Raw genomic sequence first — 54,302 nt, 5'->3', positions numbered from 1 at the left:
GCTGCCTTCTATGGGGTCGCACAGAATCGGACACGACTGAAGCGACTTAGCAGTAGCAGGTTGCTCTCAGTTCAGTTCAGTCACTTAGTCGTGTCCAACTCTTTGCGACCCCATGGACTGCCGCACCCAGGCTTCCCTATCCATCAACAACCTCAGCGGTAATCCCCGTGCTAATGCAGGAGACTTCAGAGGCACAAGTTTGATCCTTAGGTTGGGAAGGTCCTCTGGAGTAGGAAATGGCAACCCACTCCAGTATTCTTGTCTGGGAAATCCCAGGGACAGAGGAACCTGGTTGGGCCTTAGTCCATGGGGTTGCAAAGAGTTGGACATGGCCAGCTCACTTTAGTGTTACCACAGCCGGTATTCCACTTTGCTCACTCACCTAATTAAGACACAGACACATATTTTACCATTCTCCCCAATTAAAAAAATTATCAAATACAGTGGCAAAAATAAATGTAAATGTGTTTTTAAGTTGAACATGTATGTATGTACATATGTAAATATACAATGAATGTATATTTGCAAGGTTTAAGGTAACAAAAAATTAAGGAATGTTACCAAACGCAAGGTTGTGTGCCAGATGCAGTAGGCCAAAGAAACCAAAATGTGGGCGTTGTGGAGCAGCGAGGTTTATTGCAGGACCAAGCAAGGAAAACTTTTGGTGTGTCCTCAGAAATACCCCCAACTCCTCAAAGGGTTTCACCAAAGCATTTTTTAAAAGTCAGGTGAGGTGGAGAAGGAAATGGCAACCCACTCCAGTATTCTTGCTTGGAGAATCCCAGGGCCAGAGGAGCCTGACAGGCTACAGTCCATGGGGTCACAAAGAGTCTGACATGACTCAGTGACTAAACCACCAACCCTCTTCAAAGAATCAGTCTAAAGCATGTAGAAAATAACCTCTCTCCCAGCTGTAAGAACCATGAAGGGAACACCCAGAAAGACACTGATGTTGCCTATACTGAGGACATATGAAAAACACAATTTGACTTTCTGAGATGTGGTCTTAGAATTAAATTCAAGGGATGTGCAAAAAAAATAAAATAAAAGTCAGGTGAGGGAGGCAGGGTTGTCAGGAACCTGATCAGCTCTTGCACAGTTCTCTGATTGGTTGGTATTGAGGTAACAGAGCGGTTAACATTACTACTACTTAGGTTAAGTATTAGTTGTTCAGTTGTGTCTGAGTCTTTGCAACCCTATGGACTATAGCCTGCCAGGCTCCTCTGTCCATGAAATTCTCCAGGCAAGAATAACTGGGGTGGGTAGCCATACCCTTCTCCAGGGAATCTACCCGATCCAGGGATCCAAACCCAGTCTCCTGCGTTGCAGGCAGATTCTTTAACCAGGCAAATAAGGCAGTCTGAGTCACCTTATTGGTACTTTGGGCCTGTAGGTCTAGAGGCATGATCATCAAGTATTTCATTTCTTTCATTTGGTGGTAATGTTAGCATCTGTAAAACAACCCAGGAGAGTGCATCAGATACTATTATCTATGTACATCAGAGAGGAGCTACAGCAGAGGATAGGAGGGAGGTGTTTGTACCAGGAAGATCCCATAGGGTCCTCCTCAATTACAGTCTATTACTATGGGAGAGAATAATCAACCATTATTCTCTGCAAAGTATGTGAAGGGTGGGGGGTAGGGTGGTGTCACTACCAAAATAAATTCTGCCAAAGAAAACAGAAGTATTCCCTCTTTTGCCCACATCATCATAAACTGTATTTTTATTATCTGTGAACAAAATAAACCCTTTAAAAAATCTGAACAAACTGGTTTAATCAGTTGGTTAATTTTGAAACAAATATCTTACTAACCATTGTTTTATCACACAATTCATATTGTTTCAAGCCTGAAATTATCATAACAGAAAAAAAAAAACTCCATTACCAAGAGAGTTCTTTTTCCCCTTGTGTCTCAAAAACCTAAAAATATCTTTTAAAAGTTTAACTTAAAAAAAAGTTAAAGTACAATGTATATACTTAAAAACTTTTCCTTAGGCTAACAAATCCAATCAATGCGAATATTTTACTAATTAAAAGTTAATAATTCTGTCCTGAGGGGGAAATACGTATCTCATTTTTTTCAAGAGCTTTCCCTCAAAAAAATTATACAAGAGGTAAATATAAATTTCAATTTTAAAAGGAAGCAAATATATCCTAATTCATTTATTCCCACTTCCAAACTCCCTACCATGGTTGGCTTAAATGTCACTCATATTATCAAGGCTGAGATTATTGTCATTGCATTGGATATCATGAAAATAAAAACACAATGAAGCTAGACAAAGGAGAGCTTTTTTAAAAGAATTTAAGGTGTGCATTTTTAAGTAGGCTGAATTTTTTGGAAGCGGTACAGGTAGATAAAGTGAGAATAAATCAAAATACCATTTTTACCAAGACAGAGCTACATTTCACTAATAATACAAATCAATTTTTGAACTTGAGATTTCCATTTTCTAAGATTATCCTCATTTCTGTAAACAAAATGGTCATTTATATGTTTCCATCAGGTCCAGGTCCATGATGTTTAAAATAAAAGCTTCCTTTTCTGTATGATAAGTAGAGGCACTACTGCATTATAGCCATGAGATACAAGTATCTTTTTGTAATGATTCTTTCCACTATTCTCTCTGCTTCCACCCATACTCATTCATTACTGTGAATTATGGCATAGAAAAATTTGTAGTCAATCATTGTTTTAAATAATCAAAAACTTCCAAATGAATCTAATAAACTTAACACATAGTTTAATTCTAGGAAATCCATAACTTTAAAACCAGCATATTAATAGACTAATAACTACAAATGCTAAAACGTCATTTAATAAAATTCAACAAACATTTCTGAATAAATGGGGAAACTCCTAATAAAATAGGAATAGATGGATACTTCCTTTATATGGAAAAACACACACATACACATATCTCAAACCAAAAAACCTCCCTCATGCTTGATAGTAAAACTTCATAAGTATCTTCATAAAAATGCAGCTGAATTTATTAGGTTAAGAGCAAAGAGATGAGGAATTCCCAAGGGATCCATGGGTCAGGACACCAGGCTTCCAGTGCAGAGGGAAATAAGATCCTGTATGCAGCTTGGTGCAGCCAAAAGAGAGAGGGACAGAAGTCCACCAGTCTTACCTTGGTTTACTTAGGAGCCACAGTTTCTGAGCTACATCTTTTCCTCACATGAGAAAGACAATTCACTGAATGGCTACTAGAGTCTTTAGGGCTTAAAGGGCAACATGATCAAGTGTCTCCCAAAAAAGCAATTCAAAAGTCAAATAAGGGGAAAGTATCTTCAAGTTCTGTAATAAAGAACTGATTTATTTATTATTTGAAGAGTTCTTATGATCAATAAGAAAAATATCAGAAACTCAATAGGAAAATAGACAAATATATAATGTGGATAATTCACACACAAAAGAATTACGATTATTATACATACTCAACCATACTCTCTTTGGGAAAATCTCAAGCTAGTGTGATCCAGTGTCAAGCTAGTGTGATCCAGGGTAAAAGTTCCTCTACATCAACTCTGCCCTGCCAGATTCTAGAGCCACATCCTTTCACTTTCAGCTCTGTGGGCTTTCCAGGGTCTTGTGGCTTGAAAAGGGGCTTATCCAAATTATATAGTTTTCATTTGTACTGAAAGTCTAAGTTTGGTCAGATATCACTAGATGACAATAAAGGTCTTATCATAGACCACAAGTGGAGCTTGCTCTAAATGTCTTTCCAGCACTGGTGCTAACCAGTGTCTCAAGGTTAACTCTCTTGTCTACGTGGTCCTTCCTGATCTGATCTTTTCATGAGCTCTACCAACCATCTCTTTATACCTCCTCCTTTTGCTCTTTCTCTTCCTCGTCTAGCTGGCACCTAATCTACTCGTTGGAATACCCAAGCACTCTGGATTGTTATCTTTTTAATGTCTATTTTTATGGGTAAACCCCAGGACTCTTTCAATCAGGTCCTTGGCTTCTGATAGTCAAAGCCAAGTTTTTCAAAAAAAAAATGTTGGCTTTCAGCACAAGTACTATATATATTTTTAAAAGTCATTCAGAACTGTAGTGGGCACCTGTTGGTTGCCTACCCCTGCCTTCCTAACATTACTCTAATATGGATACTCAGGTATCCATTCCTTACCCACATAGTCCATAAAGTGAGCAACTCGGCAGATCAGGAGTAAGTCATTCTATTTCCGGGGCAATGATATATCCGGAAGCGGGGGGTGGGGTGGGGGGGGGGTGGCGGCGGCGGGGCATGTGACCTAAGCTAGTCTAATTAGGCTGAGTCTCAGTAGTCTTATTTGGAATGCCAAGACAAAAATTTTCCTTCTCTTTTCATAAGTGGACCAGGAAATACATAACCAAACTCAGGAGCTTTGGCAGCCTATTATTTAAGGGAAACAAGCTAAAAGAGGAAAATGAACCAATAAAACTAACTTTTAACTCTGTTAAATGCAAACCAGAAGTATACACTCAATTGAATCCTTTGTTCTTCGTGGTGTTCTCCTGGTTTTCCCTGGGTAAATGAATGTCTCCATGAGGAAATGAAGCCCTGGAAGAGAGAAAAGTCAGAACAATAGGTAAACAACAACCCTTTAGGTTAATAGCTCCAACTTTTATCCTGCAATACACATGCTTGTACCTAAACAGGACTCATGGATAGATAAAGAAAATACCAAAAAGAGATTTCTTAGGAGGGAAGGATTAGGGATGGGGCTAGAGGACCCACATTTTACTGACTCTCCTCCTATAGTGTTTGAATATTTTTAAAAACACGCACACATATTACTTTTTCAGTTAAATTTAACAACATTGTTAAAGAAATTTCAAAAAGCAGCTTTTTCTTAAGGAACTTACAGTTGGTACAGTAGCACCATAAAGCCTTTTAATTTTGGTCATATAAAATCGTTGAAAGTCCTGCTATGGAACAAAAGTCCTTATTTATCATCTTTCCCTTTTGTTTTTCGGTACACCATCTCTCGGAAACTAGCTAGAATCTTATTCTCTCTCTTCCGTCTCTCTTCTTGGTTAAACGATGCAAGGGCTCTCTTCTCATCAGCACTATAGATCTGATTCTCTTTACGCAGGCGCACAGCCTCCATTCTGCGATGTCTGCTACCACTCATAACATAACCTGAGCATTCAAAAGAAGCAATCTCTTCACTTGTCAACCCAATTTCACCTCTTCGTGGGATACGCTTTCCGGCTTTTACATACTCAGCCATAGCTGCACCTTCACCTGGAAGCAGAGCATGGCCATAGTTCAAAGGTTTCTCATCTTGAGAGGTGTGTGTAATAGGTGCCTCTGGACCTATTAGATCCATGTTATCTGCAATCTTTGACTGCTCAATCCAGACGTCTTCTGGCAACTCCCCTTCTGAATCCTTATAGCTTGAGTCACTGGATTCTTTTTTAGTCTTCTTAGTCTTCTTTTTCTTGGGCTTTTTAGCTCTGCGTTTCTTTTTCTTCTTGACTTTTTTTGCTCTCCTTTTATCATCAGAGCTGGAATTAGTGTCGGAGTCCGAATCACTGTCACTATTATCAGAATATGTCCTATGTTTTCTTTTGGACTTTTTCTTTCTTTTCTTTTTATTTTTTGAACGACCGGCCTTTTTCCTTTTTTCTTCGAAGCTGGAATCTGAACTGCTGCTCTTCTTGGTCTTTACCTCTTCATCCTCAACCGGGGTGTGTTCATCAGAATCTGGCTCAGGAAACTTTGGAGACAGCCCCCATACTTCAGGAGCTCCCAACTCCCCAATCCTTTCTCTCTCTTTCAGCCGCCTCTGGCGATAGCTCTCCTCCTTCTCTTTCTCACAGTCCTCCGCCCACTGCCTGTCGCCCACATAGTGGTGTTGATGGTAACGGTACCCTCCACTGGAGAAATTAGAGGATGAGAAGCCGTAGTTGCGGAGCCCGGGTGGCCGCTCTCGAGACCCAGGGCGGTTAAAGGGGTAAGAGGCTCCAACACCCGACCGACTACTCCACGAAGGCCTGAGGCCTTCGCGGTCGCGGGAGTGAGTACGGCTGACCCAAGGGGAGTGTCTGGCCTGTGCGGATGGCGGGCTCTCGGACGAGCTGCGTCGCTGTCTCCCAGCGCCCGGGGTGTCCTCTGGGTAGCTGGACTGGAACACTGGCGCCATGGGCCGGTCTTTCACACTGGCGGCTACAACAGAGTTCCTGACTGGCCCGCAATTCTCGCCCACGCAGGCGCACTAGCAACGGTCCAGCGCACGACTTCCGCTTCCGGCGGTTGCCAGGCGAGAATCTTAATCCGCGTGTGGGCTGTAAGGTCCCTTTTTAGGTGAGGCTGCAAGGAGGCCTCTTCTGGAGAGCAGATAAAGAGGGCGTGGCAACGCCTGTTCTGGGCATTTACATTCCCCACGTTGAGCCCCGTGGGAATATTTAGAAGAGGAATTCGCATCAGTGAATCCCTCTCCTGTTCAAACACTCCGTTCTCTACCTGGTTATTTGCCTTTAAGCATCTTGACACCATTCTCTTCTACCATTCTCACTCCGGCTCTCTTTATCTTTACCCCTTGGTGAAGGTTCCCCACTTCTCCCACTCCTCTTGTTTACCCCTTAAAAAGGACCTTGTCCACTATTTTCATAGCAGAGATACGTTTTTTAATGACTACCAAGTCCCACTTGGAAGCAAAACCCAGAACTTCTTTTAAAATAAAAATTTGAGCTCGGCCTGAGTTAAGTGAAGACTGGAATTATGATTTGTATTCTTAAATTCACAGAAACACGGGGAGGCATCCAACTCAGTCCAGATTGTCTCTTTACCTAGGTGATCTCTTCAGAAACTGTGGTTTGGGAATCACACTCTGCATACATTTTGTTCGCTCTCTAAAATGGCAAATATTTCATGCAAAAGATTGTTTCCCCTGATCTTAAAATGTGTAGACACTACTGTCATTTTCGTTCTCTATAGTTAAGTTGACCTGCTCAGTTAGCAGACTTGGAATGTGACAGGAAAGCTAAGACAGAACTTCATTTTAGTTCAGTTGCTCAGTCGTCTCCAACTCGTTGCGACCCCATGAAGCACAGCACGCCAGGCCTCCCTATCCATCACCAACTCCCGGAGTTCACTCAGACTCATGTCCATTGAGTTCGTGATGCCATCCAGCCATCTCATCCTCTGTCATCCCCTTCTCCTCCTGTCCCCAATCCCTCCCAGCATCAGGGTCTTTTCCAATGAGTCAACTCTTTGCATGAGGTGGCCAAAGTATTGGAGTTTCAACTTCAGCATCAGTCCTTCCAATGAACACCCAGGACTGATCTCCTTTAGGATGGACTGGTTGGATCTCCTTGCAGTCCAAGGGACTCTCAAGAGTCTTCTCCAACACCACAGTTCAAAAGCATCAATTCTCTGGCGCTCAGCTATCTTCACAGTCCCTCTCACATCCATACATGACCACTGGAAAAACCATAGCCTTGACTAGACGGACCTTTGTTGGCAAAGTAATGTCTCTGCTTTTGAATATACTATCTAGGTTGGTCATAACTTTCCTTCCAAGGAGTAAGCGTCTTTTAATTTCATGGCTGCAATCACCATCTGAGTGATTTTGGAGCCTCAAAAATATACAGTTTGATACTATTTCCACTGTTTCCCCATCTATTTCCCATGAAGTGATGGGACCAGATGCCATGATCTTAGTTTTCTGAATGTTGAGCTTTAAGCCAACTTTTTCACTCTCCTCTTTCACTTTCATCAAGAGGCTTTTGAGTTCCTCTTCACTTTCTACCATAAGGGTGGTGTCATCTGCATATCTGAGCTTATTGATATTCCTCCCGGCAATCTTGATTCCAGCTTGTGCTTCTTCCAGCCCAGTGTTTCTCATGATGTACTCTGCATAGAAGTTAAATAAGCAGGGTAGCCTTGATGTACTCCTTTTCCTATTTGGGACCAGTCTGTTGTTCCATGTCCAGTTCTAACTGTTGCTTCCTGACCTGCATATAGGTTTCTCAATAGGCAGGCCAGGTGGTCTGGTATTCCCATCTCTTTCAGAATTTTCCACAGTTTATTGTGATCCACACAGTCAAAGGCTTTGGCATAGTCAATAAAGCAGAAATAGATGTTTTTCTGGAACTCTCTTGCTTTTTTCCATGATCCAGTGGATGTTGGCAATTTGATCTCTGGTTCCTCTGCCTTTTCTAAAACCAGCTTGAACATCTGGAAGATCACAGTTCACGTATTGCTGAAGCCTGGCTTGGAGAATTTTGATTATTACTTTACTAGTGTGTGAGATGAGTGCAATTGTGCGGTAGTTTGAGCATTCTTTGGCATTGCCTTTCTTTGGGATTGGAATGAAACGGACCTTTTCCAGTCCTGTGGCCACTGCTGACACAACTTAGCAATGGTGTTTTCCTGATGCTAGGGTCAACGAATAAAATGGAGAAATTAAACAGAACCAAGTTAGGTCATTTGATCCAAGTAGAATTTTAGTAATGTGATTTTAGGGGATAAGGACTGGCATGGTGCTCTGCCATAAAATATGATTTCTTCAGTTCAGTCGCTCAGTTGTGTCCAACTCTTTATGACCCCATGGACAGCAGCACGCCAGGCTTCCCTGTCCTTCACCAACTCCCAGAGCTTGCTTAAACTCATGTCCATCAACTCCATGATGCTATCCAGCCATCTCATTCTCTGCCATCCCCTTTTCCTCCCACCTTCAATCATTCCCAGCATCAGGGTCTTTTCCAAGGATTCAGTTCGTTGCATCAGGTGGTCAAAGTATTGGAGTTTCAGCTTCAGCATCCGTCCCTTCCAATGAATATTTAGGACTGATTTCCTTTAGGATTAACTGGTTTGATTTCCTTGCAGTCCAAGGGACTCTATGCTTCCTTAGAAACTGGCAAATAGGAGGGAGTATTATAAATGAATCGTCACATGTATTTCACCATACATATCACAATGGATAAGGTAAGTATTATAGATTATCTGTAAGCAAATATGTCTCAGCCCCACACCAGTCTGGGCTTCCCTTGTGGTTCAGCTGGTAAAGAATCCATCCACAATGCGGGAGACCTGGGTTCGATCCCTGGGTTGGGAAGATCCCCTGGAGAAGGGAAAGGCTACCCACTTCAGTATTCTGGCCTGGAGAATTCCATGGACCATATAGTCCATGAGGTCTCGAAGAGTCGGACACAACTAAGCAACTTTCACTTTCACCACACCAGTCCTATACCCTGAACTGTAGTGCATCAGAAAGGCTACAAATTCCATTTCCCAGACTCCCAATGCTGATGGGCAGAATTGGAGAACAGAGGGGAGGAAATGGTTCAAAGTGTTAACACTTTAGTTAATACCTGTAAGTATAGTTATTTTCTAACAGCCTGGAAATTATGCAGTGTTTTAGCTGTTTAAGAATTCACTGAGACAAAAGGAATAATCACATGATTTATTATTTTATACAAATAAGTTACATTAGGATTGCTCAGATTTTTTTTTAGACCCTCAAAAATTTGAAGTAGCTTAGAAATTAGGAAAAAAACAGGAATTTGGAAAGTTGTGCATAGGCTTTTGGATGACAACTCAATTCCTAATAAACAAAATACATGGAACAGGTAAGAATATATCATAATGTTCAGTTATTAATTGGGAAAAGAGACCAGGAATGCTTGCTGTGCTGAAATTCCAAGGTCTCAGTTGATGCAGTAAACAAAAAGGAATTGCTAATGACATAGATAAAGTGAGAAATGTGAGTAGATGCAGAAATAAAAGGATATTTCTACAAATAATATGCTAATAAAAAAATTCACAGGAAAATAATCATCCCCAAGTATTTCTGTAGTAGCAACTCCACTACTCCAACATTCAAAATAGGTACCACATCTACAGAGCTGACCGAAAAAAAGTTTCCTCATTTGAATCCATCAGACCCAATTTTAACTATCACGAGGAATAACAAAAGACAGACTAAAAAGTGTGTTTAGTGAAATGAAGGTAAATAAAGTTTACTGAGCGGTTAAAGTTCTCATATGAATAACTGAGATGCAACCACACAGATGACTTGGGACATCATTACAAGATAAGATCAACACTGTTATATACTAGTGTTAGGACACTTTTTTTAAAGATAGCCTTTACTATTAAACAATTGTCATTCCAATATATAGAGGTTTCAGCTAACAGAGCATTTAATCTCCATTTCTCTATCAATGTCAATGTTTTCAGATTATTTACCCAGCACTTCATTTTCGTAAGATAGATCCTCACAATTCTGTGAGGTAAGCTGGCACTCTATTCATTTTTTCCTTTAAAGAAGGCAGAGAAACAGAATCTTTTGTAGGATTACACACATATTTACCAAAATTAAGACCACGTCTAGGGGACTTCACTGGTGGTCCAGTGGCTAAGATGCCAAGCTCCTGATGCAGGGGGCCCAGTTTTAACCCCTGGTCAGGGAACAAGATCCCACATGCCACAACTAAGACTTGGTACAGCCAAGTAAATCCATTTAAAAAATAAGAACACATCTACGAGGGCTATTCATCAAAAATCTTTTTTCATTGTAACTACTCATTTTACCCAAGTTAAAAAAAATTAGTTATAATTAGTTACTTACTCATGAAATGGAAGGAAAAATAAAATGGTGGATTTCAGCATTGCTTCAGTTGGAGAAGTGAATGGCCAGCTGATACTAAAATTCCTAGAAACAATTTTTTAAAACATGAAAAGTGATATTTTATTTCACTTTATATACTGATTATATCTTAACTAAGTAGATTCTTTTAGTGGGTCTAATTTTGATCTGAAAATAATTTTTTGACCATCCTTTTAAATTGGCTAGAGTTAAAACCCATTTTATAATTCACTTATTTATAAACACACATCTGTTATATATGAAAGTGGGGTGTCCAAAAGCCTATCAGAAAAATAATTTTTTAATCTGAAATCATACAATAGTGCCAGACAGCTTCCTAAATATTTTTATCATAAAAATGTCAGTGCTACTGAATAAAATTTCAGCCCCTTGCTCTGGCACTGAAGGCCCTTACAATGCACTACTTCTTCAAACTTGCCTTAGTTACTAAATCTGGTAACTCCTTTAGTCTCTGCAGCTATTGTATCAGCCTGTCAGTGTAATAAAAATAGCACACAGCAGAAGTAACATTTCTCTCCTCTGAACTTTCACAGTATTCAGTTCATCATTCACAAGTCACTGATCAGGATATTGCCTTATTTAAAAAACAATTTTTTTTTTTTGGCTGTACTGCATGGCATGCAGGATCTTAAGTCCTCAACCAGGGATTGAAGCCATGCACCTAGCAGTGGAAGCATGGAGTCCCAACTCTGGCACTGTCTTATTTTTATGTGTAAGTCTTATCAATGTTATTATACTGAAAGTCTAAGCCCAAGTATGCATCCATGTGTGTGTCTATGCTTTATCCCCTTCATTGTCAGGCACAGCAGGCACTGAAAAGTATTCTTCTACAATCCTCCCATCCTCCATGGAGAAGATTTTTAGCTTCAGAAGGAGCAGAAAGAGTGAAAGGAGGCACAGTGGTCCTTTGTTAATCTCAATAGATAATACTCATTGAGTAAGTGTATAATGCTTTCTGGTTTGTAAAAGGTTCTCATGTATATCTCTTCACATGACATAAGACACAAATACCAAAAAAAAAAAAAAAAAGAACAGTGTTTAATATAAGGGCTATTAACAAACATTTAGGAAAAATAAAGGTAAGGAGAGAAGAGGAAATGGTAAGCTTTATGGAGGTACCCAAAATACAGTTAATATAAAAGGAAAATTTTACAGGCTAGAAAAGGTTAACTGGAGAAAGTCTGCAGGTTCTTAGAAAACTAGTTTTAAATTATACTCCAATGAGGGAATAATGAAGGCAATGAAAGACCCAAGGGAAGTGAGATTGGGAGAGGCCTACAGTTTGCAAAGTCCCTATTCAGCCTGGGGTTCTTCAGAGCAGGAATCCAGCAAGGGACTGGAGAACAGAAAACGTTCTGCTGGTGACTGAACAAAATTGGTCCAGGATTTCATCAAAGCAGAATCCATTCTTGGCATAATCTGGTAAAGCTGGAAGCTGGGGAGAGGGCACTCGCACCTATGAAGATGGTATTGGTCTTTGAAAAGCTTCAAAGAAGGTGATTTGAGTGAAATCAGGAGATACCAAGAAATTCTTATTGACAGCCTTGACTTCACAGGTTGATACTTTGGACATTGTGGAATCATTTCTGTCAGATCCCAGGACTCCCAATGTGTTTCCAAAAAGATACATTTTCTCCTACCAACCATATTCAGGTCTCTATCATCGTTGGCTGCCTCTGACCCAGTCTTCCTCTCCCCAACCACAGGGCAGTTTTGAAAACATGAATGATACTTGTTATAAATATCTGGTGTGAATCCTCTAGCCTGGAAGAAGTTTAAGCCTAGCTGGCATAAGCCTTGATGCACCATGGGGTCTAAGTTGGGAAAGAGGGATATCAATTGTCTTATCTTGGTTAGGTCCAAGATAACCAAAAAGTGAGAAACAAGCTGTTGAGCATCGTAGGATTTATATCAAGATACATAACCATTTTGATCTGACTTGATCAATTGTTTTTTATGTACCTGAATGTGAAAGGTTTTCCCTAAAGAATAGCACAATTAATATGAACTAATGTCGTTAATGCTGACTACAGACTGGAGTTGTATGGATGCAACAGTCTCACAATGTCTTAATGATAAAGAAGCTGTTTAAGGCATTCTTACTATAACTCCTATGCTGGTGAAGAAATATAGATTCCTCTACCCCAACTCTCAGACGGTAAAGAATCTGCCTGCAATACAGGAGACCCAGGTTTAATCCCTTGGTTGGGAAGATCCCCTGGAGAAGGGAATGACAACCCACTCCAGTATTCTTGCCTGGAGAATCCCATGGGCACAGGAGCCTGGCAGGCTACAGTCCATGGTGTCGCAAAGAGCCGGACATGACTGAGTGACTAACACACACACACACACTACTCCAACTCTGACAATCTTACGTACTTGGCAATAAATATACTAGACTGACCCAGAATCTAGACCCTCAGAGAATTAGACAAGCACAAATGGCCTTAAAAAGTCATCAGCAATGCAGACATTAGATTTTCAGAGCTATGAAGGTCGTTTCACTGGTATATTTAATAAATGTTTATAGCACCTGTATACAAGGCACAGTGGGGTGGGGATAAGACATCACTGATCCAACCAACAGGTGAGGGATTAATTATATGCAAAATGAGCAGTCAGAACACCAGCCCCCCAAATCAGAGAGCCATCCACCCAGAAGACATCATAAAATGCTGGCTGAGAGTGATTAATTAGACAGCCTGGAAGCCCATTTAAGTCTAAAAGGTGAGAACTATTTCAGGTCCAACCTCTTCCAGACAATGCTCCCATAGCTTCCTATCAAACAAGTTTTTTTTCAATCACCTTCTAGGTTGTAGAAGAGAATTCATCTCAGACTCTCTTTTCTAACAAACACCTGATGATATGTGGTGGGAAATAAAGCTCAGCTCAGTTTTCTAGTCAGCAAGGGTTCCAGGGTGGCTTCAGTTCAATGAGGAAGGAACATCAACTCTGGCATGTAAGACATGGGTCACGGAGATAGAATTTTTTTCCCAACGTGGCTTCTCTGATGTTGAATAAGGTATGAAGTTCGGGTGAAGCCTTTTCCACATGTATCACACTGAAAGGGTTTCTCACCCGTGTGGATTTTCTGATGCTCAATAAGGCTTCTATTCCTAGTGAAACTTCTCTCACACTCATTACATTTATAAGACATAGGAGCCTCAACATTTTCCCACTGGCTTTCCTTCCTCTCCTGACTCTCCCAGGTCTGTCCAGGGTCAGGATTCTGAAGGTTTTTATTGCCATGGATCCTCTGATGTCTCAGAAGATGTGAATTCCGCCTAAAGGCTTTACCACACATGTTGCACTGGTAAGGCTTCTCCCCGGTATGGATTTTGTGATGTTCAAGGAGGCTGCAGCTCTGGCTAAATGTTTTCCCACAGTCATCACACTCGTAGGGCTTCTCCCCAGTGTGAGTTCTCTGGTGTTTGATAAGGTTTGAACTGTGACTGAAGACCTTGCCACATTCTTCACATTCATATGGCTTCTCACCAGTGTGAACTCTCTGATGAATGACGAGAGCAGAGCTTCCGATGAAGGTCTTGCCACAGTCCTCACATTCATAGGGTTTCTCCCCAGTGTGGATTCTCCTGTGCTTAGTCAGGCCTGAACTCTGAGCAAAAGTCTTTCCACATTCATGGCAATAGTGCCGCCTGTTTCCTGAGGCAGTTTTCTTTCTTTGTAACCTGCCCTCCTGTTCACCACCTTCTGCACAAGCAGGAATCTGGCCAGTGGCTTCACCCAGGTGGCATGGTATCTGCACAGGCTCCTGTGTTGGAGGATCCTCATCTGGAGGCAGCTCTCTGATCTTCGGTTGCACCACACCACCTGAACAACAAACGGCCAGCAACTGTCAGTTATGTCCTGCCACAGAGGAAAGCTTTGTGATGAGTCCCAGGGAGGCAAGAGTTACAGAGGTCTGCATATGGCAAGGATGAGGATGTAAGAGAATACAGATGGGAAGAAAGGGGGAGAACAGGGATGCTTGGGAGGAGGGAGACCTGAGAATGAGAATGCGGCTGTTGGAAGAAGGGTGCAACCTGGGAAAGGAGAGACTGGAGGGAAGGTGGTGAGAAATACTGAAGACTGTGCTGGGGATACACACAGAGGCTCTAAATTCTGTAAAGTAAGAAGGGCCATGAAAGTAAGGCAGGGCCATGTGCTTGGGATTAGACACTAAAAGGGCTGAGCAGGGGGTGAGTAAACAAGGCAAGTAAAAGAATTTCTGAAATGTTCCGTGAGAAACAGGGAAAGCAGGAACTCAGAATTCAGTGACCACTGGAAGGTGCAGTCATTTCTGGCTGGAACCCAGGCAGTGGTAGGGTCCACCAAGTAAAACTGGCATCAGTGCTGGAAGATCTGAGTTGGAGCCCCTACTGTGCTGCCAATGAGCTGTGTGAACTCAGACAAGCCAGGCAATCTTGTGTGTCTCTGCACCGCATCCTCATCTTTAAGGCCAGGCTCTGCAGTCAGTCTCTAGATCACTTCTAGCTCTCGCCCTATGGTTCCATGGTCCATTTCCTAAAGAGACCCCTCAGCTCTCCTCTCCTGTCAGGGCTAGAAACAGGAAGGGAAGGGGAGGAAATCAGCATTTACTGAGCATCTACTATGAGCCAGATCTAAACTAGAGGTTGTACCTACTTCATCCCACCTAAACTGACCAGAACACTGGCAGTACAGATAAAAATGCAAGGGTCATGGACTTCCCTAGTGGTTCAGTGGCTAAGGCTCCATGCTCCCAATGCTGGGGGCCTAGGTTGAGTCTCTGGTCAGGGAACTAGGTCCCACATGCCCTAAGAGTTCCCATGCTGCAACTAAAGACTTCATATGCCGCAACTAAGGATCCCACATGCCACAACAAAGACTAGGCACAGCCAAATATTAATAGATAAATACATTTTTTTTTTTTAGAAAAAGCAAGGCTCAGAAGGATTAATAAACTAGTCACATAGCCAGTTAGTAGTTGGGATTCAGATATGGTGGTTCTAATGCTAAACATAATTCATACAGCTTCTAATAGCCTAGTAGATGCTAATATACAAAGGAAGCCAGGAAATCTTAGAAGAAATCAATGTCCATAAGACTTACCCAAGGAGGTCAGGCTGCCATGGTTCTCTTGCCTTTTATCTCCATACAAGTTCACCTGAGATGAATCCAGCTGTGTCCATCCAGGGGAAACAGTCAGTGCCACATCTTCCATTTTAAATGGCCCCTAAAACAACAGGTAATCCCACTTAGTTCCATTTGCCCAAAATCACTTCCCAAGCAGTCATACTGAGTACAAGTCAGTCAGACAGAGAAAGACAAACATTATATAATATTGCTTATATGTGGAATATAAAAAAAGGGTACAAATGATCTTATCAGAAATAGAATTACAGATGTAGAAAACAAACTTAAAATTACTAGGGGATAAGAGGTAGGAAAGGATAAATTGGAAGATTGGGATTGACATATACATACTGCTGCTGCTGCTGCTAAGACGCTTCAGTAGTGTCCGACTCTGTGAGACCCCATAGACGGCAGCCCACCAGGCTCCCCCGTCCCTGGGATTCTCCAGACAGGAACACTGGAGTGGGTTGCCATTTCCTTCTCCAATGCATGAAAGTGAAAAGTGAAAGTGAGGTTGCTCAGTCGTGTCTGACTCCTAGTGACCCCATGGACTGCAGCCTACCAGGCTCCTCCGTCCATGGGATTTGCCAGGCAAGAACACTGGAGTGGGTTGCCATTGCCTTCTCCAACATATACATACTACTACATATAAAATAGATACCTAGTAAGGACCTACTTTATAGCATAGGGAACTCTACTCAATACTCTGTAATGGCTTATATGGGAAAAGAATCTAAAAAGAGTGGAGAGGGATTTCCTTGATGGTCCAGTGGTTGAGACTCTACAGTTCCACTGCAGGGGGGGTGCAGGTTTGATCCCTGATCAGGGAACTAAGGTCCCATATGCTGTGTGGTGCAGCCAAAATATAAATTAATTTTTTAAAAAGAGTGGATATATGTATATGTATAACTGATTCACTTTGCTATATACCTGAAACTAACATATTATAAATCAACTATGCTCCAGTAAAAAAACAAAACAAAACTGGGTACATGTAATGAAGGAACATTCCCTTTACATGGGCTATTTATAAAAAAACAAGTATGGTACACTTATGCCTACTTAACCCTGTCTCTAATAATATCTTCATCAAAAAAATAACCATTAAAGGAAAGAAATACACACATTACAATAAGTACTTTCACATAAATATAAAAAAGTCCAGAAAGTGAAAGGTTTGGAAAATAAGGACAAATGCAGTGAAAGGAGTGGAACCATATCCAAACTTTTCAAAATATATGTGATGTGCTTTGCCAAACCAGGGGTGGGGGCTTATTTATAGCAATGATTTTAAAATACAATGAAATCTAGGTCTGAGGTGAGGGAAAATAGATTCTACAGAGCCTCAAATACTGAGGTCTTCAAGCAGGACATGAAAGACCAGGTAAGAAATTAAAATCCAGGTTAAGCAAATGCTGTTCAGTATCTTGGACTAAAAGCACACACATTCTGTGTTCCTTTAAGTCCCTAGGGGACAGAGCATGACTTTATATTACTCACTAGCAGCACAGTTTTTGATACTTAAAAAAAAAAAAATTACCATCACAACAAAATCTTCAGTTTGTATTTGCTAAATTTTCCCTTGAAGAAGAAAATCTTGTTGATGAAAGAGTTGACCAAACAGATGGGGTAGGAAGAACCGAGAAGCACAGACATTCCCTCAGCTAGGAGTGAAACAGAAAAATCCTCTTAAGTGAACACCAAAATAATGACATATGGCAATCTTGGAATAGATGAGAAAACTCAAAACTCCAGATGCATATAGGATGAGGGTGGAGAGGAATGGGGAGAAAGAGATCTACTGGGGAGCCCATCAGTAGTGAAGGGTGCTGGGTGCAGGGGGAGGGAGAGGGGCTCCAGCTCACCTGGGACCCTGGGGCGAACCTGGTGGCTATCACGGCATCTTCTCTGCAGCGCCCCCCAGGGGCAAGCCTTGGAACCTGGAGAACTGAGGAGGAAAGCACTTGGGATGAGATCTACCCTGGCATTCAGCCTTACTGCTCCGTGGAATCCAAGTTCAAAAACTGCATAGATAAATTGCCACAAAGAAGTTTATACAGCATGTGTGCCTTTCCAAAATTCCTGATCCTGGCCAGCTCAAATCCTTAGACCTAAAGAGATGTGGTATGCTCCATAGAGGCACAGAATTGGTGGGCAGATCCTTGGTAAGAAATGGAAGCAGCATAAAGGCAAAACAAAGCATTCCATCTAAAGAGTCTTTCATCTTGAACATTCTGGAAAGAGTGGATAAGAGGATATTTGTTCTTGCTAAAATTTATTTAGAAGCTTAGAGTGCTTTTTTCTTAAGTTCTATTATAAAAGACTAAGAAGAGTCAGATTAGGCTGAGCCCAGAAAGAAGGAAATAGGAATCTGCTTATATAGAACTTGCTCAGATTCAAGAGAAGTAAAGGGGAACTTCAGGTTTTCCTATAAAAGGTGAACTTGGCAGGAGGCAGAAAATAGGTTAGGCTAGGATCTCTTTTGAGAAATAAAGATTTCATGTTGGCTGGCATATCCCAGTGTTATTTGTCTTGGAAATCTGCCCAAATGTTCACAGCACATGGGGAACACTCAGGAAAATATAGCAGTTTCCTACTGAGTGATTTTTCACCCTGTTCTAGTGACAGGTTTTGAAGATTTACACTCTTTGATTTGCACAAGTCCTACAATTCTGGAATATTCTGACAGGCTTTACACATTCTGTTTTATGTTCCTCATAGCACTCACCAATATCTGAAAGTGTATTATTAATTTATTTGCTATTCCTCTTACTAGTATGTAAGCTCCACAGGAGGAAGAAATCTATGCTACGGACCATGCTATTCCTGACACCCACAACACCAACACTGGCTACCACATAGGGAACCTCCAGAAATATATGTTGAATGAATGGAGATAACTGTGTTGCTAAAAAAAAATCAACTCTTTCCAAACACCAATTTTAATAAAGTCTTATTTATCATGTCCAGTTTTGATTAGGAAAGCTTTCCACTATTTGAAATTTCCCTGCTGGTCTCAGTCTCAAAGAGAAGTAGATCTGTGATGGGCATATAAAGCACTTATCCACAGATCTGTCCTTTAGGGGATCCTTAAGTGAAACTGGGTGAAGTCTGTAGAATTCATACTGCGCAGAAGATAACACTCACCTCTGTCTGGACTGGATCCCAGAGATTCACGCTTGAGCAGAGCCTTCACTGGCTGGAATTGGATATTTTGTGGCCTCTGAATGGGTGTCAACACTGCCATCTTGCAACAGAGCAGTTCTTGCTCCTGGCCACCACCTGGGACCTAAAAGTCATTCATTTATTTATTCAGACACTTCTATCACATTCTCTATGTGCCAGTACTTTCTATTTCCCAGTACTTTCTATTTCCTTTCTATTCATTATTTCTAAGAGCTTTATGAATATTAACTTAATGCAGATAGCAACAACCTTAGCTAGGTATTTTTATTATCTGCATTCTTGTAATGGTGAAACTGAGGCACAGTGTTAAAGCAACTTGCCCAAGGTCACCCAGCTTAGGCAGAATGACTCCAAGTCCACGTTCTTTACCATTACTCTGTGCTACCTCATTATTTATATTTGTGATTTTGTGAAAACTCTTTGGGAACTGGTGCTAAGTTCTCAGAGAACACTAATATGTTTTCTTATCCTAAAAAAAAGATAATTTCTAGCTTGCAGGGCTTTGCAAACCAGCAAATAAGAACCCAGTGTGTGAAATCACCTAACACAGGGCCTAGTGATGGTACGTCCTCATTAAATGCAGGTTTCCTTCCAGACATTCGTAATTAATGGGTTTTCAAGCCACTGTCACAATTATTAGCTCATGTGCAGCTTAGAATTTCCCACAACAACTATAAAAAATGAAAAGCCTGAAGCTGAAACTTGAAGTGATTCTTCTATTACAGGGCTGCTGCTGCTGCTAAGTCGCTTCAGTCGTGTCCGACTCTGTGCGAACCCCACAGACGGCAGCCCACCAGGCTCCCCCGTCCCTGGGATTCTCCAGGCAAGAACGCTGGAGTGGGTTACCATTTCCTTCTCCAATGCATGAAAGTGAGAAGTGAAAGTGAAGTCGCTCAGTCGTGTCCGACCCTCAGCGACCCCATGGACTGCAGCCTACCAGGCTCCTCCATCCATGGGATTTTCCAGGCAAGAGTACTGGAGTGGGGTGCCATTGCCTTCTCCGAAAGGGAACTTAGTCTTACACAATATTCAGGAAGATGTAAATAAATACGAACCCAGGGGTTCCTAACTTGTGGTCCACAGATTTGCTCCTAAGTATTCCATGAATATGAATAGGAAAAATTATTTTTACTAGACTCTAAGCAAAATTCATTATTTCATTCAATCATGAGCGGAAGCAACAAACCAAGATGTTACAGACAGTACAAAAGACTGTCACCAATTGAAACTGGAGGTGTTTTCACACCACATTACAACCAAGTAAATGTTAAACAAAGATATTCACCACCACTTTGAAATTATACTAGAATTATTAGGCCTGTCCCTCGATCTCACTCTTCAGTGCATTAATTTTTAAAAGCGCATATATAACTTTACCATACATTTACTACTTTGCTAACTGTATTTCAATATAATTGAGTTGCTTTTAATTCTTTATATTTTACTTCAGGTACTTAATAAATACTATTATGTGAAGGAGTCCAGAGACTTCACCTTACTGTCAAAGAGGTTTATAGTACCAAAAGAGACGGAGAATTTCTGGATCTTAAAGAAAAGCCCCTCACTCTGATCTTGAGATTTCAGGAAGAAGCCGACCACAGCTTGCAGACACTAAACCTGTTCTACCTGCGGCATCGGCCCATCCGGCTGCCTCTCCAGATACTCCAAGAGCGCCACCACCTCCTCCCCGCTCTCTGGATGCTGCTCCCGCACCCAGCTCTGCAGGTCCGTCGGCAGGATGGTCAGGAACTGCTCCAGCACCAACAGCTCCAGCATCTGCTCCTTGCTGTGCGTCTCAGGCCGCAGCCACAGTCGGCAGAGCTCCCGAAGTCTGCTCAGCGCCTCGCGGGGCCCCTCAGCCTCCGGGTAGCGGAAGCCTCGGAAGCGCTGGCGGGAGTGCTCGGGGCTCGGAGCCGGGCTGCCTGGGGCGCGCGCCTCTGCAGCCAAGAGGGAGGCGTCCTCTTTTTCCACCTTCACGGTCAGGATCCCCGTCCGGTCCTCTGCAGACTGGGCGTCCAAAGCTGCGCTTTCCTTCGATTCCCTAGCCATCGTGGACCAAGGCAGTACTTGAGCCTCACTTTACCTGGGAGCTATATGTCTTCGAAAAATTACTGAAACGTGGGCAATCACTATAGGACCGTAAAACTGCAGCGGTCCCCTTCCGCGTGTCCAGGGGCGAGGACACACCGGGGGAGCAGCTTCACAGGTTGCCCCCTGCAGTCCGCGCCTCTGCAGCGTCCTCCTCTGCACCCCACCCTGAACCCACAATAAGTATCCCCAAAGATGTCTTGGTGCAATGAACAGCCTCTAGATGCTGGAGAAGAATTGAGACTGTGGGGTACAGGAAGCCCAAGTGGGAATCAATACCACTTCCCGGACCCTCTAGGAAGAGCCTCTCGGTGGTTGTCCCCGAGTTAACCCATTAGCAACCATGCCCTTACCTCCAAGTGAAGCAGTTAGGGGAGGAGAAAGAAAGGATGACAAGCTCTGAATCATAAAAAATAGGACTAGATCTTTCGATCGTGTAAGGATGCTGTTGTGGCCTATACCATGCTCTGATGTAAGCTTGACTAAAGAGCTGGCATAAAACTGTCACTAAACTTCAGTAGAAAGCAGGGTTTTCTCAGAGCTCCAGGCAGGAGGACACTCCCTTTCTCTCAGAAACATCAAAGAAGCAGAACATATTACCAAGCCCTTGCTCGAAGAAACAGTGGCTGCCCCTGGGTGCTGCCCCACTCCAGTTACCACTCTCTTTCCTCCCCTTCAAGGCTAAACTATTAAACTTGAAAGGAAGCCCTCCTATCTCTGACTCTAGTCCTCAATTTCCATTCATCCATAACACACTGTAGGTGGCGAACTGCCAGCAAAGCCATTGAGATTGCTCCTGCAAAAGTAACTCAAGTTTCCCCTCCCCCTCACCCTCTGCACGTAATAGTTACCCCTTTCTATTTTCCATGGCTTCTTCTCAGCCAAGCAGGCTTTCAGGCTTCCCACTTCCACAAACTCTCTAGTCCTGTTATCTCCTTTCTTTGCTCTTGTTTCTTCCTAGCCCTCATTTACCATCTGGCATAATAGATCTGCAGATTCTCAAGCCAAGTTATCTGAGTAATCCTGGCTTTACCATGTACTAACTGGCTGACCTTGGTAAATTATTTCAACTTTCTGTGCCTGACTTTCCCAATCTATAAATGGGGATAGTAACTGTAGATAGTGATGGAAGAAAATTTCACCTACTGAGGCATGGGGAAGTTAGTCTGACTTACAAGATGTACATCTGCTTTAACCATTAAAAAAAAATGCATTCACCTTATTGTTCAAAATGTCCGCTTTGAAGATAGAGATAAATGCCCCCCACCTCCTTTGAGGCCAATGTTATTTGTTCTGACAAGATATGAAACTGTGGTTCAGGCACAGTTGGAACTGGGTGGGGGCGGGGGAACGCATTGTGAATATGGTTTCAGACACATTCCTGCATCACTGAGAACTTGAATTTTCTGAACTGTATCAAACTCAAGGATACTACCAGCCATTCTCAAAACAATATCTGCTAATAGCTGCCAGCTGCAACCTTATGGTGTAAAGGTCTCTCCTTGCAACTATGCAACCACGAGCCAGATTCCTCATGTCAGAAAAGCAGTTACAAACATGAAAAAGAGAAAGACCAAAATGATCCTGTAGTGTTGGATTGGAATCTAAGGTATCAACATGAACTCAAGTCCCCAAATCTACAGTTACTTATAGAAATAAATATAAATGTACACAAGTCAGTGTATAAGTGTACATACACAGTATTTGATAAATGGCACTGCAATGTTTTGAGATTAATGGAAAAAATAAAACAAATTCTAATTGTTTAAAGACATAAAAGTCAAATAGCAAAACTTTCACATTTTTAGAAAAATATTAGAAGCATTTCTTTATGCTCTTGAGTATAAAATACACAGACTGCACAAAATGTGAAGGAAAAATGTAGTACATTTGACATCATTAAAATTTAAAACCACATCAAAAGATACCAGAAACAAATGGAAACTACAAACAGAAGACTGATGGAAGATATTTGCGAGCCATATGACCAAAAAGGATCAATATCCAGATTATACAAAGAGCATCAACAAATAAACAAGAAAAAAGCCAACAGTCAAACAGAATAATTGACAAGAACTATGCACAGGCAATTTACAGATAAGGAGTCTGGAGTGACCAACAAACAAGCAAAGATCTTTAACTTCATTAGTTACTCAGTTCAGTTCAGTCAGTTCAGTCGCTCAGTCCTGTCCAACTCTTTGCGACCCCATGAACCGCAGCACGCCAGGCCTCCCTGTCCATCACCAACTCCCGGAGTTCACTCAGACTCATGTCCATCTAGTCGGTGATGCCATCCAGCCGTCTCATCCTATGTCGTCCCCTTCTCCTCCTGTCCCCAATCCCTCCTAGCATCAGATTCTTTTCCAATGAGTCACTCTTCGCATGAGTCAAAGTACTGGAGTTTCAGCTTTAGCATCATTCCTTCCAAAGAACACCCAGGGCTGATCTCCTTCAGAATGGACTGGTTGGATCTCCTTGCAGTCCAAGGGACTCTCAAGAGTCTTCTCCAACACCACAGTTCAAAAGCATTAATTCTTCAGCGCTCAGCTTTCTTCACAGTCCAACTCTCACATCCATACATGACCTCTGGAAAAACCATAGCCTTGACTAGACGGACCTTTGTTGGCAAAATAATGTCTCTGCTTTTTAATATGGTATCTAGGTTAGTCATAACTTTCCTTCCAAAGAGTAAGCATCTTTTAATTTCATGGCTGCAATCACCATCTGCAGTGATTTTGGAGCCCCCCAAAATAAAGTCTGACACTGTTTCCCCATCTATTTCCCATGAAGTGATGGGACCAGATGCCATGATCTTAGTTTTCTGAATGTTGAGTTTTAAGCCAACTTTTTCACTCTCCTCTTTCACTTTCAACAGGAGGCTTTTGAGTTCTTCTTCACTTTCTGCCATAAGGGTGGTGTCATCTGCATATCTGAGGATATTGATATTTCTCCCAGCAATCTTGATTCCAGCTTGTGCTTCTTCCAGTCCAGCGTTTCTCATGATGTACTCTGCATAGAAGTTAAATAAGCAGGGTGACAATGTACAGCCTTGATGTACTCTTTTCCATTTGGAACCAGTCTGTTGTTCCCTGTCCAGTTCTAACTGTTGCTTCCTGACTTGCATATAGGTTTCTCAAGAGGCAGGTCAGGTGGTCTGGTATTCCCATCTCTTTCAGAATTTTCCAGTTTATTGTGATCCACACAGTCAAAGGCTTTGGCATAGTCAATAAAGCAGAAATAGATGTTTTTCTGGAACTCTCTTGCTTTTTCGATGATCCAGCAGATGTTGGCAATTTGATCTCTGGTTCCTCTGCCTTTTCTAAAACCAGCAAATTTTAATACATTTCATACCAATACCTCAGCAAAATTTTGCAGTTTCAGTAACATTTGCTAATAATGTGAAAAATTTTGAACTCATATACGGCTGATGGATGTGTAAGCTGGTGTGCTCATGTCAATATATACTGTAAAGTTGAGAATGATATACACATGGACTTAACAGCTTTATTTAACTTGTAGGAGTCTTGAACATGAACAATTTTGTTAATTGAGTCACTTTTCAGAGCCAGACACTGTTTTAGGTATTCAGGATACACCATTGACAAAAGAGGACAAAGATTTCTGACCTCATGAAATTTATATTCCAGTGGGGACTGACAAAAGATAAACAATGAGAAGAATAAATACATAAATTTTAATAGGACATTGTGAGAATGATGGTTTTTTAATAAAGGAATAAAAGAATAAGGACAAGACCTTGATCTTTTTTTTTTTTAACCAGTCTATTCTACAGGATTGTTTATGTAGTTGGTAATCTTGAAAGATGAGATAACATATCCCGATGGTCAATTAGCGAGCTTGCTGCTAAGTCACTTCAGTCGTGTCCAACTCTGTGCGACCCCATAGACGGAAGCCCACCAGGCTCCCCCGTCCCTGGGATTCTCCAGGCAAGAACACTGGAGTCAGTTGCCATTTCCTTCTCCAATGCATGAAAGTGAAAAGTGAAAGTGAAGTCGCTCAGTCGTGTCTGACTTTTAGCGACACCATGGACTGCAGCCTACCAGGCTCCTCCGTCCATGGGATTTTCCAGGCAAGAGTACTGGAGTGGGGTGCCATTGCCTTCTCCGATTAGCAAGCTTACTTACTGCTTATTCTAAAAGCTGAGGATTTTGTAAATTCAGATTTCCTGGATGCAACATAGGCACGTTGTGTGTATAGCACCCACCTGAGCCAATCATGTCACCTCCTTGGGACTTGGGGGCAAGGGTAACTGATGCAAATATGATGATCTCATGCTGCTCGCCATCTATGAATAACAAGTGTTAGGCTTGTGATCTATAAGAAATGGGCTAGTTAAAGAAGTAATGATCAGGGCCTTATAACCTGAACCCATGCAACAAGACACGTAGGAGCACTGAAGACCCAAGGAGGACTGTTATGCATAAGAAGGTTTTTGAGAATTGGAGAAGAAAAACAATTACAACTTTGAAACAGTATGGCTATAGGTGGGGGAGGATGTGGACATCCATGCACTGGAGAAACACAATGAAATTCTGAGGGCAAAATGTGAAAGGCATTGGGCCTCCATGGAATCATATAAAATTCTTTCTTTCTGACCCAGGAAACTCATATTTTATGCCAGATTCCATGAAAGAATCACAGGCTAAATTAATTAGCTTGTTGAAAATGAAAGTTCCTCAGTCATGTCTGACTCTTTGCGACCATGACCCCATGGACTATACAGTCCATAGCATTCTCCAGGCCAGAATACTGAAGTGGGTAGCCTTTTCCTTCTCCAGGGGATCTTCTCAACCCAGGGATTGAATCCAGGTCTCCCACATCGCAGACAGATTCTTTACCAGCTGAGCCACCAGGGAAGCCCAAGAATACTGGAATAGGTAGCCTATCCCTTCTCCAGCAGATCTTCCCAACCCAGGAATTGAACCAGGATCTCTTGCATTGCAGGCAAATTCTTTACCAGCTGAGCTACCAGGGAAGTCCTAATTAGCTTGTTAGTAGAGTAAAATGAAATTCCAGACCCCGAAAATCTGAGAAAATATGTCCACCAGTCCTTGTTAATGTCCTTTTGGGCTTTTTTAATCTTGGGTCAAAGACCCTATTATGTATACACATAAATCTCAAGATTTGGAGCATTACTTATGAATTTTCCTTAGACATATATTCCCTTTCAATATTATGGTGATACAGCTTTGCATGCATAACTGTTTTTTTAATAATTCTAATTTCCTCAAGGTATATACATACATATACTGGCATAGAAGGCCAGAACTCACTCTAGACACATTTTAACTCTCACACTGCTTTCAGCTCTTGAGGAACAGTCACCTCGCTGCCAAACAAAATTAAAGAAAAGATATTATGGCTAATTTGTAGACTCTTTAAAAATAGTTTATGAACTCCTCTCCATGGTCAATTTTAAAGACCCCCTAAAAGCTAAAAGACTCACTTCTCTGCTAAAACATAGAGAAATTCAGGTAGCTCAAGTTCCCCCATCTAATTAGTAGAAAAATTAGGATAGAAGCTTTGTACCCAGATTTTCAGCTATCCAGTAAGATTTTTACCCACCTATATGGTCAGACGGAGAAGGCAATGGCACCCCACTCCAGTACTCTTGCCTGGAAAATCCCATGGACGGAGGAGCCTGGTAGGCTGCAGTCCATGGGGTCTCTAAGAGTTGGACAAGACTGAACGACTTCACTTTCACTTTTCACTTTCATGCATTGGAGAAGGAAATGGCAACTGACTCCAGTGTTCTTGTCTGGAGAATCCCAGGGACGGGGGAGCCTGGTGGGCTTCCGTCTATGGGGTCGCACAGAGTCGGACACGACTAAAGTGACTTAGTAGTAGTAGTAGTATATGGTCAGAGAAGCCTGTCCATGGGGTTGCAAAGAGTTGGACACGATTGAGCGACTAACACACACACACACACACACCCACACACACACACACATTGTTTCTCATGAACAGTACCCCTCACTTATATCAATCAGACGTTGTGCAGGTAACGATGGTGACTCTCCTGGCTTGGGTAGTCCAGAGTCTCATAAATAAGACTGGAATTTCAGTCATACTTTAGGAAACAGATTCAGGAAAGTAAGTAATAGAATCTGAGGAAGTTGGAAAGTGGCAAATGACACCAATCACTTGGATAGGTACTGCCACTGTGAAAGGCTACAATATGAGCTGTGATAAAAGCCAGTCTTTGATGTAATCTCTAAGAGAAGTCCAGTATATTCCTTCTCTCTCCATTTCTCTACTTTTCTCCCAAAGGAATAGGGGCAAACCTGGAAACACCCCCTTAGATACCTGAATTCTGTGAGTCAAAGAAAGGTTTCTAGGGGTGAACAGAATGTAGAAGACATCTAGATTTTTCTGAATTGAGGGTTGAATTCTGAGTTACCTTCTTGCTGTGTGAGCCTCAGAGAATCTTCTGCTTATAGCCTTCAACTAGCTCATCTGATATTAATACCTTGGTATTCAACAATTAGTTCTATACCTTAAAAGTACTCCCAAAGCACTGGCTTCTGCTGCACTGGGTATCATCGTGTCAGGATAGGCAGGGTGACCAGCAACTGGTCTGAGGGTGAGGACGTCATCCAGAATGTCAAGAGGAAATGGTGATTGTGCTGGAGGATCTGGACAGAGAACCTGGTAAACCAGGAGAGCCGATGAAAAGGTTGATGTGGGACTGTGCGTGTGTGTGTGTGTGTGTGTGTGTGTGTGTGTGTGTGTACATGTGAAAAAAATCAAAGTGGGAGTCAGGGCTCTTTCTGAAAAGGCTCTACCACAGCTGTTTCTTGTCATTCCACCAATCAAGCAGTAGTTCTTAACTTTGTTTAGTTTTTGGACCCTTTTGAAAATATGATGGACACTATAGATCCTCAGTGTATTAAAATTAACGACTACCATAGTAATACCCTTTTGAATCTAAACATTTTTAATTACTCATAAGTCCCAGCTGATCCTCTCTGGCAGGAAGTAGGCAAGAAAGAGTTGTATGTCTCCAAACAGATTAGGAATCCCTGAAATTTCACCTCAGGTCCCACAAACCACACCCCCTTCAAGAGTCGAGTGAGGGGACAGGCTGCCTCTGGGAGCTCACCTCTTCTAGAAAGTCTCAGCTGACTTTAGTGGGAGGTGAGCCACTCTGCAGTAGTGAGACAGTTTCAGGTAGTCAAATGGACAGGTATGGATTTTTTTTTAACAGATGCTTTTTCTGGTTATATACATTTGTTTAAAAATGGATTGAATACTAAATTCATACTTACTCCTTAGTTTACAAGGATAGAGCAACTAGAATCACATGATAAAGTATCTCCTGAATTGATTCTCTTTAAACAGTTGTAATTAAAAAAAAATCTTGACTCTGTTCTTGATGTTTGACAGATCACTGACAGCTTTCACCTCCTATTTTCCCCTTCCTTTCTCCCCACATCTGAGTAAGTTTATAAGAAATGTGCTTCCTCAGTTGGCACCTCAAGCTATGCAAGTCCTTACCTTATCTGTGCATAAGAAGTATTTCCTGGGCCCATCCCCTAACCACAATAAAAACCAGGGCCACTAGCTCTTACCCTCCTTTGCAATGCTGGTGATGGTTTAGTCGCTAAGTCTTGTCTGCCTCTTGTGATACCATGAACTGTTATTTCCTTCTCCAGGAAGCTCCTTCTCTGAGCTTCCCTGGCTGTCTGCAATGCAGGAGACCCGGCTTAATCCCTGTGTTGGGAAGATTCCCTGGAAGGAAATGGCAAGCCACTCCAGTATTCTTGCCTAGAGAATTTCATGGACAGGGAAGCCTGGTGGCTATGTCCTTGGGGTCACAAAGAGTCAGACACAACTGAGAAACTAACACTTTAATATACATTATAGAAGGCAAAATTTCAAATTCTGCCTTGGAAGTTCCAGTCTCAGCTCTCTTAACCTGTGACATCCTTTGCACTATTCAAGTCAATTCTGGACCAGCTTGGGTGCTGCCCTACTATCCCCCAAAAGTTCCTTGATGAGAATAAAACATTTTTCATTCATTCTTCATAGCATCATCCCTAGTAATTGGAAGGGGGATTCATACCATCTCTGTACAATAAGCACATTCACAGCTCAAAGAGAGGTAACACAAAGCGAAAGGGTCATGTCGTCCTCCATCTACCCCAGTTACCATGTTGACAGTCTGTTGCATATTTCACCTACATGATCAAATCTTGACACATCCATAAGCATTCTGGACCATTCTGGGTATGTTCCTAGGCCCATCTTCATTCCTTCTACTGACAGATGTCCACCGTCTGAACTTTTCTTTCCTTATCCCACATACCTGTTCTGTGTCTGGCCATTACTTCTTCTTTTGGCCCCTGACATCACAGATTTCATCTTTATCATGCCCTCCTCAAATTATTCCCTCTTCATATACTTTGCAGATGCATACCAACTTCATATTCTTGCATTTCATTTGGAAGATTTTCTCCCCCCTAACAGGTCCCTTCTTTATACTGGATTATTATTTCAGATGGAAAACTCAGCAGTTCCAAAGAAAATATAGGGTTATACAGGACAGTATGTAGAATACTGGGAGCATTCACCAGGATCCTAAGTGGGAAATAAAAAATGGACACAAGATCAGATTAGAACATCAGCAGACAACTCCAGACCTAAGCAACACAACAGAAGGGAAAGATTCAGAAGATTTAAGATGGTAGTTTTTAAAGCATCTTATGGATGATGATCCAATGCTCTGATGTCTTATATTAATACTCAGGATACTGATGAATTTTTGTAATGCTGAAGATGGATGGGAGAGCACTAAGGGAATTTCGGGTGACTGAGCTTAAATGAGGAAATCTAAGAATACCAATATGAAGCATGACATTGTAAACAGTGAGATTTGGATTCAAAAGTCAAGGGTTTAACTGAAAAGACCTGACATAAGATGTTAACATTAGGGGAAGCTGGGTGAAGGGTACATGAGAACTCTATCTTTACCACTTTTGTGGGGGGAGGGCAGTGACATGCTGCACAGCTTGTGGGATATTAGTTCCCTGACCATGGACTGAACTGGGGCCATGGCAGTGAAAGCTCTGGGTCCTAACCACTGGATTGCCAGGGAACTCCCTCTTTGCAACTTTTTTTATAAGTCTAAAATTATTCCATAAGTTAAAAGTTTACTAAAAATAAAAGTCCAAAGGTTAAGCCTTGGCTCTAAGGTTTGGATCTTCTGAATCTTCAATTCCTCATCTGTAAGACAGGATAATATTACTCATTTTCCTGTGTGGTTGTTGTGAGAAGCAACTGTGGTGAAGTAAATGGAAGCACTCTGAGAACAGCGAAGCACCCAGCCAATGCTGGTCAGTGATCCAAGGGAGGATCACGCAGGTGTCAGAGGGAAGCAATAGGCAGAAACAGTGTTTACTATGTGGGTACTGGTCACAGGGAACACCAAAGACCCCTTTATTGTAAAACATCAGCAGCACTCTATGTGATCTTTAGGAATTAAACACAGATATAGGTCATCCTAGTATGTTGGCTGTGGCACTGCCATTTATTAATACATTTTTAGAAAAGGTTAGCAGTCATCTCAAAGAGAATAAATAAGAGGGATGGGGCTAGTAAGAAACAGGAAAGGGCAAAGGAACCAAAGGGAAATCAACACCTTCAAAACCCGAAACATTCCTTTTATGGATGTCCCCAGATCAAAACACCAATATCTGCTAGATCATTGAAAAAGCAAGAGAGTTCCAAAAAAATCTACTTCTGCTTTATTGACTATGCCAAAGCCTTTGAGTGTGTGGATCACAACAAACTGTGGAAAATTCTGAAAGAGATGGGAATACCAGACCATCTGACCTGCCTCCTGAGAAATCTGTGCAGATCAAGAAGCAACAGTTAGAACTGGACATGGAACAACAGACTGGTTCCAAATTGGGAAAGGAGTAGAACAAGGCTGTATATTGTCGCCTTGCTTATTTAACTTACATGCAGAGTACATCATGCAAAATTCTGGGCTGGATGAAGCACAAGCTGGAATCAAGATTTCCGGGAGAAATATCAATAACCTCAGATATGCAGATGACACCACACTGATGGCACAAAGTGAAGAAGAACTAAAGAGGCTCTTGATGAAAGTGAAAGAGGAGAGTTAAAAAGTTGTCTTAAAACAACATTCAGAAAACTAAGATCATGGCATCTGGTCCCATCACTTCATGGAAGATAGTTGGGGAAACAATGGAAATAGTGACAGACTATATTTTTGGGCTCCAAAATCACCACAGATGGTGACTGCAGCCCTGAAATTAAAAGATGCTTGCTCCTTGGAAGAAAAGTTATGACCAACCTAGACAGCATATTAAAAAGCAGAGACATTACTTTTTTTGACAAAGGTCCGTCTAGTCAAGGCTATGGTTTTTCCAGTAGTCATATATGGATGTGAGAGTCAGACTCTAAAGAAAGCTGGTTGCTGAAGAATTGATGCTTTTGAACTGTGGTGTTGGAGAAGACTCTTGAGAGTCCCTTGGACTGCAAGGAGATCCAAGCAGTCCATCCTAAAGGAAATCAGTCCTGAATGTTCATTGGAAGGACTGATGCTGAAGCTGAAACTCCAATACTTTGGCCACCTGATGTGAAGAACTGACTCATTTGAAAAGACCCTGACTCTAGGAAAGACTGAAGGTGGGAGGAGAAGGGGATGACAGAGGATGAGATGGTTGGATGGCATCACCAACTCAATGGACATGAGTTTGAGTAAATTCTGGGAGTTGGTGATGTACAGGGAGGCCTGGGGTGCTGCAATCCATGGGGTCGCAAAGAGTCAGACATGACTGAGCAACTGAACTGAACTGAGACCAAAACACATTTTGTGGAGACAGGAAGAAAGGTGTTTTCTAGTCTTTACCTACCCCACGTGACTTGGTGAATGATCCGGAAAACTTGCACATAGCTTGTATTAGACCAGCTCAGCCACCAGGTGGATCTTCTGATGGCGCGTGAGGTTGCAGTGGCGGTTAAAGCTCTTCCCACACTGGTTGCAATGATGAGGGCGCTCCCCAGTGTGGCTTCTCTGATGCTTGATGAGAAACGAGCGTCGACTGTAGCTCTTGCTGCACTGGCTGCACTGATATGGCTTTTCTCCCTTGTGGATTCTCTTATGCTGGATGAGACCGGCACTCTGGCTGAAGGCCTTTCCACACTCCTTACAGTGGTACCGTTTCTGAATATTGTGGATTCCTCTGTGATTAAAAAGACCCGAACTCCAACTGAAGGTTTTCCCACACTCATTACTCTCATAGGGTCTTTATCCAGTGTGAACTCTTTGATGTCGAACCAGACCCGAGCTCTGAGCAAAGCTCTTTCCACATTCCTCACATCTGTGTGGTCCGGTTCCTACAGGGCTTCCCCAGTGCCTCTCTACCCCACCCTTATGTTCACTGACTTCTCCATGTCAGGGCCCCTGCTGTGATTCCTCCCAGGTCTGTCCATAAGACACTTTCCCACATGGTTCCACTCTCTTAGGACAATGTTTCCTTAGCACCAACTCCCTGTCCTCAGTCTGGGTCATTCCACCTGAAATAAACAAACAAAAAGACCAGGTAAATGTCACTTATTCCCTGAGCCTAGTGATGAATGGGTTGCTATGTGAACAGAAATGCAAGGTGCTGCTGCTTCTTTTTCTTTTTAATCTATGTATTTATTTGGCTGCAGGGTTCTTAGATGTGGCACATGAGATCCTTGATTTTCATTGTGGCATGCAGAATCTTTTTTTTTTTAGGTGTGGCATATGAATTCTTAGGTGCTGCATGTGGGATCTAGTTCCCTGACCAGAGATCAAACCCAGGTCCCTGCATTGAGAGCACAGAATCTTAGCCACTGGACAGTCAAGGAAGTCCCAAGTGAGGTACTTCTATCCTGATATCACAGAGTCGGAAGGAGGTTACAAACTGAGGGGCCAGTGTGGCAACACCTTCTTCTAGGTAACGAGGGAAGTTTGCCCTCTTTGGCAAAATGCAGCTAGGTGTCCCCCACATGGATGAGGCCTGAAGAAATTTTTTTATATTCTTCACAAGAAGAGAATGGTCAGGATCCGAGTAGCTTCTCCGGAGTCTTCCCTGAGAATTCCCTCCACACTGTGATGCAGGGAGCCTCACAGTGACCCTTTCTAAAGAAAGTTATTTTGTGTAGACCTCCATTCATTTGGTCATTTACGGAAAAAGTGCTGAGCTTCTCCTATTCTAGGTGCTGTAGGAAGTACTTTACGTCTTTCTAATCTGTAATCATCCTGAGTGCAGCCCCAGGACAAAGCCTCAGCTCTAGTGCTTCTCTCTTCCTGGAAACTCTGACCTCAAAGCTCATTCTCTCACTTCCTTGAAGTTTTCACTCAATTCTCACCTTCTCAATTCTTCCACTTAAAATTACACTCTGTGTTCCCCATCCATAGCAGTCAAATTCCCTGTATGCTCTATTTGTGCTTTATTCTGTAACACCACCTTCTAACAAATTATATCATCTTATTTACATGCTTATTATTTGTCTCCCCCTTGCTATATACAATCTTATCTCCATGGGAACAAGATCTTTCTGGTTTATTCCCTGAGAATCTTGGTGCATAGTGGTGGCTCAATAAATATTTGTTGAATATTTAGAGAAATGATTAAAATCAATGTTACTACTATGGCCTGAACTGACTGACCCAGGGGCTGGTGCTGAGGCAAAGGCTGTTCCATAGGACTGGTTCACGTTGGACAATAGTCAACCAACCTAATTAGCCCGCCTCTATTTAGATGAGTTGAAGGTGAGGATGGAGAAGGGCTGCTGTGAATCCTTAGGATGTCTTGGGTTCCCCAGGTGTGATTACCACTTTGCAACTCAAAAAAACCCAAAACATTGGACTCTTTCTCCAACATCTAACTGCACTGTCCCTCACACTTCTGGATAGGTACCTCTTAGGACTTCTCTGGGATGAGACCAAGGTTCTCCACTTCCTTTTAGCTGGGAGATGACAACAGGTTTGCAAAACAGAAATGTGTCTGCAGAGAAGAAATGGGCCACAAGTGAGACCAGTACTGTCCTTTTGCTCAAACTTTACATTTACATCTGAAATGTACAAGGGGACTGGGTAGAATATAAAAGCCAAGACATCTCCCACTTTTTAATAATTATCATTATACAGTGTTCCATGAGTTACGAAGCACTTTCATGTATATTATCAAACTAACCACAAAACCTGTTCACGTTAGTATCCCACTTCCTAAAAGAACTAAAGATATTCAAAGGAGTCTGTCTATAGCTAGACAGACTATATGTAGAAAGAAATCTGGAAAACACACAGCAATTTGACAAGAGTAGTTACTCCTGCTGAGTGGGACTTGGAGGAGAACTTTTACTTTTTACTATGTAAACTTGTGTATTTTGGGGATTCTTTACTATCTGTATGCATTTAAAAAGAAACTCAAATTCAATGATATAAAGTAACTTTAAATGTTACTTGGCTAAAAAACTGAAGAGCTGGAACTTGGATTTGGTCCTTGTAATCTGAAGTACTTCCTACATTGCTTTTACAAAATGGGCTTTTCCTGAATGTACAACACACATGTGCACAGGCAGTGCTGTAGGGGGCACTCTCTGATCTGTAGAAGCCCTCTGGATACTCTCCTGTAGCCACTGTAGATGCTTAACACATATTAGTTGAATGAATGAATGAATGCCCAGATGGATGGATGGATGGATAGATGGATAAAGGACTTACTCAGATGTGCCATGGAAGAAGGGTTCTCAGCAGGGCTCTAGATGCAGGCTTGGAAGGTAGAGGAAAGGAAAAAATGGCTGAAAAATGAGAAGTCCAAGTTCATGGGGAGGGGAAGAAGAAAGTAACAAAGGAACTGACTGGAAAGATGCCCATTAAGTTGGAAGATGAAACCAGAAGGAATTTTAGTAAGATGAAATCATGGGAGTCATAGGAAGGTCTGCAGTGGGCACAGAATTACTCATCAAATATAGTTTTAATTTAAATTAAGAGATGTGTCCCAAAATCATAACTGTGTGATTGCTAGGGTAAATGAAATAAATAGAAGCTGGAAACAGAGCGACAAGAGAAGCTGTAGCTTTGATACACATGGGGTAATGTGAAAATGAAAACAGGAGACCTCTGCTGTGGATGGATTACCAGAAGGATAACAAAAAGTCAGTAAGAGGCTGTGATGTTATATGTGGGCAATTAGATTGGATTTGGAGCCAATTGTGCAGGGAGAGTTAGAATGGGAAGGTGACTGACTCAGCCTCAAGTACCTAATTCTATACCCACTGGTGCCCAGTGCTGACGCCACTAAGACTACATACCAAAAAAATGGCAAGGTCTATTCCATTGGATTCTCTCATCCGGTCTGCCATCTACTAAGTATATCTCATATCTTTGACTGCAAATGTAAACCCAAATCGACAAGGGTGGCCCTGGTAATTTCTGATAACAGTTACAATATATTAAGCATAATGTGTGCCACGTGTTTTTCACAAATTGTGTTCAATGCTCACAGCGACCTTTTGAGGTACATATTTGTTATTGACTGAACATATTCAAAAGCAGAGACATTACTTTGCCAACAAAGTTCCGTCTAGTCAAGGCTATGGTTTTTCCTGTGGTCATGTATGGATGTGAGAGTTGGACTGTAAAGAAGGCTGAGCGCTGAAGAATTGATGCTTTTGAACTGTGGTGTTGGAGAAGACTCTTGAGGGTCCCTTGGACTGCAAAGAGATCCAACTAGTCCATTCTGAAGGAGATCAGCCCTGGGGTTTCTTTGGAAGGAATGATGTTAAAGCTCAAACTCCAGTACTTTGGCCACCTCATGTGAAGAGTTGACTCATTGGAAAAGACTCTGATGCTGGGAGGGATTGGGGGCAGGAGGAGAAGGGGACGAGATGATATGGCTGGATGGCATCACTGATTCGATGGACATGAGTCTGAGTGAACTCTGGGAGTTGATGATGGACAGGGAGGCCTGGTGTGCTGCGATTCATGAGGTCGAAAAGAGTCGGACACGACTGAGCAACTGAACTGAACTGTGTCATACCTACCCCAAATTCATCTGTTGAAGGCTTAACTGTATTTGAAGATAGGGTCTTCAGAGAGGTAATTAAGGTAATTAAAGGTGGGGTCCTAATCCAATAGGACTGATGTCCTTATAATAATAATAAGAGATACCCGAATACTCTCTTGCTCTCTCTCTCCTCCTCTCTCCACAGGCATGGGTAGAGAGAAATGCCCATGTGAGGACATAGCAAGAAGGCAGCTCTCTACAGTCCAGGAATAGAGGTCTCACTAGATATCAACTCTGATGGCATCCTGATCTTGAATTTCTAGCCTCCAAAACTATGAGAAAATAAACTTTTGTTGCTTAAGCCAGTCAGTCTGTGATATTCTGCTATGGCAGCCTAAGCAGACATTTTGCAGATGAAGAAACCTTGATGAACTGGTTAAGTAACCTGCCCAAGTACAAGCAGCTTCCAGAAGCTCTGAGCATTGCTGGTAGAGCATTTTCTCACCCCCTGGTTTCCCAGCTCTGGTTTTTCTGTCCATCTGTGCTTGACCAGGTGGGATATATTGTGCTTGATCAGGTGGGATATGTTCAACACAAGATAAATCCCGTCCCTCACCTGTCTCTCCAATAGGATGGGGCTCCTGAGCAGGGTCACGTGTGAGTTGGGGCTCCTTAGACTGGGACTGAAGGGCCAGTGACATCTGTGCTTCCAGAGACACTGTCCCTTTAGAAAAGACTTCTTGTTCCTGTCTGTAGGCTACTATCTAGAAACAAAGAAACACGATTTTTTTTTTAAGATATAAGATTTGAACTCTGAAGAAATTAACTGTCTAAAGAAACACTTTTCAGAAAGACACAGAAAGCAAGGTCTTATTTAATCACCAAAGTCAAGGGGATACAAACCAGAGGACACAGAAATCCCCTTGGTGACCGACACATATTCTTTCCCTGGTGAATCTCCCTTCCTACCTCGTGTTGCGGTTCATCGAGCTCTCTCTCCAGATCCTCCAGCAAAATCACTGCTTCTTCTCCACTCTTTGGACAGTGTTCCCGCATCCAGCCCTGCAGCTCTTGGGGCAGGATGGACAGGAACTGCTCCAGCACTAGTAGGTCCAGGATCTGCTCCTTTGTGCTCACATGTGGCCTCAACCACTGGTAGCAAAGTTCCCGGAGTTGAGTGAGAGCCTCTCTTGGTCCAGGAGTCTCCTGGTAGCAGAGCTGTCGAAAGTGCCTTCCTTCGGGAGATCTCTCTTGCCAGTGGATTACTGTGTTTCAGTCTGGATTCCTGCATTTGGAGATGACTTTCTGCCTCCACTTTTTCTGTCAGAAGTTCTTCCCAAACCTTGGGAGCTTGCATATCCAGGCATAAAATCTCCTTGGAGTCTATTCATCTTGACCTTGAATAGCTTAAAAGGCATCCTCTAGCTGGAGCTATGAGTTAGAAACACCTTTGGAAGTTCCCTCCTTTTAATCAGTAAAAGTCATTGTTTAGGTAGAAAAATGGCAACAGTTAATGATAGAAACTTATAATCAATTGTTATAGACCTAAACCTCTTCACTGAAAGTAGTGACTTGCTGACCAAAGAATGAAATAATGGGATAGATAAGGTCATAATGTACAAAAAGCAGACTTTCAAGTTACCAAGACCTCAGTTTTATTCTGATTCTTTTACCAGTTGTGCAATCTTGTGCCAATTTCTTATCTTCTTCCAATCTCAGTTTTTTAATGTGAAAAAGAAATAGCAATAATACCTTACAGAGTTCCTGGAAGAATTAGGGACCAAACAGATCACTCAGAATGGTTAAAAAGTTCAGACTCATTGTAAAAAAGTTAAATTAGAGAGAGAGAGAAAAAAGAAAACTTTGTTTCTTGTCTTAGACTAAATGAATGAACTTACTTTTACTGAAATCTTTACATGAGTTTTTAAAATTAATTTTCAAAACAACCACTAAGGACAGTTTCATTTTCACTAAATTTACAGAAAGAAAAGCTTAGGTAGACTGCAAATCTCTGAGTTCTCCACATTGCTCCGCTGATTCTCAGAGTAACAGCCAACACTGCACAACACCCTACAACATGCTTTCAGATACAAGACCACATTTAATCCTCACAATTACCCTCTGAGGTTTGATTACAACCACTATTTCACTAGATAAGAAATGGGGGCCAAGGGAAGTTAAGGAGGTTGCTTATGGTTAAATTATTTATCAGGACAGTCCTAGGAATCTACAGAAGACCAAGGGAGAAGTCTGCTCACACCCAGGCAGGGCCTGATTCCCAGGAGGGCTGTCTCCAAAATGTCAGGAAGAGCAGCCCAGCAGCTGAATTTCAGCGTTATTGGCCCTCGGGCAGACATCTAGGGAATCGGAATCCAGGGTTAAGGGGTGGGAGGGGGAGGATAGGGAGCCCTGATAATGTATTTTTAATCCCTAGGCTCCCCAGGGATTTATATGCACTCCGAGGTTTGGGAATCAGTGAACCATGGGAAAGGGAATTGGAAAACGTCACATTCTTCACTGGAAGATCAGTCCACTCAACGCCCCTTTATCTGCTTTTAGAACCAAAGAGTGAGAGTATTACACACATCGGCTGTCCATGAGGAAGGCAACAGAAAGTCTACAAATTTGTCCTCAACTTCCTTGTACCCAGATTTCCCCAGACTTCAGGCATTTCCTGTCCTGAGTACTAATCCTGCTGTGGTTATTCACAGAGAAAACGCTTCGTCCCGGCAACCCTCTCCCGCGCAAGGTATTCCCAGCCCGGGAGACTGATCGGCTCTAGGTCTCAAGGCTCGACCACCGCCCGCTCCCCTCCACCCTCCCCGAGCCGAGGTTCATTTCACACCCCTTTCTCAGCCACACCCTCTCCACCCAGGCTTTCGGGGCTGTCTCTGCAGACCTGGAAAAGGCGAGGGGGTGGGGTGTCCCGCCCCAGCACTGGGAGCAGCGCGCCGGGAACAGCAGCCCGGCGGGAAAGAAGCCAGCCCACGGCGGGGCCCACTGCGCACAGGCGCTTCCGGTCGGTCTAGGATTCCGAGTCTCGTTTCCTACCTGCTGCGCTTGCCTCACCTGGAAAAGTGAAAGTGAAGTCGCTCAGTCGTGTCCGACTCTTTGCGACCCCATGCACTGTAGCCTACCAGGCTCCTCCGTCCATGGGATTTTCCAGGCAAGAATACTGGAGTGAGTTGCTCTTTCCTTCTCCCCCAATTTCCTGAGCATCCATGTGGATATCAACGGTGAATCACATAATCAGAATTCCATACGTATGTACACCCCTGTTAGGTTTTAAACTAAAAACAGAGAGGAAGCACAGACCATAATTATTGAACATGATTAAAAAAAAAATTAAAAAAAGTAATACACGAACTACGGTTTTTTAAAACCCAAGACACTGCCAAAATTAATAAATGGTGGGAATCCCCCCTGTCCCTCTTCCTTGAGGTAAACAGTCAACTGCCGTTAGCTTGGAATTTTCATATATAGTTCTGATTTCTCACAAACATTAGGAGATAGATGGATAGATAGGCATTAAGCTATTTTACAATTAGCTTCCCCCACCCCCTTCACTTACTTTAACGTTTTAATGTCAGGTATCTCAGACATCTTTATGGGTCATGTTGGTCTAGCTCATTTAGTGGCTGTGTAATAGTACATCAAGCACCTGCCTCCCAATTTATTTGCCCAGACCCCTACATATTGATAGAGGTCTTCTTTCCTTCCTCCCGCCGCACCCTCCCCCCACCCCCAACAGTTGTCTGGATTTCCAGTACTGTTGGGTTGCCAAAAAGTATTGGGTTCCGAACAAATTTTTTGGCCAATGCAATAAATACAACATCAATCCAAAATCAGTTACATTAGGTTTACTGGTACAAAGGAGTACAATTATAAGTAGTTAGTCATTTTTAAATTTTATTATGCCAACTAGAACAGCGGCATTTCATAGATTAAACTATGTTTTGTTTTAACAGGACCTCATTATTTATTTTATCACAGCAGTAAGAAAGCATCTTGCATGCATGCTAATGGAGGTTCCATGATGGGTTTTAACTCCAAAACTGCAGCTGTATAAATTTCTTTAGTTGTTTTCCTCAATGTTGCCACCTGAAGGCATTACATAAACTCAGGCTTCATCCTTTACTTTAACTTCTTCCAAATATCCAATAACTGTGTAATCATTAAGAGCACCAGCATGAAGAAAATTTGCCCCAAATTCTGATCACTTTCTCCAATACACCTCACGTGCAAAGCCCTCAGTACAACTTTCCTAAAAACTATATAATGAGAATAAATGCTCACCTTCTCTTGGGCTTTAAATATATGATTCTCTTCCATTTTTTATGCCCATGTGCAACAAGTAAACACAGTTACCGTATGCTTAAATATCTCATTGACAGTTGATTAGGCTCTATAACTGGTTTGTGTGATTTTTAAGTAGATAAACTATGGGACTCAGGCCAATTCGACTTAGGGTCAAGTGAACAGCACGCTGGACTTCCTTATAGTTAAACAGCTAGGAGAAAGTCTGTATCCTGCTTTTCTGTCTGGAGGAAGATTGCCCTGCAGCAGTACCTTGATGAGTGTCCTAGGACAGAAGGGATTATTTTTAATTTAGAATTGGCAATCTCTACTGAAAATATTTAAAATGCCACTCAGCTTAGGGACAAGAAGAAATGCTGATTACTCAGCTAGCAAAAACATTGAGGGTCATCTGAACCTGGAAACAGGCATATTGGGATACTGACTCTACTGTGTGTTTTATCATAAGTTCAAAAAGAAGAAGAAGGAGAAGGAAGAGAAAATATTTGGAGGATTGGTAGCAAAGAAAGTAAGGAACTAGCTGGCAGGTGAATAGACACAAGTGTAAAAATATTTGTGTCCCGTATGAATCTTCACTAACCCACCATGTGAGAGGTTTCAGTAAGAAGTGGGGAAGCTGATCTCCCCATGGATGTCAGCAACTGCTTATTTAGCTACTTCAGGATTTGGTCAAGGAACTTTTGAACATGGTGACCTTGACTACCATGATGGAAGATGTGCATAGACTAAAAAAAAAGAGGCTTTCTTTCACTAAAGTTAATCCAGACATCACCACTGTTGAGCTGCAACCACAATAAGGTGTAATATCCCAGTAGGAACAGCCAGTCACCTAGGGTCAAATTGATTAGATTGGACTCTCTATGAATCTGCCAGTCAATGCAAGAGGCACTGGATGGGCAGGTTCAATTCCTGGGTGGGAAGATCTCCTGGAGAAAGAAATAGCAACCCACTCCAGTATTCTTGCTGGGAAAATCCCAGGGACAGAGGAGCCTGGTGGGCTACAGCCCATGGGGTCTCAAAGAGTCGGACATAACTAACAGAGCACATACTCTATGACAGAGAAAACAAAATTTTACTTCAAAGCAGTAGACACTTGTGTCAGGTGTCGATTGGCTTTCTGTGCCATGTTTCTGTCAGTACTGACCTGATGAAAGCCCTATTGATGCCAGCCCCAAATTAGTGGGTATTAACATGAAATGATTTTCCCCCCAATCTCTATTTTTAATTGGGTATTTGTGAATCCCTTCTTGTCCTTTTATTATAGTTTGACAGATCCCATAGCTTCTGGCTAATTTTCTCTATTAAAGGTCTCATCCAAATTTGTTTCTAATTTAAAATTGCATTATCTATTGAATAAGTTATAGAGCCATGGTTTCAAAGTACAAAAAGTACAAAAGAGACTACATGGAAACATTTCCCTTTGATTTTTCTCTTCTGCCGAGCTTGACAATGATATTGTTGTTCCACAGGAAAGTGTTTTTGTTTATTAAAGATGAGAACTGAAGAACAAGGGTGGTATGTCATGATGTCTATAATTTACTATAAAATACTTCAGCAGAGAGTGTGTGAGAGGGAGCACAAATATGGCAAAATGAACACCTGTAGGTGAGTATATGGTGTTCATTATATAATCACACACAGACCTTTGGGAGTAATTATGTTTGAAAATTCAGATTTTTAAGACTATTTAAAAAATCCCAGTTCAGTTCACCTTGAGATTTCCCTCAGATGAGTTTTACTGCCAAATTTATGGGGGAAAAAATAGTTCAGAATTGTATGGATTTTAGAACTGTGGACGCAGTAGCAATGGCAACCCACTCCAGTGATCTTGCCTGGAAAATCCCAGGGACAGCGGAGCCTGGTGGGCTGCCGTCTATGGGGTTGCACAGAGTCGGACACGAATGAAGCGACTTAGCAGCAGCAGCAGTAGAATTGTGGATAAGAGATCCTGGATATGTACTAGAGTCTCTCTCTCATCTATTTAAACATTTTCAAATTTAAGAAATTTTTAATAAAAATTTTCATCTTATTCCTACCTCTAGTCACTTAATTTCACTCCCTAGAAACAGCCAAAGCTCTTGATTTCTTTTGTAGGTTTTCAGGGATATTTTATACATGTAGAAGCAATTATTTATTTATAATTTAACTCCATTATTTTATACAGATAGTAGGATATTATGCACACAGCTCCTCTATTTGCTTGTTTAATTTTGGAGTTTTTCCCATAGCCATTATTATTATAATAATGTATAATATTCTATTATATAGATTTATTTAGTCAGTCCTCTGTTGATGAGCAATTAGATTATTTCCAAATATTTTCTATTTATAAATAATACTGTACTAAATTTTTTTTTTCACAAACTTTTTTTTTTTTTATTACTCTTTGCACTATGCTTGGGAACAATGTTTAGAAAAATATTATTCACTGACAGAACACTCAAATAAAAATCAGGTTTTTATCTATTACAAAAGTCTCTTCTTGCCTAAATGGTTTTCCTGCAAGGTCATTAGGTTCTGGAGCTGATCACCATATTGCTCGCTGGATCCCAGACAGTTGTCCATGATCAGCTAAGTGACGGAAGACAATACGGCTGAGCCTCCAGCGCCGCTTTACGCCTTGTGGACGGGACGTCATGACACATCGATTTCTGATTCTAACGGGGCAGCTATCCCGGGGAAGGGCAGCAATTTCTTCATCAGCCACCTCCTGAAGGTGTTTTGGAAGAATAGTATTCTTCCTGAGAGAATTGATCCGTAGCCTCTTATCTGCATACTCGTAGGCCATTTTTCTTCTCTTTACATCACGCAGCATTCTCCAGTCGACATAGTAACTTCGAGCTTGGCCTGAAGCTGATGAAGGAACCACCTGCCGGACGATCCGCAGCAGAGAGCCGAGCATGGAGGTAGCCATCTTGTTGACCGCAAATGTCAAACCGCTCCTAAATATTTTTATATATACATCATCTTACACATATATGAGTATATCTGTAGGATAAATTCCTAAAAGTAGAATTTCTGAGTCAAAGAATATTCATTTATTATAGACTACTAAATTGCCTTCAAAAGTAGTTACGAAAATTTCCAGTTCTCCAACACTATCTGAAAGTGATATCACCCCCAATCTTCATCAAGCTTTTTGATTTTTGCCAATGTAGTTATCCCTTATGTTTTCTGTGATGCCAAGAAATTTCTTGGACTCCATTGTGCCAAGACTATAAAAGAAAATTCTCATGTGGTTTTTTCTAGGACTTTTGCAGCTTTATTTTTTTCCTATTTAAATTCTTGAACCACCTAGAAATTACTCAGTTGTAAAATATGAGATGTGGATTGCACTCTGTTTTTTTTCCAGATGTCTATCTACTCAGACATCAGTTCATCCCAATCCCAAAGAAGGGCAATGGCAAAGAATGTTCAGACTACTGCACAATTGCACTCATTTCACATGCTAGCAAAGTAATGCTTAAAATTCTCCAAGCCAGGCTTCAACAATACATGAACTGTGAACTTCCTGATATTCAAGCTGGATTTAGAAAAGGCAGAGTAATCAGAGATCAAATTGCCAGCATCTGCTGGATCATCAAAAAAGCAAGAGAATTCCAGAAAAACATCTACTTCTGGTTTATTGATTATGCCAAAGCCTTTGACTGTGTAGATCAAAACAAACTGTGGCAAATTCTTAAAGAGATGGGAATACCAGACCACCTTACCTGCTTCCTGAGAAATCTGTATCGAGGTCAAGAAGCAACAGTTGGAACTAGACATGGAATAACAGACTGGTTCCAAATTAGGAAAGGAGTACATCAAGACTGTATACTGTCACCCTGCTCATTTAACATTGATGCAGAGTATATCACGCAAAATGCCGGGCTGGATGAACTACAAGCTGGAATCAAGATTGCTGGGAGAAATATCAATAACCTCAGATATGCAGATGATACCACTCTTATGGCAGAAAGTGAAGAGGAACTAAAGAGCCTCTTGAAAGTGAAAGAGGAGAGTGAAAAAGCTGACATAAAACTGAACATTCAGAAAATGAAGATCATGGCATCCGGCCCCATCACTTCATGGCCAATAGATGGGGAAACAATGGAAACAGTGAGAAACTTTATTTTGGGGGGCTCCAAAATCACTGTAGATGGTGACTGCAGCCAGGAAATTAAAAGATGCTTGCTCCTTGGAAGAAAAGCTATGACCAACCTAGACAACATATTAAAAAACAGAGACATTACTTTGCTGACGAAGGTCCATCTAGTCAAAGCTATGTTTTTTCCAGTAGTCATGTATGGATATGAGAGTTGGATTGTAAAGAAAGCTGAGTACTGAAGAACTGATGATTTTGAACTGTGGTGTTGGAGATGATTCTTGAGAGTCCCCTGGACTGCAAGGAGATCCAACCAGTCCATCCTAAAGGAAATCAGTCCTGAATATTCATTGGAAGGACTGATACTGAAGCTGAAACTCCAATATTTTGGCCACCTGATGGGAAGAACTGACTCACTGGAAAAGACCCTGGTGCTGGGAAAGATTGAAGGCAGGAGGAGAAGGGGATGACAGAGGATGAGATGGTTGGATGGCATCATGGAGTTGATAGACATGAGTTTGAGCAAGCTCCAGAGTTGGTGATGGACAGGGAAGCCTGGCATGCTGCAGTCTATGGGGTCCCACAGTTGGACACAACTAAGTGACTGACCTGAACTGATCTACCCAGATGTCCCAGTATAATTTATTGAGTGATCTGTCTTTTCTCCACTGACTTGAAATACCATTTTTATCAAATTCTTAAATATTTGTGCTTACTTCTGGGTTTTCTATCCTGTTCATACTATAATGTTTTTTTCATTGAAGTTTGTTTTAAAACCCAAAAGGCTTGTTCTTCCTTGTTATTCTTTTCTGAATTTTCCTGACTACTAATGCTTGTTTACTTTTCACACAAACTTTTGAAGGTATTTATCCAGTTTGAAAACAAAATTTTATGTTAATATTTATTGGCGTAATAGTAACACCTAGACTAATGATAGATGAAAGCTGACATTTTGTCTTGGGATCCTGGATGAGCCCCCAAGATGATAGCTTACGGTGAATGGTGCTGCTGGATTTGTGACCTTAGAAGAGGATTTAACTCTGGCACCAAATATAGTCTCTGTCACTGAGAGCTTTGGGTAGATTTTATTAAAGCAACAGGGATAGAGAAAGCTTCCAACAATAGGCACTGGAAGGGGGCAGGAGAGTACCCTCCTTGCCAGTTTTTGCAAGGCATCTTATACTCATTAGCGAGCTGTTGATCATCGATAAACACCTCAAGGCTGACAGAGTTGCACCAGGTGCAGCTCTCTCTCACAATATACATATCTGCACAAGGGGAGTCCTCTATGGGTGAGATACATTGTATAAGTCTTGAAGGAAAACAGACTTCTAAACAAGATACATAGTTTCATTAATAGAACTTAAGAAAAACTTTTCCATGAGCAAGATGTACTATTTTGTTGGGCAATTGGCAGCTCAAGGTTGGAAAAAAGTTACTTTCAGGCAGAACCCATTGTCCTTACAGCAACACAAAACTAAAGGGGCCTGCTAAGTGTTTAAAGTGGGAGCAAAGGAATGCAGGGAAAAAAAACTTTGGCGGCTTGCCAGTTTGTCTCCTCCTGGGGCTTGGGGACCACAGGCTCCCTAGGCAGACCTGCCTAGCTGTTAACCCTTTCACTAACATGTAGAGAAAATTGGTATGACTTTCTCTCCGTATCTGGCTTCAGTAAACAAGATTTAAAGTTTTCTTATTATTGACCTGGTATTTTCCTCTTAAATTTATTTCTCAACAAAACAAAAAGACAACCTACTGAATGAGAGAAAACATTTGCCTGTGATGTGATTGATAACTGGTCAGTGCCCAAATATATAAGTAGCTCATTTAACTCAAAGCAAAACTAAAGAAACCAAAAAAACCCAACCTGATTAAAAGATGAGCAGGAGACCAGAAGAGACATTTTTCCAAAGAAGACATACAGATGGTCAACAGGCACCTGAAAAGATGCTCAACCTTGCTAATCATCAAGGAATTGTTAATGAAAACCACAATGAGATATCTCACACCTGTCAGAATGGTTATCCTCAAAAAGTGTACAAATAACAAATGGAGAAAATATGGAGGAAAGGAATCCTTTTCACAGTTGATGGGAATGTAAACTGGTGAACCCACTATGAAAAACAATATGGAGGTGCCTCAAAAACTAAAAATAGAACTACCATGGTGGTGGTGGTTTAGTCACCAAGTCATGTCTGACTCTTGTGACCCCATGGATTGTAGCCTGCCAGGCTCCTCTGTCCATGGGATTATCCAGGCAAGAATACTGGGAGTGGGTTGCCATTTCCTTCTACAAGAACTACCATGTGATTCAGCAATTCCATTCCCAGATATATACCCAAACAAAATAAAAACACTAATTCAAAAATACACATGCACACAAATGTTCATAGCAGCATTATTTATAATAGTCAAGATGTGGAAGCAGCCTAAGTGTCAATTAACAGGTGAATGAATAAAGAAGATGTGGTATATATACACAATGGAATATTATTTAGCCATAAAAAGAATGAAATTCTGCTATTTCAAAAATGTGGATGGACCTAGATGCTACTATGCTTAGTGAAATAAGTTAGACAGAGAAAGATAAATACTTTATATTATCACTTATATATGGAAACTTAAAAAGAAACCAAATGAATATAACATACAAAATTTATTTCTGTTTTCTCTCTTTTGTTGCTGTTGAAAACAGAGATCTTTTCTTTCATTCTGTGTGTGTGAAGGCAATTGATTTCTCTTGTTTATTTTTATAAGTATATTTAGTTTTATAAACAAATCCTTGGATACCTTCATATAATTTTAACTCTTTTCTAACTTATTTCTCGTTAAATGCATTGTCTAGTTCCTGCAGAGCAATATAAAATAATAGTAATTAGAATGGACATTTTTCTAACATGTTGCTAACTTCAAAGAGAAGGCATAAGATGTTTCCTCTGAAAGCAGGATGGTGTTGATGTAAGTTAGATATGTTTATCATGGTTAAGTAAGTAAATATCTATTCTTTTATTTAAATGTTTAATCTATCAAAATGGATGTTAACATAATAAAATGCCTTTTCCATATCTACTAAATGTTGATGTTTCTAGTGAGATACGCTAATATGGAGAATTGTGTTTAAAAGTTTTAAAATTTTAAACAATTTTAATGCTCATCTCTATCTCGACATAGAAAAATTTTTACTCCTCTGTGTGCTGCTGGATTCTGTTTACTCTGATTTTATTTAGGATTCAGCATAAATAAAAATATGTGGTTTTCTTTTTTAATTAATTGCTTTTTGGTTGCATGGGTCTTGTCTCTGCTCAATAGTTGTGGTCCATGGGGCCTTTGCTCTTTGGCATGTGGAATCTTCCCAAGACTGTGTCCCCACATTGGCAGGTGGATTCTTATCCACTGCACCACCAGGGAAGAACTAGGTGGGTTTTCTTATTGGTAATCAATTTTAGTTTAAAGATCATTATTTGTTCCCCATCCCCATTCAAAATCGAATATTCTCTTCTTTTTCTATATTCTAACAGTTTTAAATGCATTAGAATTATCTGTTCTGTAATAGTTTATTAAAATTCATCTGTGAAACTTACGTCTGATATTTTTTCAGGGTAGTTTGTTGACAGCTTTATGTCTTCAATTGTAACTGGTCTGTTCGGATTTTTTATTTCTCCTAGGGTCATTTCCGTATGTTATATTTTCTAGAAATACACATATCCAGATTCTTAAAATTATTCTGCATAGCGTTGATTAGGGTAGTATCTTTAAGTTTTACCTGAACTTGAAATTATGAACATTCTTTCCATACTGGACTGTGCCCTGAGACCAAGAGAGTTGCAGAAACTCTCCCCAAAGAGAAAGCGAACCTCTGGACTGAATGAAACTGGAGTGGAAGGGGCAACGCATCTCCTCTAGACTCACACCGTTTCAATGCCCGCGCCGTTCTAGCCAGGTTATTTGAAGGTCCGCGGGAGCTGGAGATGCAAGAGAATGAAGAACCCAAAGAACTGGAGCAAATAAGGGGGACTGAGAGAGCAGACGGCGCAGGTCGGGGGATTCCTCCAAGGCAGTGGGAGAGCAGGAGCCTCAGCCAAGGCTGCCAGTCCTTTACACTTAAACATCACAAACACCACCTGATAACTGTCCTATTGTGTAACAGCGTTCTGGTCTTTGAATCTGACGATCGGAGTTCATATCCTTCATATCATATCTCGAAGCGACCTCTGGGTCCAGTTTAGCTTTGGCTCTCGGGTAAGTGACTAGGACAAGCTCGTTTCTGACCACCCCCCCCCCCCACCCCGCTTTTTATTTTTTTCCCCCTTTTTGAGTAACACCCCGTTCCGACATAACAATACGTTTAGCTTCAACGAGAGAGTTATATTTCAAAGCGAAGGAGTTCTCAAGTCATCATTTAATGCCTCTTTCTGTGATTCCCAAGTGGCCCGAGCCCTGGAGAAGTCAGAAACGGGCATTTTCTCTTGGAAGTTTACCAATTCCTGGGGAACCGGTGAAAAGGAAGGGAGAGTGAGATTTCCTGAGATGAAGACGCTCTCTGGCCTCAGAATCGTCAAGAACCCTCCTCGCCGCCCGCCGTGCCCTGAAGGCTGCTCACAGATGTGCAACCACTATCTAGGTTTTCCACACTTGTATACAAAAAATTGCTCATTATCTGAAAGTCACATATAGCTGGGCGTTGTGTTTCATCTGGCACCCTATCGCCTACCTCCAGCGGGGGGCGCTTTCTTCGCCGCGGGGCATCTGCGGGAAGCGACCTCCCTGTTCGCTGGGATAATTCTCGAGAGGCGGCCTTCGGTTCTGCTTTCCTTACCGACCCCCACGCCAACCCTAGCCTGGAAAGGCCTCAAAGCAGCAGCAGGCAGAGAAGGCGGGAGCGCAAGTTCGTCCCCCTCTGCAGACCGTTCTCCCGCGCCTCCTCTCTTAGGTGCTTTGGACTGGGGTTAAAAGGAGGAAATCTCGGCCTGCTTCCTCTCCGAAGTCTCCTGAAAGTCCACAGTCAAAGCAACCTCCCCTGAAAGAGTAAAATCCTGTCTAGATGGAAAGGAAGAAAACCTACTACGATTGAAAAAGAACAACAAAAAAAAGAAGGGGGGTGGGGATGGCTGCTGTTATCAGGCTGGGAGGAAAGATACAGGTAATGCCAGCTACAAAGTAAACAAGAATCAGTGTTTTCCCCAAGATCAAGCAGCAACTGTGAAAAGCCACCACGGTCCGCTCTTTGAGTGATTACTGCCTTCTTACGATGTCCCAGACCCACTCGGCTAAGTCCCATCTATTACTGGAATACCTAAAACCATCCACTTTTCAAGACTATACCTAATCCCCAGATAATCTGCGCTTCTTCTAATCCCTCCTCAGAAATAGCTATCAACCCAGACCCGCTTCTCGCTCCCTTTAGAGCCTCTTTAGAGTCATCCGGGAGTTGGTGATGGACAGGGAGGCCTGGCGTGCTGCAATTCATGGGGTCGCAAAGAGTCGGACACGACTGAGCGACTGAACTGAAGTGAACTGAACTGAAAGTAACTAGGTTCTTAATAAAGGAGGTTTTCTCTCACTTCTCTTGTTGAGCGGTGTTTCCCGGAGTATCCTGTCGCTGTATTAATTACACTGATTTTGTCAGGTTTGTTTCTGGTAGTCTTTGGCCGGTGTCTTTAACACCACCTTAGCTTGCTCTGTGAGTCCTAGCTGTGTGGGTAGAGGAGGGGTTAGAACAATTAATCCTGGCAGAGCAGGGAAAAAATCAGGATAGACACTCATGTTGATGCTGGAATGACAGGAGAAATGTGGGTCTTGAGGAAAAAAGATTTTACCAAGATGGACAGCAACTAGGATAACCATGTTTTAAAACAAAACAAAACAGAATAAAACTAGAGTTTCAAACTTCAGCATTTATCAGGATTACCCCAGAATTTGTTCAAGCACAAATTGTTGGGCCCCAGTCCTGGAGTTTGTATTTCTAACAAGTTTCCAGGTGACGATGATGCTGGTGTTGCTTGGGAGAAACACACTTTTGAGAACTGCTGAACTAGAGTAATCTCTTGGATTGCATAGGAACTAATCCAGGATCCAACATGAGACCTCTGATTCAGACATTTAAAATTTTCATTCTAATAAAACAATCGAATGAATTCCACCCTAAAACCACAGAAGGCTCAATTTCACCAGTCCCTAAAATCCATTAAATCATTAATCAGTCCAATTTATAAACTGCCATTGGATATCCAGAAAATCTGTAATAAACAAAAGCCACCAAGCTTATGAGAAATCAAGACTCCTATTTCCTTCTCACTGAGGGTGCTTGTGCTTCCATTTAGATGATCTGTGACAATGCTAGTTGAAATAAAAATTCCTCTTATAGGGCTGCAGGAGCAGATGTGGTCTGGTCTCCTTTCTACTTATTTGGTTGGGGGGCTTCCCAGGTGGGGCTAGTGGTAAAGAACCTGCTTCCCAATGCAGGAAATGTAAGAGACACGTTCCCCATCCCCATGTTGGCAAGATCCCCTGGAGGAGGGCATGGCAACCCACTCCAGTATTCTTGCCTTGAGAATCCCATGGATACAGGAGCCTGACAGGCTACAGTGCATAGGGTCACACAGAGTCAGACATAACTGAAGTGACTTAGCAGGCACTGCTGCTGCTACTAAGTTGCTTCAGTTGTGTCCGACTCTGTGCAACCCCATAGATGGCACACATGCATAAATTAATATAATCCCTATGGAGGAAATTGGAAAATATCTTACAAATGACTACACCCTAGAACACAGCTTATCTCCTAGACATTTATATTATAGCTATAGACACACATATGCAAAATGGTGTATATATTTAGATGCAGATATATTTACCTTTTAAAATAAGTAGCATTATATACATTGTCTTGCACTATGCTCTTTTTCATTGAACATTATATTTTGGATACATGCACCCATATGTTCAAAGCAGCACTATTCACAATAGCCAAGACATGGAAACAACCTAAATGTCCAACAGATGAATTGCTAAAGAAGATGTGGTACATATATACTATGGAATACTACTCAGCCATAAAAAGAATAAAATAATGCCATTGGATCAACATAGCTGGAACTAGAGATTATCATAAGTGAAGTAAGTCAGAAAGAGAAAGACAAATGCTATATGACATCACTTACATGTGGACTCTAAAATATGATACAAATGAATTCATTTACAAAATAGAAATGGACTCAAAGACATAGAGAACAGACTTGTGGTTGCCAAGGGCAGGGGATTGGGGAGGGAAGGACTGGGAGTTTGGGGTTAGCAGAGGCAAACTATTATATATAGAAGGGTTAACAACAAGGTCCTACTGTACAGCACAGGGAACGATATTGTGATACACCATAATGGAAAAGAATATATGAATAAAAGAATATAGATATGTAACTGTATCACTTTGCTGTACAGTAGAAATTAATACAACATTTTAAATTAACTATACTTCAATAAAAATGTATCTTGGAGAGCTTAGTACTATATATGCATACTGTGTTTCTGGAATGACACATTGGGGCCAATAATGTCCTACTGGTGGGAAGGGTAATTGGTGACAAAATTTGCTGTATAGATTTTTATAGTTTTGGAATCATATGAACATAATACTTACTCCAAAATGGCAATAAATAAAATAAGTAATAAAATGAAAAAATACATTATATTTTTTCCTCCCAAAGTCTGTCAAGATGGAAGTCGCAGGTAGAAACTGCATGTTACTTTTGGGGGGAGTGCATCACAGGGCATGCGGGGATCTTAGTGCTTTGACCAGGGATCAAACCTGTGCCCTCTGCAGTGGAAGTGAAGAGTCTTAACTGCTGGGCCAACAGGGAAGTCCCAGATTTTTATGACCTTTTCTCAGGGAGAAATACTTAGCTTTAACTGAGAATATTGTAGTGTGTACTTTTTAGTTTTGTCATATCTCTAAGAGATACATATTCTTCTTCCTTGTCAATGATAGGGATCCTTAGAAATGGTTGCTTTTAAAGTTAAAAGATAATAGACAAAAATTCTCTAAAGATAAAATTAACCTGATAATGCCTTAAATAACCCATAATTTTGTGTACACTTCTCTATCAACAACTTTATACGCTCCTCTAAATTTATTAGGCAATGTTTATCTATGGTCTTCAATTAATTCTTCAGTGATTTCCTCTCTGCTAAGCAAAACTTGGAATGAAAATTTCACGGGAGAATGGGAGAATGAAACACTAATCAAATGTATCATTTAACAAAGTTCACAGCTATGACAAAATGCTACTAAGGAAGTCGGGAACGGGGCGGGGCGGGGGGTGGGGTGGGTGGAATAGAAGGAATTAATTTACTTCACTCAACTGAATGAGTAACTCAGTTACGAATTACCTCGCCAAAACAAGTAACCACCCCTCACAAACTCAGCCAGTCGACGAGGATGGGATTCGAACCCACGCGTGCAGAGCACAATGGATTAGCAGTCCATCGCCTTAACCACTCGGCCACCTCGTCGCATGTTAAGTTTTCCTTCTTTAACATCTTCTGGCAGGCGTTTTATAGTAATGCATCTAATCGTTCTTTTCCCGGCTTAATCGTCACAACCACAGTGTAAGTTAGGTGTCTTAAAGTAAATTTCACAACGGACAGTAATTGACAGCGCTTGGAGTGGTGAAGTTACTTGGCAAATACCTGATAACAGGTAAAACCAAGCATAATACACGTTGTTGGACACAGGTCAACACTGTCTTGTCAACTCAGCTCTGCGTCCCCGGGAAATACTCAACCGACTTTCACAAGGTCCCTCGACCGCTGCATTTCGCATTGAAGGGACCGATTTCCCCACCTCTTGATCAGAACTCCCAGGATTCCCGTTTTCTACGTGGTACCAGAATCCCGATTCCTTTCTATTTACTTTTGTGATATGCTCGCCAGCCAGGAGATGCCCTCATTTGTCTTGTTTTCCTCTCTTGGCATTGATCAGTCTGAAAAATCAGCAACGCAGGAGAACATGTTTTGGAAAAAAAAAAAAAAGTAGAAAAGAGCGAGAGTCCTAATGGGAACTCGTTTGCATCGTAGCACAAGATTGGTTTAGCCTGACTCCTAAAACCAACGGTGGGGTGGGTAGATAATCCCAGATGCGGGAGTCAAGGTGCAGGTCCTGGTTGTGGCTCTTTCCTAAATCCCACTGTGCGGGCCGGATGGAGTAACCCCTAATGTCCCTTCTGGCTCTGACAACCTCTCAGATAAAATGACAATCAAGAAACGTTTTCCACTCATAAGAGTTCGTGTACTTTTAAAGGTGGCTTAACGGTAAAGAATCCGCCCGCAATGCGGGAGATGCAGGCTCGATTCCTGAGTCAAGAAGATGCCCTGGAGAACGAAACGGCAAACCCACTCTTGCCTGAGAAATCCCACCGATAGAGGAGCGTGGCAGGCTACAAGCCTTGGGGTCTCAAAAGTCAGACACTACACAACGAAAAACAAAATGTAGAGCGGAAGTTTGAAGGTTGAAACGTTCTTTTCTACCAAAAATGTTGGTCCCTTTTTCCTCTCTATGAAATCTCTTAGCTCAGCCCTTAACTTTGTTGGGAGGAACTCCTCTCTCAACTGATTCACCGAATTTCCAAATGCCATTGATGGGCACAAAACCCTTAGAGGTACTTCATCTAAAATACCAAATAAAACCATCTTATTTGTTCCTTTGAGTGGAGCGAGTAAATTGTTACCCTTTGCGTCATCGGCTACCACTCACACCTACCTTTCAGAGACTCAAAGGCAACCTTATTTCACACCAGTGACTTCAGAACTATTCCTAGTGGAAGCTCAGGGGTGAGGGTGATTTCTGCTGTTAACTAAGAGTTTCACTGAAGTTTAACTTA

General features: G+C 41.7%; 4 protein-coding genes and 1 non-coding gene across 6 annotated transcripts; all 5 read right to left on the bottom strand.

Moving 5' to 3' along the window:
• Positions 1 to 1,707: 1,707 nt before the first annotated feature.
• Positions 1,708 to 6,251, bottom strand: NKAPL (NFKB activating protein like). The gene is made up of 2 exons (XM_006051434.4): positions 4,862 to 6,251; positions 1,708 to 4,556 (listed from the first exon to the last, which is right to left on the bottom strand). Exon 1 carries the CDS (start codon positions 6,142 to 6,144, stop codon positions 4,942 to 4,944), a length of 1,203 nt encoding a protein of 400 aa, XP_006051496.4. The 5' UTR covers positions 6,145 to 6,251; the 3' UTR covers positions 1,708 to 4,556; positions 4,862 to 4,941.
• Positions 6,252 to 10,574: 4,323 nt separating this feature from the next.
• ZKSCAN4 (zinc finger with KRAB and SCAN domains 4) lies at positions 10,575 to 21,293 on the bottom strand. Of its 2 annotated transcripts, none has more exons than XM_044928187.2 (5): positions 20,629 to 21,293; positions 18,877 to 19,018; positions 17,595 to 17,677; positions 15,706 to 15,829; positions 10,575 to 14,445 (listed from the first exon to the last, which is right to left on the bottom strand). In XM_044928187.2, exons 1-5 carry the CDS (start codon positions 20,962 to 20,964, stop codon positions 13,586 to 13,588), a joined length of 1,545 nt encoding a protein of 514 aa, XP_044784122.2. In that variant the 5' UTR covers positions 20,965 to 21,293; the 3' UTR covers positions 10,575 to 13,585. The 2 variants fall into 2 exon arrangements, with proteins under 2 accessions (XP_044784122.2, XP_006051495.4); XM_006051433.4 differs by having other exon boundaries at positions 20,542 to 21,290.
• Positions 21,294 to 28,859: 7,566 nt separating this feature from the next.
• Positions 28,860 to 37,422, bottom strand: ZSCAN9 (zinc finger and SCAN domain containing 9; the record flags this gene model as incomplete). The annotated part of the gene is given in 6 exon segments (XM_025263312.3): positions 28,860 to 29,604; positions 31,908 to 32,571; positions 33,945 to 34,031; positions 36,652 to 36,799; positions 37,005 to 37,271; positions 37,273 to 37,422. Coding segments are annotated over 5 exon segments (1,269 nt in total), but the record flags the coding sequence as incomplete, so codon positions are not given.
• Positions 37,423 to 42,700: 5,278 nt separating this feature from the next.
• LOC123464711 (28S ribosomal protein S14, mitochondrial-like) lies at positions 42,701 to 43,289 on the bottom strand. Its single transcript, XM_045162134.1, has one exon. It carries the CDS (start codon positions 43,264 to 43,266, stop codon positions 42,880 to 42,882), a length of 387 nt encoding a protein of 128 aa, XP_045018069.1. The 5' UTR covers positions 43,267 to 43,289; the 3' UTR covers positions 42,701 to 42,879.
• A 9,564-nt stretch (positions 43,290 to 52,853) lies between these two features.
• TRNAS-GCU lies at positions 52,854 to 52,935 on the bottom strand. Its single transcript has one exon. It is a non-coding gene; the product is annotated as a tRNA-Ser (tRNA).
• Positions 52,936 to 54,302: the final 1,367 nt, after the last annotated feature.

This window comes from Bubalus bubalis, chromosome 2 (genome assembly GCF_019923935.1).
Source record: "Bubalus bubalis isolate 160015118507 breed Murrah chromosome 2, NDDB_SH_1, whole genome shotgun sequence".
NCBI classification, from domain to species: Eukaryota; Metazoa; Chordata; class Mammalia; order Artiodactyla; family Bovidae; genus Bubalus; species Bubalus bubalis.
Note: the sequence above shows the minus strand (reverse complement) of the source record. Positions and strands in the feature narration are given on the sequence as shown.

Coding starts and splice junctions, on each gene's coding strand:
- NKAPL (XM_006051434.4), bottom strand. CDS start 6,144: ATGGCGCCAGTGTTCCAGTCCAGCTACCCAGAGGACACCCCGGGCGCT.
- ZKSCAN4 (XM_006051433.4), bottom strand. CDS start 20,964: ATGGCTAGGGAATCGAAGGAAAGCGCAGCTTTGGACGCCCAGTCTGCA. Junction 17,678..18,876: donor GGGATCCAGTCCAGACAGAG/GTGAGTGTTATC, acceptor TTTCCTCCTCAG/TTCTCCAGGTTCCAAGGCTT. Junction 14,446..15,705: donor TGGCAGCCTGACCTCCTTGG/GTAAGTCTTATG, acceptor TTTGTTGTTCAG/GTGGTGTGGTGCAACCGAAG.
- LOC123464711 (XM_045162134.1), bottom strand. CDS start 43,266: ATGGCTACCTCCATGCTCGGCTCTCTGCTGCGGATCGTCCGGCAGGTG.